Source organism: Oncorhynchus gorbuscha, linkage group LG03 (genome assembly GCF_021184085.1).
Source record: "Oncorhynchus gorbuscha isolate QuinsamMale2020 ecotype Even-year linkage group LG03, OgorEven_v1.0, whole genome shotgun sequence".
NCBI lineage: Eukaryota > Metazoa > Chordata > Actinopteri > Salmoniformes > Salmonidae > Oncorhynchus > Oncorhynchus gorbuscha.
Window position 1 is genome coordinate 69,346,941 of NC_060175.1, and position 59,943 is coordinate 69,406,883.

Below are 59,943 nucleotides of genomic sequence, written 5' to 3' on the forward strand. Positions count from 1 at the left end.
GATGATCTTAATGGCCTTCCTGTGACATCGGGTGGTGTAGGTGTCCTGGAGGGCAGGTAGTTTGCCCCAGGTGATGCGTTGTGCAGACCTCACTACTAGAGGTCGACCGATTATGATTTTTCAACGCTGATACCGATACTGATTATTGGAGGACCAAAAAAAGCCGATACCGATTAAATCGGCTGATTTAAAAAATATATATTTGTAATAATGACAATTACAACAATACTGAATGAACACTTATTTAACTTAATATAATACATCAATAAAATCAATTTAGCCTCAAATAAATAATGAAACATATTCAATTTGGCTTAAATAATGCAAAAACAAAGTGTTGGAGAAGTAAATGTGCAATATGTGCCATGTAAAAAAGCTAATGTTTGAGTTCCTTGCTCAGAACATGAGAACATATGAAAGTTGGTTGTTCCTTTTAACATGAGACTTCAATAATCCAAGGTAAGAGGTTTTAGGTTGTAGTTAATATAGTATTTATAGGACTATTTCTCTCTATACCATTTGTATTTCATATACTTTGACTATTGGATGTTCTTATAGACACTATAGTATTGCCAGTGTAACAGTATAGCTTCTGTCCCTCTCCTCGCCCCTACCTGGGCTCGAACCAGGAACACATCGACAACAGCCACACTCGAAGCAGCGTTACCCATCGCTCTACAAAAGCTGCGGCCCTTTCAGAGCAAGGGGAATAACTACTCCAAGTCTCAGAGCGAGTGACGTTTGAAACGCTATTAGCGCACACCCAGCTAACTAGCTAGCCATTTCACATCGGTTACACCAGCCATTAGGCTGATAGGCTTGAAGTCATAAACAGCGCTGTGCTTGTGAAGAGCTGAGCACGAAAGTGCTGTTTGAATGAATGCTTACGAGCCTGATGCTACCATCGCTCAGTCAGACTGCTCTATCAAATCATAGACTTAATTATAACATAATAACACAAAGAAATACGAGAAATAAGAATGTGTTCTTAAACTGACTTGCCTAGTTAAATAAAAGTATAATTTGTGTTTTCATTTTTAAAAAATAAAAAATATTAATCTGCAAAAATCGGCGCTCAAAAATACCGATTTCCGATTGTTATGAAAACTTGAAATCGGCCCTAATTAATCTGCCATTCCGATTAATCGGTCGACCTCTACTCACTACCCTCTGGAGAGCTTTACGGTTGTGGGCGGAGCAGTTGCCATACCAGGCGGTGATAGAGCCCGACAGGATGCTCTCGATTGTGTATCTGTAAAAGTTTGTGAGTTTGTTTGGTGACAAGCCAAATTTCTTCAGCCTCCTGAGGTTGAAGAGGCGCTGCTGCGCCTTCTTCACCACGCTGTCTGTGTGGGTGGACCAATTCAGTTGGTCGGTGATGTGTACGCCGAGGAACTTAAAACTTACTATCCTCTCCACTACTGTCCCATCGATGTGGATAGAGGGGTGCTCCCACTGTTGTTTCATGAAGTCCACAATCATCTCCTTTGTTTTGTTGACGTTGAGTGTAAGGTTATTTTCCTGACACCACACTCCGAGGGCCCTCACCTCCTCCCTGTAGCCCGTCTCGTTGTTGTTGGTAATCAAGCCTACCACTGTCGTGTTGTCTGCAAACTTGATGATTGAGTTGGAGGCGTGCATGGCCAAGCAGTCGTGGGTGAACAGGGAGTACAGGAGAGGGCTCAGAAAGCACCCTTGTGGGGCCCCAGTGTTGAGGATCAGCGGGGTGGAGATGTTGTTACCTACCCTCACCACCTGGGGGTGGCCCGTCAGGAAGTCCAGTACCCAGTTGCACAGGGCGGGGTCGAGACCCAGCGTCTCGAGCTTGATGACGAGTTTGGAGGGTACTATGGTGTTAAATGCTGAGCTGTAGTCGATGAACAGCATTCTCACATAGGTATTCCTCTTGTCCGATGGGTTAGGGCAGTGTGCAGTGTGGTTGCGATTGCTCCTATTGGAGCGCTAAGCAAATTGGAGTGGGTCTAGGGTGTCAGGTAGGATGGAGGTGATTTGGTCCTTGACTAGTCTCTCAAAGTACTTCATGATGACGGAAGTGAGTGCTAGTCATTTAGCTCAGTTAACTTAGCTTTCTTGGGAACAGGAACAATGGTGGCCCTCTTGAATCATGTGGGAACAGCAGACTGGGATAAGGATTGATTGAATATGTCCGTAAACACACCAGCCAGCTGGTCTACGCATGCTCTGAGGACGCGACTGGGGATGCCGTCTGGGCCTGCAGCCTTGCGAGGGTTAACACGTTTAAATGTTTTACGCACGTCGGCTGCAGGTTTTGGTAGCGTCCGCAGGTTTTGGTAGCGGGCCGTGTCAGTGGCACTGTATTGTCCTCAAAGCGAGCCAAGAAATAGTTTAGTCTGTCTGGGAGCAAGACATCCTGGTCTGCAACGGGGCTGGTTTTCTTTTTGTAATCCGTGATTGACTGTAGACCCTGTCACATACCTCTTGTGTCTGAGCTGGGGGAATATATGCGGCTGTGATTATGATCGAAAAAAATGATCTTGGTAGATAATGTGGTTGACATTTGATTGTGAGGAATTGTAAGTCAGGTGAACAGAAGGACTTGAGTTCCTGTATGTTGTTATGATCACACCACGTCTTGTTAATCATAAGGCATACCCTCCTGCCGCTCTTCTTACCAGAAAGATGCTTGTTTCTGTCGGGGCGATGCGTGAAGAAACCAGCTGGCTGTACCGACTCCAATAGCGTGTCCCGAGTGAGCCATGTTTCCGTGAAGCAAAGACCGTTAGTCTCTTATGTCTCTCTGGAATGGTACCCTTGCTCGGATTTCATCTACATTGTTGTCAAGAGACTGGACATTGGTGAGTAGTATGCTCGGGAGCGGTGCGCAATGATCTCCGGAGCCTGACCAGAAGGCCACTTCGTCTGTCCCTTTTACGACGTTGTTGTTTTGGTTCGCCGGCTGGGATCCGATCCATTGTCCTGGATGGTGGGCAAAACAGAGGATACGCTTCGGGAAAGTCGTATTCCTGGTTGTAATGATGGCGAGTTGACGTTGCTCCCGACTGTATGTAATAAAACCTAAGATTACCTGGGGTACCAATGTAAGAAATAACACGTAAAAAAACAAAATACTGCGTAGTTTCCTTGGAGCGCGAAGCGAGGCGGCCACCTCTGTCGGCGTCGGAAGTACACAATGAGATTCAATGAGCCCGTTGTCTTTTAGCTCCTCCCACCAGCCTCGTCAGCTGGAAACCCTATTGAATGAAAAATCCAAGAGAAAATTTGATGGCCAGCAATTGGGAGTGTTTTCACAGGTTAAGTTACATTTATTCAGCATTCGCAAGATGCCTGCAAAGCCTGTTATGCACCTTCCTTCGTAAGGGAAGTGAATACCAACTACTGAGAAGTGCTGTAGGAAAGGCGTGCATAAGAAAGGCATAATTTCCTAAATCGTAATCGCCCTCCGACTGATTAATACTAGGCGATAAAAAAAACCCATACAGGTCGATTCAAATCAAATCAAATTCTATTAGTCACATGCGCCGAATACAACAGTTGCAGACCTTACAGTGAAATGCTTACATACAAGCCCCTTAACAATAATTCAGTTTCATAAAAAATTAAGAATAAGAAATAAAAGGAATACGTCGTTAAAGAGCAGCAGGAAAATAACAATAGCGAGACTATATACACGGGGTACCGGTACAGTCAATGTGCAGGGGCACCGGTTAGTTGAGGTAATCGAGGTAATAAAAGAGGGGGTGTGGGGGTGGGGGAATGCAAATAGTCTGGTTAGCCATTTGATAAAATGTTCAGGAATCTTATGGCTTAGGGGTAGAAGATGTTTTGAAGCCTCTTGGATCTAGACTTGGTGCTCCTGTACCGCTTACCATGTGATAGCAGTGAGAACAGTCTATGACTTGGGTGGCTGGAGTCTTTGACAATTTTTAGGGCCTTTTCCCTCTGACACCACCTGGTATAGAGTTCCTTGATGTACTGGGCCTTACACACTACTCCTTGTAGTGCCTTGCAGTCGGAGGCTAAGCAGTTGCCATACCAGGCAATGATGCAATCCATCAGGATGCTCTCGATGGTACAACTGTAGAACCTTTTGAGGATCTGAGGACCCATGCCAAATCTTTTCAGTCTTTCCACGACTGTCTTGGTGTGCTTGGACAATGTTTGTTTGTTGGTGAGGTGGACACCAAGGAACTTGAAGCTCTCAACCTACAGCCTACAACCTACAGCCTACAATCTACAGCTCCGTTGATGAGAATGGGGGCGTGCTCGGTCCTCCTTTTCCTTTAGCCCACAATCATCTCCTTTGTCTGGATCACGTTGAGGGAGAGGTTGTTGTCCTTGCACCACACAGCCAGGTCTCTGACCTCCTCCCTATAGGCTGTCTTGTTGTTGTCAGTGATCAGGCCTACCACTTTTTTGTTGTCAGCAAAATGAATGATGGTGTTGGAATCGTGCTTGTCCGTGCAGTCATGAGTGAACAGGGAGCACAGGAGGGGATCGGTAGGATAGTCAGTTTTAATATGGTAAGTTTGGCGGCGTGAGTGAAGGAGGCTTTGTTGCGGAATAGAAAGCCGACTCTAGATTTGATTTTAGATTGGAGATGTTTGATATGAGTCTGGAAGGAGAGTTTACAGTCTAGCCAGACACCTAGGTACTTATAGATGTCCACATATTCTAGGTCGGTACCATCCAGGGTGGTGATGCTAGTCGGGCGTGCAGGTGCAGGCAGCGAACGGTTGAAAATGTAGTGGGGGTACCCTGTAAAAACTGTTTGCCGCTGACCCTACTGGTGAGGACTCTACTCACTCGCTGAGTGGCCTGCCTCTGAAACTCATCATTCAAAAGCTCACCAATAACTCCATGTGAGGAAACACACAGACTCTGTAAAGATGAGGACATAGAAACAGTCAAATTATGTTGTTTCTAGTGACTCCTCTTCCCCCAGAGGATGACCACTCTTCCTTTCATACCTCTGACTTCAGATGTAAGAGCAGAATCTGGCTGATGACTTCTTTGGTGTTTTTCTTAATGAACTGATTCGTCACATAACTCTTGCTTTGCCCTCTGTGAATACACTAAATGAGCTGGCTAGGGGCTCACTCTCACTGGGGCCAAGCTTCCTGACATCCAGGACCTAAATACTAGGTGGTGTCAGAGGAAGGCACAAAAAATTGTCAAAGACTCCAGTCACCCAAGTCTGTCAAGTCTGCTCCCGTGCTTCCCCCTGGCGCTCGAGAGCACCAGGCTCCCCAGCATTACGCACACCTGCCTTCCCCTGTCACGCGCATCAGCGATTATTGGACTCACCTGGACTCAATCACCTCTGTCAGTAAGTTCTCTCTGCTAACCCACGGCAAGCGGTACCGGAGCGCCAAGTCTAGTACAAAAAGGCTCCTTAACAGCTTCTACCCCCAGGCCATAAGACTGCTGAACAACTAATCAAATGGCCACCCGGACAGTTTACTTTGACCCCCTCCCCCTCATTTGTTTTTACACTGCTGCTACACTCTGTTTATTATCTATGCATAGTCACTTAATACATTTACCTGGACTAACAGGTGCCCCCGCACACTGACTCGGTACTGGTACCACCTGTATATAGCCTCTTTATTGTTATGTACATTTCCTGTGTTACTTTTTGACCAATTCAATTTTTTAAACTTTTGTTTATTTGGTAAATATTTTATTAACTCTATTTCTTGAACTGCATTGTTGAATAAGGGATTGTAAGTAAGCATTTCACGGTAAGGTCTACCTACACCTTTTGTATTCGGGGCATGTGACAAATAAAACCTGTCCTCTAAGGCCTACGACTATTTGCTTCTCCGTGTAGTGTTGCACAAACTCACAAACTAGTGTTGTTGTGTCTGAGATTAAGATTTGGTCTGTAACTCAGACTGTCTACAAGAGTACAGATAATGCTGGGGGGGGGGTTGTCTCTAAGCTTAAGAAGCCAGCTGAGTAAGCACAATATTTATTATTGCTCCCATCTGCCACATGCCCTTAAGTTAGCTTTTAAACTGGCAGCAATGACGTTCAAAGTAGTCCAACCTACAGAATAAACCAACAGACAGACCACTTCAAACTACAATAACATTCTCAGTAACGGTTACAGATTCTGTTTTCTTGCTATGACTGTGATATGTTGTTGTTTATCTACCTTAGTTGAATGCACTGACTAAGTCGCTCTGAATAAGAGCGTCTGCTGAATGACCAAAATGTAAACGTGAAAACAAACACTTGTGCAAATGAGCTCCATCGCAGTACACTATATATTGCAGTACACTATACTTTGCTTTTATTTACTGTACTATACGCTACTTTTCTGTACTGTACTGTGCTCTACTCTATTGTACTGTGCTTTCCTGCCCAAACTTGTGAAACAGATAACTATGATTGGTTCAGATTTGGTCTTTTGAATGTCTTTTTTTGGTCATGTCGGGACAGGCCGTCTGATTTTTTTATGGTGCTGTCCGGACCGGCCATGATTTCAACAATGTTGATTTTTGGTCTGGATCGGACCAAATCTGAACCAATTATAGAGACCTATGTTTGGGCTGGACCGGATGTCTGTGGACGTTGAAATCAAGGCTGGTCCAGACCGGACCAAATCTGAACCTGTCTATGGCTGCATTTACACAGGCTGCCCAATTCAGATCCTTTTTTTCATTCATTTGTATTTTGACCAATCAGATACCCTCTGAAACATATCTGATGTGAAAACATCTGATGTGATTGGTCAAAAGACCAATTAGTGAAAAGAATAATCAGAATTGGGCTGCCTGTGTGATCTATGTTTTGGCCAAATAAAGGCCGGTCTGGACATCTATGATTGGTTCAGATTTGGTCCGGTCTGGACCAAATTTCAGAGTACTTGAAATACACCAGACGTCCGGTCTCCAAAAAAGACGTAAAAAAGACATCGCAGTCGGTAAATGCTTAGTGAGAGCTGTCAAAAGCAGTGTTACCGTGGCTAATGCCCCAAAAAAGTATCAGTCAAATCTTACTGACCAGGAGGACATGCACATGTTCGACGACATGAAGACTGCAGGGGAGCTTGCCAGACTTAATAATATTGTGGCTACTATGGTGGAAACTGTCAGAATGTTTAACTGTGGAGGCAATGGACATCTGGAGTACATGCCACCCAGGACCACTTCCTCCTTATCAAGGTCTTTAGGACTAAGACTTCACTCCCAGGGACCCCTATTCCAACAGAGGTACCAGTATAGTTGATAGTTGTCCAATTGTTAAGAGTGCAACTATTAACATTTACATTTTAGTCATTTAGCAGACACTCTTACCCAGAGCATCTTACAGTAGTGAGGGCAAAAGTTTTCGTACTTTGTCAACATTGTCAATCCAGCCAGAAGGTTCATATCGATTCTGCTTTCAAGAGACTGGAGGTAGTAATTGCCCAGGGGTAGGTTTGCTCTATGTCTTATGATCAACTGGTCGATGAACTTAAGAACCTAATTATGGAGCACTAACAACCATTTATTTTGGTATAGTTGTGTAACGGATGTGAAACGGCTAGCTTAGTTAGCGGTGTGCGCTAAATAGCGTTTCAATCGGTTACGTCACTTGCTCTGAGACCTTGAAGTAGTAGTTCCCCTTGCTCTGCAAGGGCCGCGGCTTTTGTGGAGCGATGGGTAACGATGCTTCGTGGGTGACTGTTGTTGATGTGTGCAGAAGGTCCCTGGTTCGCGCCCGGGTATGGGCGATGGGATGGTTTAAAATTATACTGTTACATTGGCAGCTGGGAAAAGTGTTTCAGACACTGTCCTATCGACATTTTAAAATGAGGCTAAAACAATGAGGGAAGCTTTTCTCCTCTGAACCTATTTATAACTTTACTGAGGAGGTAGTGAAGAGGTTGTTTCTCCCTGTTCTCATACCTACTGCGTCCTGGGGGGGTAGATCAGGAAGCCTCACAGGCTTCAACTGGTGTCTCTGGCCAGAAAAGCTCAAGCAGCACTTCTTGTGGAGACTCCTTTGGTCTCTAACAACTCCTCATAGCACTACGCCAATGCTGTGAATCTGTTCACAAAGGCTACTTGTTGGACAACTTCTCCCAGTTTTCTTATCCCTCAAAGGAGATAGAGCCCATTAAGAAAGCAAGGAACTTCTCAAGATGGAGGCAACATCAATGACATAGGTAACGTCTGTCCTCCCCACTGAGTATGCTGTTGAGAAACGGAGATGCCAGTCTTCCTCAGGCTGAGGCTGTCCGGAAAGGCTGAGGGATGTTCAGCTTCCTGTCAAAAATGTTCAAGATCAACTCTAAGGTAGACAAGAGATATACAAAGGTGCTGGTTAAAATGTTGTTATTATTTTTAAAAATTGTAACAATAACAATATTTTGTCTAAGTTGTCATTGAGCAAAAAAGGAGCCAAACCCCGCAGACACTCGGCCCTTCGTGGAATGAGTGTCAAAAGTTATATTGGAGGCGAAGTCAGGCGCAGGAGAGCAGAGTACAATGTACAGGCGCACTTTTATTATAGTTCCAAAAAACGAGAGCACTACATAAATCAAACGCGCTAAAAACAACGTAAAAGTAAAGCGCGTAAACTAACACCACCTAACATGAAAACAATTACACACAAAACATGATGGGAAACAGAGGGTTAAATACAAGTAGCTTAAATGGGGAAAGGAAAACCAGGTGTGTATGGAAACAAGACAAGACAAATGGATATATGAAAAATGGAGCAGCGATGTCTAGAAAGCCGGGGACGTCGATCGCCGAAAGCCGCCCGAACAAGGAGAGGAGCCGACTTCGGAGGAAGTCGTGACAATGAGTTTGACACGTTGTGGAGGAAGTCTAATTATGAACTCGTTAAATATCATTTCATTTATCTAATTGTAGCTTTGGTCTTTTCTCTCTATACTGAACAAAAATATAAAACGCAACATGTAAAGTGTTGGTTACATGTTTCAGGAGCTGAAATAAAAAATCCCAGAAAGGTTCTATATGCACAAAAAGCTTATTTCTGTCAAATTGTGTGCACAAATTTGTTTACATCCCTGTTAGTGAGCATTTCTCCTTTGGCAAGATAATCCATCCATCCATCTGACAGCAGTGGCATATCAAGAAGTTGATTAAACAGCATGATCGTTTTACAGGTGCAAATTGTGCTGGGGACAATAAAAGGCCACTCTAAAATGTGCAGTTTTGTCACACAACACAATGTCATTTTAGAGAATTTGGCAGTATGTCCAACCGGCCTCACAATTGCAATCCACATCTAACTACGCCAGTCCAGGACCTCCACAGCTGGCTTTTTCACCTGCAGGATCGTCTGAGACCAGCCACCCGGATAGCTGATGAAACTCTGTGTTTTCACAACTGTCAGAAACCGTCTCAGGGAAGCTCGTCTGCGTGCTTGTTGTCCTCTCCAGGGTCTTTACAAGACTGCATTTCGGCGTCATAACTGACTTCAGTGGGCAAATGCTCACCTTCAATTGCCACTGGCAATCTGGAGAAGTGTGCTATTCACAGATGAATCCCGTTTTCGACTGTACCGGGCAGATGGCGTCGTGGGGGAGAGCGGTTTGCTGATATCAGCGTTGTGAACAGAGTGCCCCGTGGTGGCGGTGGGGTTATGGTATTAGCAGGCATAAGCTACGGACAGCGAACAATTGTATCAATGTCAATTTGAATGGACAGAGATAACGTGACAAGATCCTGAGGCCCATTGTCGTGTCATTCATCTGCCGCCATCTCATGTTTCAGCATGACAATGCACAGCCCCATGTCGCAAGGATCTGTATACAATTCCTGGAAGTTGAAAATGTCCCAGTTCTTTCATGGCCTAAACTCACCAGACATGTCACCCATTGAGCTTGTTCGGGTTGCTCTGGATCGAAGTGTACAACAGCGTGTTCCAGTTCCCGCCAATATACAGCAACTTCACACAGCCATTGAAGAGGAGTGGGTTCAACATTCCACAGACAACAGCAGATGCGAAGAAGATGTCACGCTGCATGAGGCAAATGGTCACACCAGATACTGACTGGTTTTCTGATCCACGCCCATACCTTTTAAGGTATCTGTGACCAACAGATGCATATCTCTTTCCCCAATCATGTGAGAATACTGTAACTCAGTAAAATATTTGAAATTGTTGCATGCTGTATTTATATATTTGTTACAGTATATCTTTTCTATCTAATATTTCACACAGTGGTGAATGTAACTGTCTGAAATGTGTAGCAACATTCTAGTAATTCAGATTCATTATATTTGTCATCAAGCCAAGAGAAGCACAAATTGAAATCTTACACAGTAGGCTGTCAATTTGCTATCTGTGTAACGACTCTCGTTGGTGGTAGGAAGAGTGAACCAAAGTGCAGCGTGGAACATGTTCATGATTCTTTTATTTCAAAAGCACTCAAACAAAATAACAACTGGAGACAGTTCAGTCAGGCAAAAAAACACAAAACATAAAACACAAAACCCAAACGGAAAATGACAACTTATATATGATCCCCAATCAGAGACAACGATAGACAGCTGCCTCTGATTGGGAACCACCCCTGGCCAAAACAAAGAAATAGAAAACATAGACTTTCCTACCTGAGTCCCACCCTGACCTAACCAAACATAGAGAATAATAAGGACCTCTTAAGGTCAGGGCGTGACAATCTGCCCCACGAGATAACGTTAAAATAAAGAGCAGTCTTTTTTATTAAAACAATGTTTATTAAATATATGGTTCAGTCACACAGTAGATTTGCAAGCATCTGCATTTAGCAACATTCTGCACATAAAATACAAATATGAATCTTGCAGCTAGCAAATCCCTGGCACCCATGACTGTTCCCAAAGAAACTAACAGATATATTCAAATACGAATGTCAAAAATCAATTTACACATGATTATCCCTTTATATGATTCAAAATTGCTCTTCCATTTTTGGAGAGCATACAAACTATAATGAAATCTAGACATACAGTACATCAATAACAGGCTGTGTGTATCATGATTCATAAATGTTAGTGCTAAAGTAGCATTTTAACAAAAATAAAACAATGTAATAAGGCAATTCATATTGATTCTGAGTCCAGCATATGAGTAGCCTGGTCCCAGATCTGTTTGCTCTGCCTTGCCATCTCCTATGGTTGTTTGAATGCCAAATCGACCATAGGAGTTGGCTTTACAGCACAAACAGATCTGAGACCAGTCTAGTGTATCAGTAGGCACACGGGTATTATTTAGATGACCATATTTGGTCATATTTACCCTCTGAAAATACTGAGTGACACCATTCCTCAGAGGGAGTGGAGTCATCTGACACACCACGTTGAGGCCAGATGTGCTGAGCGTTGGCACTGGTGCAATGTTTGAAACCGGTTCATTTTCAAACATATTTTCGAACAAAACAAGTTAGGAAAAAGGTAAAGAGCTTTTAGCTTTGTATTTTGGTCTCTTTGATTCCCTTCTGAAAATAATAGGTGCAAATTTGCACTGGTGCAAATTATAAGTATATCTGGCCCCAAGTCTTCTAGGCTGTCAGATTAACAGACGGATCATTTCCCAGCAAAAAAAAAACTAAGACAAGTAACGGAGGTTAGTCCAGAAAAATAAGGCTTGCTTATTGCATAGTACAGTACTTCAACTCAGTTTTACCCCTCCTGTGATGGCTGTGTCCAGATATGGGGGAACTTCAATTCTACCAATTCATACAGTACCTGCAAAGGCACTCTGGGCCTTCTTTGTATGCGCATAAGCAATGGCATCTACATTAAGGCAATCTCAGAAAGGAACCTAAATCTGACTTCAGTGAGTGAAGATTGACCTCGTGTCCAGTATGTGAAATGCATTTTCCCTGTCAAAGCGTAGGCCTAGATTCAATCAGATCAAGCTTTAAACGGCGATAGCCAACACCCACATAGCTGATATTTTGCCGGTGTCGGAGGTGTAACACTGTCAAATAGGGGAGCAGCTGCTCTTGTGATCATTGCCACTAAGCCAGAGTTCTGAATGAAAAAATGTAGGCTACAGTTGAAGTCTGAAGTTTACATACACCTTAGCCTTATACGTTTAAACTCAGTTTTTCACAATTCCTGACATTTAATCCTAGTATTTGGTAGCATTGCATTTAAATTGTTTAACTTGGGTCAAACGTTTCGGGTAGCCTTCCACAAGTTTCCCACAATAAGTTGGGTGAATTTTGGCCCATTCCTCCTGACAGAGCTGGTGTAACTGAGTCAGGTTTGTAGGCCTCCTTGCGTGCACACGCTTATTCAGTTCTGCCCACAAATTTTCTATGGGATTGAGGTCAGGGCTTTGTGATGGCCACTCCAATACCTTGACTTTGTTGTCCTTAAGCCATTTTGCCACAACTTTGGAAGTATGCTTGGGTCATTGTCCATTTGGAAGACCCATTTGCAACCAAGCTTTAACTTGAGATGTTGCTTCAATATATCCACATAATTTTCCTTCCTCATGTCAATTAGCCATCAGAAGCTTCTAAAGCCATGACATCATTTTCTGGAATTTTCCAAGCATTTAAAGGCACAGTCAACTTAGTGTATGTAAACTTCTGACCCACTGGAATTGTGATATTACAAGTGAATTATAAGTGAAATAATCTGTCTGTAAACAATTGTTGGGAAAATTACTTGTGTCACGCACAAAGTAGATGTCCTAACCGACTTGCCAAAACTATAGTTTGTTAACAAGAAATTTGTGGAGTGGTTGAAAAACGAGTTTGAATGACGCCAACCTAAGTGTATGTAAACTTCTGACTTCAACTGGATGTAGAAATAATGATGCTCAAATTGAAAATCATTAAACTGAATAATGAGGATTTCTATCAGCCTAATCCAGGTGTAGATTACATCTCACGGTTCAGTGTTCCAATTTGTAAACAACGCTGCATGGGATTTTTGTCCATGCGACTCTCTGCAGCTAATGGTGATGTCTACTTTAGGTATAATGCTTGGAGCCGCTTGTGGATTTGACAGTTCTAATGCAGTGCCACCTCAAGCACCGCCAAAACAACTGCTATGCAGATGTCGGCTAGCGTGGATCTGATAGAACCTAGCCCTTATTTTGAATTATAAACTGGGTGGTTCGAGCCCTGAATGCTGATTGTCTGAAAGTCGTGGTATATCAGCCCGTATACCACGGGTATGACAACACATTTATTTTTACTCTTCTAATTACGTTGGTCACCAGTTTATAATAGCAATAAGGCACCTCGGGGGTTTGTGGTATATGGCCAATATACCACGGCTAAGGGCTGTATCCAGGAACTCCACGTTGTGTAGTGCATAAGAACAGCCCTTAACTGTAAATTGGCCAAACACCACATCCCCTCGGGCCTTATTGCTTAAATATATCATACGGACCACTGAATGTTTTGCTAGATCACTAATGGCTGAATATGTCCGGTTTCCTTGATCTTAACATGGTTAGGATGAATACTGGGGTGAATACACAGTAAAATGACCATAGGCGTACAGTAAGTTGAGTGTGTGTGGAGATACTTGTGTTTAGTAGGAGTGACCGCTCTGATCAGTGGTAGGCCAATGAGGATCAGTGAGGAGGAACCAACACTGCACCTTATTGTGGAATACAAGTTCTTCCCTATATGGGTAAACCGGTGAAGCACCAATAGTTTCCACAGGGCTCCTCTTAGATCAACTGGAAACCTGCTGAAGAAATGGGGGACCACAGCATTGAGGAACAAAGGCATTTCCTCCATCACCTTCCCCGGGTCAGGTGGTGGGGTAGCCAGGGGCCGGAGGGTCAAGGGTCAGCTCCTACTGCCTCTCCGTCCTTCTCCAGCTCCTCCTGGATCTCATCACTGTTCCCTGAGTCGCTGCTCGCTACCGAGCTGAACGATGGAGAGTTCCTACACCAGAGAGAGGGGAAACAAGGACAGATGTCAGTCATTGATATCTGTGTGATTATGCCTACTGTGTAGCAAGGCCTTTCTCAAGACACGTCTCAGTGGAACAATGCACCATTGCATTGAAATGCCATTGTTCGCCATGAGTGGAGAAAGAGGTGTGTCTGACCTGCCGGTGCCCCCTGAGCCCTTGATGAGTCTCCTGCAGGTCTCCATCTGAACATCCAGGCCTCTCTTCATAGAACACATCTCCATGTACTCCTGTAGGTGACGGTTCATATCACTCTTAGCTGTAGCCAACTCATACTGAGGAGAGAGCGAGAATCCAAGATGTGGGAGAGAGGAGGAGTCAAAAGGAGAGTAAGATAGGTGAACGATGTAAGAGAGTAAGAGCAAAAGAGTGGGAGGAGATGTGAGAGGGTGGGTCAGAGACAGAGATTGAAAATGGAAAGTGGTGCAGAGATTGAGGGGCAAAGACCCTCTGCAGTAATAATTGATGACTCACACAGGAGAGTGAGTTGCACACATGAACCTTGACCTCTCTTCTCTTGGTCTCTTACCTCTATTTGACCCATGGTCTCCTGGTACTCCTTCTCTCGGTTCTGGAAAAGCATCTCGGTCTCGTCGATCAGGCTGCCCAAACTGCCATCCTGAGAGGCCTAACAATCCCCAACAGACCCATGTAAACTATATGTACTGTAGCAACGTTCAAAGTGCAGTGGTAGACTTTACTTTGCAGCTTGGAGGCATCGTTATCGACAATAAACACTTTCATAAAGTTTACATTCGTACAGTTGTAAAATGGATAGATAAGGTAGATAAACGTCTCATTGGGCACAGACGTCAGTTCAATGTCTAGTTTTGATTTACATTCGGTTGAGTTGTCAACTAACATTAATTCAACGTGAAATGAGCAAAACATTTCACCATCTCATTGGATTTAGGTGAAGTTGGGTTAAAAAAAAATACAAAAATTCCCTTACGTTGATTACTTCTTTTTCAAACCCAATCATTTCCCCACGTTGATTCAACAGCATCGCATTGAGTTTTTTGTTTGAAATGACGTGGAAACAACGTTGACTCAATCAGTTTTTGCCCAGTGGGATCGGTCGAACACACAATTTAGCAATACACACACCAACACACAATTAGACAAACAATCAATTCAAGTAAATAACGACACAATTGTATTTTTTACATATATTCCTTAACAGTTTCTGAGGCCAATGAGATTAAATGTCTTACAGTACAAGGGCATGAGGCAGGTAGCCTAGTGGTTAGAGCATTGTGCTAGTAACCAAAAGGTTGCTAGATCGAAAACCCGAGCTGACAAGGTAAAAATCTGTCATTTTGCTCCTGAACATGGCAATTAACCCACTGTTCCTAGGTCATCATTGTAAATAAGAATTTGTTCTTAACTGACTTGCCTAGTTAAATAAAGTTATTTTAAAAATGAGGAAATACAGAGAGAAGGCCTAAACAACATCCTCGACAGAGACATACAGGTAACTGACAAAATAAAGCAAACACTTGAGTCATTTGGCAGTTACCTGTATCTGACACATTTGAAAAGTTCCCAGACACTGCTTTTGGATGAGCAGTAGGGGGCAGCACTAACCTGCCCAGGGCCCTCCCCCTGTCCTTCTGCTGCAGCAGCACTGGCTGCAGCACAGGGGGTGTTGTAGTTGGCAAAGTCCTCCCAGAGGAGCAGTGTCTCCTCATTCTCCTCCCAAGTTAGGCTGTCACAGTCGTCATCAAAGTCAAACGTCTCTCTCCTGGTGACAAAGGAATTATCATCTGAGCAAGTTCTGCAAACAAGAAAGGGAGGGAGAAGAGGGAAGAGGGGGAGAGAAGAGGGAAGAGGGAGGGACAGAGAGAAAGAGTGGAGACAGAGGTGGAAAGGGAGGGGAGGAAAGAAAGAAGACAAAAAAAAGAAAGGAGGAAAACCAAAACCAAACGGAAAGGCGTGCACATTTTAAAAGGGGTCGCAAATGAAGAGGACAGGGAAGAGAGAAAACAACAGAGACAGTGACTGACAGAGATGAAAACATCACAAAGTAATGAAGCACACATGAAACTGACTATGCGACGCTATCTAACGCTACAGACGACAGTGGGGATTTAATTCACAGATTGATATCATATGACTCAAACAACACAGTTAGTTGGATAACATATCGACTCTAGTCGTTCAGCTGGCACTCATTAGCAATTGAGGCTAAACAAGTTACATAACACGGGTCAAAAGGTTCGGCCACTCACAACTGATTGAGCATGCGTTTCATCTCGTCTGTGATGTTGAGTGACTCTACGACCTGCTCCTTCTCCTCCTCTTCATCCTCCTCTCCACCACCAGACTCAGTTTCAATCTCAGCACTCCTCTCCTCGTAGACAGCCTTACGCTCTTTCCTCCTGCAAGATGCAGCCCCCTGTGAAACCACACACCACACACTAGTCAGCTGTGTGTGAACGAGGATGAAAATGTGTGTGTGTGTGGAAAAAACATTTAATGTACACTTGTGTCCCATTTTCCACATGGAATGAGCCCTTTACACAAGGGGTACATATGAAAAGCTATCCAGTTACTTTGCTCTCTGGGGGTGCTCTGGAGGGACTCATGTGTGGGCTCATGTTGAACATCTTGCTCATGTCTTCTGAGTTGCGTTGCTGAGCCACGTCACAAAGCTTGGCCGTGATGTCAATGCGTCTGCAGATGTCCATGTCCACCTTCATGGCCTTCTTCTGGATCGCAGTGTCCAAGTCCGACATTTCCTACAATAAATATTACATTGGTTATGATGATCAGAGAATATTATACCCATGAGCTGTGTCACCGTCTACTATTTGCCCAATACTGCAAGTAAGAGTGTACAGTTTTCGGAGGCAGGACCTCAACATCATCATCCCATTTTTTTGTTAATCTCATAGTATCTTGAGGCAGTGACTTGCAGTTTAAAAGTAATAAACTCACTTAAAGGGGAAGTTTAAGAATATTTTTTTTGGAGTGATTCCATACATTGAAACTAGTTAGGCAGAGTTTGCCTCCCTCTCTCTCCCTGTATTCTACTACTGGAAAGCGGCAAAAATGGGTCACGTGGCGTGTTTTTGTGCACTTCTAGCTCTGCTCTGTTGTCAGTCAACGAATGATTAATTGTGGACAATGTTTTTGTTTTACTGAAAGCCTACGGCCGAATGAGACATTATTTTTATATATTTTTTTTAAGTACTATCGATTTTGAGTCAGGAAATGTATACTTTTCCACATAAAAAGATTGGGATAATTTTATGTGAAGACAGCAAAAAACAGCAGATATGGGTAACTCTCTCGTGCTTAAAAATGATCAGATGCATTTTTTTAACGAGAATAGTTAAAACAGCTTAGAGATACGTATACGAAGTAAACAACCTGACCGGCTGCAACAACAGTGAAGATGGGTGAGATCTGCACGTGCGCTATTGTGGCGCAATCTCTGTGCCCTTATTTGGAGCAAATGGGGGAGAAGGAACTGGCGAAAAAGTTGAACAACTAGCCTAAAGTTAGTTCTGAAAAGTGAAAATCCGAAGAGATGGCAGCAAGAGCAAGCTGGTGTTCGGTCCCTGGCTGCACTTTATATAATAACTATAATAAATATCACTGTTTTCCGTTGACAGATGCAGAAGTAGAGATAAAAACAAGTAAATAAGGTGTAAACACTCCTACAGCCGATCTTGCTAATGTACGTGTCTGTAGTATGCACTTAATCGACAATGACTGCAAAAGAGATATACAATCGGAACAAAACACCAAAGAAAACTCAAAGACACAGCTGTTCATTCTGTATACCCATGGAATGGATCTCGTGTCATGCCAAAAAACAGAAGAGCGTTTGAGAAGGGAAAGCACCAAAGCGAGTGTGCAGAGCAGACTGGTCTCATAGACTAGACAGTAACAATAAACGTAAATCAGGGACACTCAAATTAGTATGATATACTGTATTTATGTTTGATATGGTTATATAAATTATAGGGGTTACGTAACGCAAAAATAAAAGGAGGGTGGTTGGTCGGGGTGGATGTGTTGGTGTATGATGCGAACGTCTAGCAACCTAAAGGTTATGCGCTTTAATCTCATCACGGACAACTTTAGCATTTTAGCTCATTAGCAACTTTTCAGCTACTTTTGCAACTGCTTAGCATGTTAGCTAACCCTTCCCCAAACGCTTTTAGCTAATCCTAACTCTAACCATAACCCTTTAACCTAACTCCTAACCTTAACCCGAACGTTAGCCACAGCAAATTGGAATTCGTAACATACAGTACTTTTTTTTGCAAATTCGTAAAATATTGTATGAAATGCAATTCGTAAAGTATTGTACGAATTGTATTCCTAACATATCATATGACTTGCAATTTGTAACATATATGAAATGATTGATGGACATCCACAAATGATTACATACCATACAAAACGTAACATATCATAACTAAATGGGGTGTCTCGGATTTACATACAGAATAACAAGAAATGTTGTGCGGAGGTATATAGTCTAATCAATGCAGTTCGAGTAGATCTTATTGTGTTGTAACCATTGCACCACATCATGTAGACATTTAATTTAATTTAAATTGAACCTTTATTTAACCATAGCCTAGGCGCTCTACCGGTTAGCATATGTGCCTGGTCTTTATGACAATGAGGTTGAGGAGATTATAGACAGTAATTATGTCATTTTACATTGTAACAGACATTAATTGTGTGATCTTACATTGCAGAATAAAAATGAAAGGTGTTGTTGCATTTTAATTACTTATGATCAGGTCTAGTCACTTTTATTCATAATCTCCAGTGTCTGATATGTTGGTTAGCCATGGTTTATTTGCATGAGAACATGTCATGCTTTAACAACTGTATAGCCTTGCAAGAAATACATGGCCCCAGGAACCACCTGGGGTAGGCCTATTTGGCCGCATGTAGTCTGGTCTATTGTGTATTTGTAACCCCCACATCTACTGTCGATAGTGGTCATGAGTATCATAACAATTTAATTACTTTTAGCCCCATGGACACAAAACATTTTTATTACAGATTATAAACGTGGTATCACATTATACTTGTGTGTTACTGTTAGAGACTGACTTGATCCCGTGTGAATCTATTTATTATTCTATAATTAGCCTAGCAGTAGTAATTATGTTATGGTTGAGATGGAATGATCTATGTGCATTATATTTGTAGCGGTAGTAATTATTGTGTTATGGGTTAGATGGAATGATCTATGTGCATTAAATTTGTAGCGGTAGTAATTATTGTGTTATGGGTTAGATGGAATGATCTATGTGCATTGTATTTGGGCAGAGGGAAAGGGGGCCTGTCTCTTGAGGCCAAGAATGATTCCACAAGGGTTGAATAGCAGTCATGTGCCTGGAGTTAGCGCTGATAGATCATAATTACTCATCTAATAACACTTTCTTATATCTTTACTGTTTTATATCATTATATACACTTGGTGTGAATGTACCCTTTTTATATATTCTTAGAGATTGAAATTAGTGCTAGGTTTAAGCTCTTTGTGTATGAGAAGTGTAATTATCTAGTGGTCTGCAGTAGGAATGTGTACTTCCAATAACTCAAGGCCTCTCCTGACTGACAAGAAGACCTGTGAAAGGCACGGAGGAATATGAAAGCTCTGGATTTAGGCTGGGACACGATAACACCAACGGGAGGAACAGACTCAGTTCTTGCCCAGCAACAGAGATTGATTGTTTAACACAGAAATACAACAAGGTCACTCCGCCTAATCGGAAGGTATAAATATATGTGCTTGTGTGACCTGTAGGGGTGGTTTTGCAGCTGTAACACCCAGTGTTGTGAATAAATCAAGCTGGAGTTTTACTTGGGAGTCTGTCGGGATTATTGTACCAGAAATTAGAATCCAACCGTTAGGATGGAAGTTTTTCTTTGTCAATACATATAACAATAGTAATTTAGCATATAACACATACAATATCAACTGTCAATAGCTTTCACGTTTAGAATTGTATGTATCAGGAACTCCCATTGTGTCACAAATAACTGTGAGGTCAATTTCCCCAACTCACTCGGCAGGTTCTGGGCTCAATGGATTGGTCTTCAAAGGACCCCAAAGAACTTCAAGCTCCTCTGGCCCCCATGTGAGTTGATGTTGTCGACTGGAAATGTTCACACTTTTTCCCAATGTCTGATGTGTTGGCTAGCTATGGCTTATTTGCGTGACAAACTTTCAGGCAACTGTATAGCCTTACGTGGAATACCTGGCCCGAGGAACCACCGGTGGTATATGATTGTCCATAGTCTGACTATTGTGTATTTGTAAGCCCCACCTCACATCGTCAATAGGGGCTACGGGTATAATTACTTTTTTTTAGCAGTATGGCCATATGTTTTACAGGTTAGTAAACATGCTATCACTTGTGTGTTAGGGTGGACAGTTTTCTTTGACAATACACATAACGATAATAATTTGGCATATGACCCATACTATATTAACTATTAATCCCTGTCACATTTCCTTTTGTATATAAATACTGTATGAACTGACAGAATGCTAATGTTGCATTACATTTGTTTTATGAAAGACTGCATCGACAAGTCAAAGCTTCGGGCCTGATGTCTTTCAGGCATCCTGGTCTCCTACCCGTCTCTTAAAGCTCTGGACCTTCTACCCATGTGTCCCCTACCACTAAGAAGAGCAGGCAGGAGGTAACCAGCTCTGTATTTGGCACTTGGCATTGCATTATGAAAACATGCATTTCACATTTGATTCAAATGGGTGACGGTAGGTAAAGCTGCTTTAAATGTGTCAAAATGCGGTCAATCTTCTCTCGGCCTCTTGAGTCCATGGGCTTTGCAACTGTGTCCAGAGCTTCAGATTCACCAGAAAGGATCCAAGAGTCTTCGGTAAGTATCCTAGGACAATTGACATATTTTCTATGATTCCATATAGCAAAGTCTTATTCAGTATGTGCTGTTATAGTTTCTGAACTCTTAAGGCCATATTGGAGAATTGTCTTTCTAAGGAGGATCAGGGAACTGCATCCAGCTACAGCAGCCTCCTTCACATCGTCCTGCGCAACATCCACGATCTCCACCTTCCCAGCTGGACACAAGCTTTTAGCTCCCCTGATTACAAGGACCAGGGCTCTGACGACATACTGTACCTCCAACATCCACCAAATCAAGTCTGGAGTCTTGAGTTCGAATCAACCACATCTTAAACAAACCGTGATCAGTGAACCCCCCTGAAGTATACTGTGCATGGAGTCCAAGATCATGGATCTCATTAAGCTTATCCAAAAGTGTTGGTCTGCCATAATCAACACCAGCAAAATATTAAAAGGAAGACAAATCGAGATCAACTGGCAGAGCGCATCAAAGGATGTATGGGGAGTTGGGAATCTTCCCCGAATGTTAGAAGGATGTCACAGGCTAATCTCGTTGCACTGTCTTCTGTGCTGTTCACTGGTGACACTTTCACAGACATAAATTACTAGGCTGAACTATGTCCAATACAGTTCCCTTCACAAACAACATACTTTGTAGTCCTCTTACTTCCTACCCGTCACAAGCCAGGATTACAGACAGACTGAAGCAGGAAAAGATCATTTCCACTATGGTTCAGGATGGAAATGAAGGCAAAGCTGTGCACATCTGTGGTGATGGAAGGAATGACAGCCCTGGCTGGCTACTCCACTAAATTTACGACATATAGGTAATTGAAATTATAACCAGTTCATAATAAATCATATTCATATCGTAATCAACATTTTTTTAAGGGACATTTTAGTTCTGCATAGCACATAGCGTATGAAACAATGGGTTCTCCACTTGACATGAAAATCATTCATTCCTTCATTTATACAGCTTCATGGATGACAAGACCAAGAAAGTAATTCAAGCTAATGTGATTTCGGGAAGGTCCATTCATTGCAGTTATTGCTTCCAGTATAGTCAATGTGAATGGTCAAATGTTAATGCTATTTCAAATCTGTTTTTGTATACCTCTTATTTTTTGTATTTTCCAAAACAGGTCACTGAAGCCACCAGGTCAATTTCAAGGACTGAACAGCATACTGACAGAGGGTGTACCTGTAGCGTTTATAACTACTCTTGTTCACCAGGGCTGGCACAGTTATCGTATAATCGTGTAACAGACAATTATGGACAATAAACGTGAACTCAAAAATATGATCGTCTTAATACATATTCATTTTAGGAGAAGGGGGAATTCAACTTCATATTCAAGTAGATATAGTTTACCCAATAGCAGTTTTCAATTTTAACATGAAGTGGGTAAAATTGGTATTCATTTTACAGGTAGAACTGCATCGTTGGGAGGAGAAGCTGTGTTGTATTAATTACGTTTGTCATAGCTATTTTTCAGAGATGCATTACAAGGCTCAAAACATTTTTCAACAAAAAATGACAATTATGACAATAACCGTGGCCATCTGCATGGCAATTAATTGTTACCCAAAATTCCATAATCGTCACAGCCTACCTTCCACCATCAATAAGAAACAGAATGCCAGAAGAACACCCAACATGAGCTGGACTGCTGGCATGTTTCAAAGGGTAAGTTTATAACTATTCCACCAACAGCAGAGATGTCCTTCACTGTCATGTTTGCGTTTTTTGATGTTTAGGTAAAATGTTGACATTTCCTCTAAAAGGCTTGACAAAGAAACTTTTGGCAGAGTCAAAGAAAGGCGACGAAGTGCTAAAATGCGCTACATGGTCAATCCGACGTCTGCATTGGCCGTGCAGCATTTATGGTGACATGGCCTATGCAGAAGTCAGGGCGGTTCATACTTCTTGCGCTTCGCGGAGCAGCACAGAGCTTTTGTGAAGAAAGTTGTCAATGAAGGGAGTTTGTGTTTATACAGGACCTCTCGGCCTCACCTACCATCAACCAATCATGTCAATGTGGAGCTATACGTAGCCCTCCACATCAATTTCAGGTCAAGACTCTGGTGAGGACGACGAGCACTCAGATGAGCTTTCCTGAGATGCTATCTGACAGTTTGTGCAGAAATTCTTTGGTTGAGCAAACTCACGAGTTTCATCACCTACATGTGGTCTGCGGTTGTGAGGCCGGTTGGACACTCTGCCAAAACAAGTTTGGCGGCAGCTTATGGTAGAGAAAGTAACATTCAATTCTCTGGCAACAGCCTGGCAGACATTCTTGTAGTCAGCATGCTGAATGCATGCTCCCACAAAACTTGAGACATCTGTGGCATTGTGTTGTGTGACAAAACTGCACATTTCAGAGTGGCCTTTTATTATCCCCAGCACAAGGTGCACCTGTGTAATGATCATGCTGTTTTATCAGCTTCTTAATTCGCCACACCTGTCAGATGGATGAATTATCTTGGCAAATGAGAAAATCCTGGGATCTTTTATTAGTCGCTCTGGATAAGAGCGTCTGCTAAATGACTTAAATGTAAATGTAAATTTCAGCTCATGAAACATGTGACCATGTGTTTATATTTTTGTTCAGTATAAGATACACTATATACACAAAAGTATGTGGGCAACCCTTCAAGTTAGTGAATTTTGCTATTTCAAACACACCCATTGCTGACAGGTGTATAAAATCAAGGACACAGCCATGCATTCTCCATAGACAAATATTGGTAGTAGAATGGCCTTACTGAAGAGCTTAGTGACTTCCAATGTGGCACTGTCATAGGATGCCACCTTTCCAACAAGTCAGTTCGTCAAATTTCTGCCCTGCTAGAACTGCCCCGGTCAACTGTAAGTGCTGTTATTGTGAAGTGGAGATGTCTAGGAGCAACAACGGCTCAGCCGTGAAGTGGTAGTCCACACAAGCTCACAGAACAGGATAGCCGAGTGCTGAAGAGGGTGAAAACCATCTGTCTTCGGTTGCAACACTCACTACCGAGTTCCAAACTTGCTCTGGAAGCAATGTAGGCACAAGAACTGTTCATCGGGAGCTTCATGAAATGGGTTTCCATGGCCGAGCAGCCTCACAGAAGCCTAAGATCACCATGCTGAATGCCAAGCATCGGCTGGAGCAATGTTAACCTCTCTTGGGTAGGGGGCAGTATTTTGACGTCCGGATGAAGCGTGCCCAAAGTAAACTGCCTGTTACTCAGGCCCAGAAGCTAGGATATGCAATCTAAAGTTTCTAAAACTGTTACAACTATGTCTGTGAGTATAATAGAACTGTTATGGCAGGCGAAACCCCGAGAACAACCCCATTTTGGCTGTAGTGTTTCCAAGCGAGTGGAAGAGAACGTGTTCTTTGGTATTTTTCTCCGGTAAAGACAATACCGATTCTCCGTTTTAAATTGTATCATTTATTTACGTATTAGGGTACCCAAGGATTGTTTATAAACATTGTTTGACTTGTTTGGAAAAGTTTATTAGTAATGTTTGGGATTCATTTTGTATGCATTTTGATGGAGAGAAACTGGGTAGATTATTGACTGAAGCGTGCCAGCTAAACTGAGTTTTTATGGATATAAAGAAGGACATTATCGAACAAAAGGACCATTTGTGATGTAACTGGGACCTTTTGGAGTGCCAACAGAAGAAAATCATCAAAGGTAAGTCATTTTGTATATCGCTATTTCTGGTCCCAAGGTGTTTATATTTGCGCACTATTGTTTGTACAGATGAACGTGGTACCTTCAGGCGTTTGGAAATTGCTCCCAAGGATGAACCAGACTTGTGAGGGCTACAATTTTTTTCTGAGGTCTTGGCTGATTTCTTTTGATTTTCCCATGATGTCAAGCAAAGAGGCACTGAGTTTGAAGGTTGACCTTGAAATACAGCCACAGGTACACCTCCAATTGACTCAAATGATGCCAATTAGCCCATCAGAAGCTTCTAAAGCAGGGGTCCCCAAACTTTTTCCTGTGAGGGCCACATAACTTTTCCCTTCTCTGATGGGGGGCCGGTGTCAGTCTGTAACAGAAAAAGTGTGACGATCGTAGGGGAGCTTAATTTTTTTATTGTTTTCCAGAAAGCCACACATAACCAAATAACCCTTTCCAGGTTCTTTACAGAAAAAAAGTCAGGAAACAAATAATAACACTATTAATGAAATAAATAATTAAATAACTCTCTCTGGGTTCTTCATAGAAAAAAAGCCATGGAACATTAACTTTCTGTCGTGCCATGCACAATCTTAACAGATAAAAGTTCAGCTCAGTTGTCAGAGCAGAATCTCTCTGACACATATGAGCAGTCTCATAAAGTTCTTGTGTTCCTTCCTTATAATCCTTTTGTAGGTTCCAGTAGGCTTGTAGACACCGCTGTTTGCAGCTCTCTCTCATCAACTTCCCTGTGAAAACCACAAAAGAAGCAGGTTGAGAAACTGAACTAAGTGATACAGCACCTACACAGCACAATACATTTCACTACCAGTATGGTTGTAAAGATGGATTTTATCCCAGTAGATTTTATTATGATTATATTTGTTTATGCTCAGAATGACTCATTCAAGTCAGAAAAGTGAGCTTACCTAGGTATGTTCATCAGTGTGAACTGTGGGCCTGCATCTGGCTGGTGAGAAGTTGAATATCAGGTTCCATTCTAGTTACAGCCAGTCTCAAGCACTGATGCAAATGTTCATCTGTCAATCTTGATCTCATCGGGGTTTTCAGCAGTTTCATGCGAGAAAAGGGCAGATATACGTGCTGCCAAAAACTGTGGACATTTTCATTGCGTGTTTTTTGATGTTTGGATATGTGTCGTTTGGGAGGGCGGCATAGAAGTCAATGAGACTGTTGGGCTTAAATGCGTCTTTCAGAACATCACAGTTCTGTAACTCAGCCAACTCAAACTGATATGAAGGCTGGGCTTTTTTACATTTAAGTCATCAATGTCGGCAACAAAGGGGTTCTGAAAAAGACGGATTTCTTTTGCATGAACATGTAGTTCACTGAATCGCACACCGAACTCCGCCTTCAGCATTTCCAGTGCTTCCACGCACTTTTCAGCTGGGAACGGGACTGCTGGGTTCTCTGTCGACAGGTTTTGGGTAGCAGGAAGATGGACGAAGTTGCGCTTTTTCACTTGTTCCAAAAGCAGCGCTAATTTCACCTCAAATGCTTTTATGTGTGAATACATGTCACAAATGAGTTTCCCCTCGCCTTGTAGCTTCAAGTTAAGACTGTTAAGTATTTCTGTCACGTCTGTTAAAAATGCGAGGTGCCATTTCCATTCTGGGTCGATCAGCTCTGGGACCGTTTTGTCTTTTAAATGAAGAAATGCGTTAATTTCGGGTAGCAGCTCGTAAAAACGCCTCAAAACTCTGCCCCAGTTCAGACAGGAATTCTTGGAACTGCCTGTGTTTAAGTCCCTTTGCTCTGATGAAGTTTATGCACGACACCACAACCTTCATTACAGAATCCCACGTCAACACTTTGCAGCACAGTGCTTGCTGGTGAATTAGGCAGTGGACTCGTAGCGGGCGGTGAGACCCCTTTTTCCAACTCCCGGTTCATGCGTCCTATTAGACCGCGAGTTTCGCCCACCATGCTAGGAGCCCCGTCAGTCGTGATGCTAGCTAGCTTTGACCAGTCCAGGTCCAACTTCTCCATGGTTTGGCACACTTTGTCAAAAATATCCTCTCCCGTTGTAGTCCCTTTGAGACTTTGGAGGGCTGCCAGCTCCTCGCATATCTCAAAGTTTGCGCTAACTCCACGAATAAAAATGAGCAGTTGCGCTGTGTCTTGCACGTCCCTGCTCTCATCCAGTGCCAAAGAAAGAAAGTCAAATTCTTTCGTCTTCTGCTGCAGCTTGGCATATACATTACTCCCGATTTCTTCAACGCGTCTGGTGATTGTACTCGCCGACAGACTTACGGCATTAAATGCATCTTTCTTCTCGGGACACACCTCCTCCGCGACAGCATCCATACATTTCTTAACAAACTCTCCGTCAGTGAAAGGCTTACCGCTTCTTGCTATCAGTTTAGCAACCCGAAAGCTGGCCCGAACGGATGCCTGGTTCAGCTGAGATAGTAGTCCACTTTTTAGCTTTGAGAGTTTGTCTGCTTGTATTTGGCCTTGCAAGCTATCGTACTTGTCTTTGTGACGGGATTCATAGTGTCGGCGAAGATTGTATTCTTTGAATACCGCCACCGTCTCTTGACAGATGAGACAAACAGACTTTTCTTTGCATTGAACAAAAAAATAATCGTTTGTCCACTGCAGGTTAAATACCCTGCATTCTGAATCAATTTTTCTCTTACCTAACCTTTTCGTCATTATTCCGTTCTCTCTTTGACAGGGCCGGGCCTAGGATTTTTTTTCTGGAGGCCAAATAGGAAAAAAAATCGATAGCGTCTCTGGTATTGTTCAGAGGGCCGGGCCAAATGTGCTGACGGGCCGTATCCGGCCCGCGGGCCGTAGTTTGGTGACCACTGTCTAAAGCCATGACATAATTTTCTGGAATTCCAAGCTGTTTAAAGGCACAGTCAACTTCGTGTATGTGAACTTCTGAGCCACTAGAATTGTGATACAGTGAAATAATCTGTCTGTCAACAATTGTTGGAAAAATTACTTGTGTCATGCACAAAGTAGACTTGCCTAACTGACTTGCCAAAACTATAGTTTGTTCAACAAGAACTTTGTGGAGTGGTTGAAAAATGAATTTTAATGATTCCAACCTAAGTGTATGTAAACTTTCGACTTCAACTGTACCTAACCTGACACCCATCACAGGCTGGGAGTAGCACAAACCATTCACTTCAACTGTTTACAAGCCCTGGGAGTCTTTCACTTCCCAAAAACCAGTGTAGACCCCATAGGGTGATGGATATTTAGTGCGGATGGCATTTAACACGCAGGATGGGAGAGTAATCCAGACTCCTGGACCCAGTGTCTCGCCACAGAGGACCCATTCCAAAACGATGCGGTAGAAGACCTATATGGACCCAGTGTCTCGCCACAGAGGACCCATTCCAAAACGATGCGGTAGAAGACCTATATGGACCCAGTGTCTCGCCACGGAGGACCCATTCCAAAACGATGCGGTAGAAGACCAGTCTGAACGGCCTGGAATAACAATTTTAAATCAAAGGACAAAGTGGATTTGACAATCTGGAGCAGTAGCCATGTACTTATAACATTTTATTTCTTGACAATATGAAAACAGGTTATTATTTTCTGTTCATAGTTGTTGCTGTTATTTCAAGTTCAATTATGTAGGCCTATATTTCCTATATCTTACTCAAATAGCATTGTGATAATGTGAAAACATATCAAGACAGTGTTTGGGCTAATATAAAAACATATACCCACAACGGTCCAGCTCATTGAGCTTTATGATAAGCGATATTTCAATAAAGTAAAGTTCAGCTACTTACATGTTGGATAACTGTACTTTTGGCCCAGCCGGAACGGAGTTGCGTCTCCAATTTCTTTTTGGGATACTGAAAAATGTTTCCAGGCACCAGAGTTGAAGGACAGCAAAATCCCTGTGGTCAGGAAAGCAAACTAACTGCTCCTCATCATCAAATGAAGCATTCATCAACATTGATGCACAGTTACCACAACTGCACCACCAATCTGCGTTCATCCTGGGAGAGGCTGGGGCTGTGGTCCTGCTGCTGTGGCCTCGGTGGCAAGAGCGACAGCGGCCATGTGAAGCTCAATTTTCCTCAATTCTTTGTCAGAAAACTCAGGCTCAAATAAATACGGTTCGACGACACCATCAACGCCCGTCCAGGAGTTTCATTAATTACTCGCGAGTATTTCGTCGTCAGACATGTTTGTAGGTTGTTGTTTTACTTCGCATACCTAATCTGCCATTTTTATGTAAAGGTATTTCCTCACAAGAGCGCACATGCACAGTTGTTACCTATCTCTGGTGTTGTTGCAGTCGGCCACATAAAATAATTATATAAAATCATCTAAATTGTTTTAGTTGGAGAAGTACACATTTCCTGACCGATAGTACTTTTGATTTAAAAAAATGTCTCATTAGGACATAAGCTTTCAATAAAATGTGTCTACTGACAACAGAGCAGAGCTAGCAATACAACTTTCCAGTTCTAGACTGCAGGGAGAGAGAAGGGGAGAAGGCAAACTACACCTAACTACACGACCAAAAATATAAACACAACATGCAACAATTTCAAAGGTTTTACTGAGTTACAGTTCATATAAGTACATTTGAAACAAATTCATTAGGCCCTAATATATGGATTTCACATGACTGGGAATACAGATATGCATCTGTTGGTCACAGAAACCTTTAGAAAAGGTAGGGGCATGGACCAGAAAACCAGTCAGTATCTGGTGTAGACACCATTTGCCTCATGCAGCGTGACATATCTCCTTTGCATAGGGTTGATCAGGCTGTTGGTTTTGGCTGTGGAAGGTTGTCCCACTCCTCTTCAATGGCGATGCAAAGTTGCTGGATATTGGTGGGAACTGGAACACGCTGTCGTCCACGTCAATCCAGAGCATCGCAAACATGCTCAATGGGTGACATGTCTGGCGAGTATGCAGGCCATGGAAGAACTGGGACATTTTCAGCTTCCAGGAATTGTGTACAGATCCTTGCAACATGGGGCTGTGCATTGTCATGCTGAAACATGAGGTGATGGTGGCGGATGAATGGTACGACAACGGGCCTCAGGGTCTCGTCATGGTATCTCTGTGCATTAAGATTGTAATCGGTAAAATGCAATTGTGGTTGTTGTCCGTAGCTTATGCCCATACCATAAACCCCACCACCACCAGGGGGCACTATGTTCACAACGTTGACATCAACAAACCACTCGCCCATACAACACCAAACATGCTGTCTGCCATCTGCCTGGTACAGTTGAAACCTGGATTCTCTAGTGTGCCCATGGCCATCGAAGGTGAGCATTTACCCACTGACCTCGGGTTACGACGCCAAACTGCAGTCAGGTCAAGACCCTGCTTAGGATGATGAGCACGCAGATGAGCTTCCCCGAGTTTGTGCAGAAAATACTTGGTTGTACAAACCCACAATTTCATCAGCTGTTCGGGTGGCTGGTCTCAGACGATCCCGCAGGTGATGAAGCCGGATGTGGAGGTCCTGAGCTGGCGTGGTTAAACATGTGGTCTGCGGTTGTGAGGCCGGTTGGACGTACTGCACATTTTTGAAAACAACGTTGGAGGCAGCTTATCGTAGAGAAATTATCATTAAATTCTCTGGCAATTGCACGCGCCCTCAAAACTTGAGACATCTGTGGCATTGTGTTGTGTGACAAAACTGCAAAAAGAGTGGCCTTTTATTGTCCCCAGCACAAGGTACACCTGTGTAATGATCGTGCTGTTTAATCAGCTTCTTGATATGCCATATCTGTCAGGTGGATGGATTATCTTGGCAAATGAGAAGTGCTCACTAACAGAAATTTGTGCTCAAAATTGGAGATAAATAAGCGTTTTGTGCTAAGGAAAATGTCTGGGATCTTTTATTTCAGCTCATGAAACCAACACTTTACATGTTGAGTTTATATTTTTGTTCAGTATAGTTTCAATGTATGGAATCACATAGGTAATGTTGGATTTAAGGTAAACTTCCCCTTTAACAGACAGTGCCATTTTTTAAACAAAGAACAAATTAACTTGAAAGGGTTCAAAAGTGACTGGGAAGGGCAAAGTGTGGTTGCGTGTGAAACAGTAGTCGGGCCGGGTTTTGGCTAATCTGTGAACGTAGCTACTCCAGACCACAGACTGGGCGAGTCCGGAGCCCAGCTGGAGTTCATTAGAAAGCAGGCCAAAACCACAGAGCCTCAAAGAATAGGCGGAGGCTGTGTGAGGCGAGCCATAGGGGTTTCTCATCTCACTCCTACTCTGCCTGTGTCTGTCCGCCCGGCCACCCATCCGTTCGTCTGCCTGCCTGTGCCTGCCTGCCTGCTGTTCTGCCTGCCTGCCTCTAACCAATTCCAAAGGAATTTCTTAGCCTCAGGGTTCAAGGGAGACTGTCCATGTGTGGTATGACAAAAATGTGTGCTGAGCATTCTGACTGCCGGGCTGTACATATCACCGACAGGAGAGAGTGGTAGCATGCATCCAGTTGCAGAAGAGGTGGGTGGATGGATGAATAGATTTACGTTGGGCGGGTGGCAATAAATGGGTGTGATTTTAAAAACAAAGTATAAATAGTGTCAAAAAGCTTTGCAAACTTACAGTAAGTTGAACCAGTCCGCACAATTTAAAGTTGGTTGGGTGTTTCTAGTTTAAATGGAGCACACAAAACTACTAAGTGATTACTATTTACTTAACCTTTTACCATGACATTTCTGTGTAAATACCAGGAGAATAAGGGACTGTTGAAGAACGCCTGAGTGTCATACTTACATTGTCAGTCATGAGGCTCTTGAAGACCACCAGCTCTGTCTTGAGTCTCTCCACCTTCTCAGTGAGCTGCCCCTGAACCACTTCAGACTCCTGGGCACTCTGGAGAGGGCAGACCGTGGAACAGACAGACACATCACACTCTACAACTAATCTATTGACATACCATGGCTCAATACAATTTACACACATTTGCGAATAACCATGCGTAAGGCATGTGCTTAGAAAATGTGTCCTAAAACACCTTACAAAAAAACGTAAGTTCAACTCCTATTATAAGAGCAGCCCTTTCTGCATAACATGTTTGAAAAGTCATTTAATCACTCTACAATCCACTCATTTGATGCATCACAACAACAACATTCCAAAGTGGATTGAGTCTTGGGTTCTGGGCCAAGAGCTCCAATAAAAGTCATCTGGAATGCAGCTAGCAGGAACAGTCGAGGCATAGTTAGTCAGGGAGAGTCAGTGATCTTGGCTGTTTTTTGGGGGGGGGTAATGTGATCTCGGGTCTTGGGGGGGGGGGGGGTTTAAAACACATTAACACACCACTGTTCCCACTGACTAACATATACACATGGGGACTAAAGCATGTGAAGTCCCCACCCATATCTGTTTTCTATCATGAACTTTCCCATTCTGTTCTGTAGAACAGCGTACAGACACACAGCACATTGCAATACGTCAGAGGCATCTGGAGATATGTTATCGCACCTGCTGAATAGGGAGCTTACTGGCAATCATGCAAAATACACACAAACATGACACAGAGGCTGAGCTTGCATCCCAAGAACCTGTATGTGTGCACTTATTCACTTGCCCTCATGGATGTCCCTTTAATGAAAGCTAGAATCCTTTATTAAAACAATACCAAAGCAGCCACCCTGCCTCTGTTTTGGTAAAAAGCTGAGGGATGGGCCTAGAGAAATATAACCACTCGTAGCTAGAGACCATTCATACATAGAGCTATGGATGTAAGAACGGACCATCCATGAAATCAAAATGACAGATGTTATGTTTTGAGGCTATACAGTCTTTGTTTATATTTCTATTGTTTACAACAGAGTAAAACAAGCTTATATTTGGGGTTCTGATGGGGTACGAATTAGGCTCGTGAGGCATTTATAAGTTATATTCGTCAAGAATCAATGAGGATACACTGAGTGTACAAAACATTATGAACAGCCTGCTCTTTCCATGACACAAACTGACCAGGTGAATCCAGGTGAAAGCTATGATCCCTTATTGATGTCACTTGTTAAATCCGATTCAACCCGTTTAGATGGAGAGGAGACAGGTTAAAGAAGGATTCTTAAGCCTTGAGACAATTGAGAAATAGATTATAATAACGTATGCCATTTAGAGGGTGAATTGGAAAGACAAAAAAAAGTATGGAACGGGGGGGGGGGGGTTGTGTGTACTAATAGCAACTAAGGATTCTAGCTTTAATGGCCAATGACATTTGAACTTTGGATTTAAAAGGAAAATTACCATTCTAAGAAATATGTTGAAATCTCCCTCTTTCCCATGCCTGGATACTTCAGGAGAAGTATTGGGATGCGGTTAGGGAGTATGGTACAGGTGTGATGATTTAAAATGGCGAGCTCTCACCTCCTGTAGTGTCTCCACCATGGCCTCCATCTGCTGGCGCTTAGACAGCTCCTCCTCCCATCTGGAACACAACACACACACAGACGCGGTTTGGTTAGTACAGTCCCAGGGTCAGCCCTGTATAAATCCTAACACAGATCATTTGAGCAGACACCCCTGTAGCCTGTTTACCCACAATCACCCTAGTAGCGCAAGCAATCAACTAACCATGTGAAATCATCAACCTGGGAGCCAGAAAGTCTTTCCTACTCATTCAGCCATTTTCTTTGTTCTCTGTTGTCCACTAAATGCATGGAGGACAGTGATACAATGTCAGGGAAGTCTGTAACTGTCCACAGCTTTGTTGCTATGTAGTAAACACTGTGCTTTCCTCTGTCTAGTCTTGCTGTTCAATGGAGAGTCGCCTTGGCTGAGGCTCAACAGACCATGTGTCTCCGGCGCAACACAAGACCGTGTTAGCTTGATGAGCTAAAAACCTAGGCATTAGCACTGGGAGTTTCAGGTCTCCTCATCACACAGGCGCGGTTGACGCCTACTGTACCTTTGGCCTTCTTCTCACCGAGTCACGGAAACAATGTGACCAACTTTAAGACAAATGCTCAAGTCACAATGAATTATTACACTGCAACAGTCATACGTCAAAAAGGTATCGACGAGGTAACTTGTCTAGGTTATGTACATCTGCTTTAATAGCAGTGCAATAAGCCTGGTACGGACAGTGATGACAGCATCTTATGTCGACTTAGAGAGAGAGAGAGATAGGTCACACCCGGAAGGTTACTAAGCAAATACCATTGGACTGTTCTCTTTGCAATAACTATTTACCATCCCGTGGGCAAACATTACTTACAGCGACTGGGAGAATAAAAGTGAAAAGGGGTGGGTCGTAAAGACAAGATAGCCGTGCTTTATTTTGCTCAGTTACAATGTCAACCATTCAATGTTCTCAAACACGTCATTTCCCTGCATCATCAAAAGGCCTATTGTCAATATGGTCCTCGTTCTTTAGCGCGTCACTTAAGTGTGTCGAGTGTTTCAACGTGATGCCTTCATCAGGTTGTCACAGATGTCACATATGCTAGACAATTATCCCTGTCGTCTCCGAGAAACAGAAAATGGCGGCTCTCTTTCGAGGAACGCTACAAAGTGGACAAGGAAAAGAACATGATCTCACTGTCAACACTATGCACTCAGTGGCCCTCTATCACTTTGAAGCATCAGGAGACGGGGTAGTTTAAGAGAATACATTGATTCGTGTGCCTGTGTGTGGTAGGTAAGCGATGCATGTAAAGATAGCTGAGATATGACAAACATAGGCTGCCACTGCCACATATGCCAACGACTCAGGGATAGCCAAGAATCGCCCATTGATTCAGTTACACGAGTGCGTTGTTTTGGCCTAACATGCATTTCAGATGGTCTCTCTTTTTCTGCCATTTACACCGTTAGGCTACACTATGGCCAAGCCATAATTCTAGATCTGTAGGCTTGTCTCCTTTAGTACACAGACTTTTATCAGTTGAAGAACTCCTTGTTCTTCTGGAGAGCAGATCAGTGGAGAGATGGCTGTTGACTCTGTAAATATACAGTCAAACTGTGACTGAGATTCTCCCCTGTGGGTCCCCATGCTTGTGAACAAAATGAAAAAACCTTGAGGCAAAATGTGTAAGATATTCTGTAGCTCATCCAAAAACACCAAGGCTGTTTTTAACGTGTTTAACATGGATCTGCTTGCTTATACTACGTTGATATGCCACTTAGCACACACTTTTATCCAAAGCTTACAGTCATGCGTGCATACATTTTATGTCTGGGTGGCCCTAGCAGGAATCAAACCCACCCTGGCGTTGCAAGCTCCATGCTCTACTGCCTGAGCTACACGTCCACCACGCTAATTTGTTTAACAAAGGCCATTTGACTTCAATGGTACCGTTTTATATACACTATATATACAAAATGATGTGGACCCCCTCTTCAACTTATTGGATTTGCCTATTTCAGCCACACCCGTTGCTGACAGGTGTATAAAATCGAGCACACAGCCATGCAATCTCCATAGGCAAAACCATGGGAAAAGAATGGCTTTACAGAAGAGCTCAGTGACTTTCAACTTGTCCACCTTTCCAACAAGTCAGTTTGTCAAATTTCTGCCCCGCTAGAGCTGCCCCGGTCAACTGTAAGTGCTGTTATTGTGAAGCGGAAACATCTACGAGCAACAACGGCTCAGCCACGAAGTGGTAGGCCACACAAGCTCACAGAACGGGACCACCAAGTGCTGAACACTCCCTACCGAGTCAGCACCAGAACTGTTCGTCGGGAGCATTATGAAATGGGATTCCATGGCCGAGCAGCCGCACAGAAGCCTAAAATCACCATGTGCAATGCCAAGCGTCGGCTGGAGTGGTAAATCACGCTTCACCCTCTGGCAGTCCGACAGAAGAATCTGGGTTTGGCGGATGCCAGGAGAACACTACGTGTTCGAAAGCATAGTGCCAACTGTAAAGTTTGGTGGAGGAGGAATAATGGTCTGAGGCCGTGTTTCATGGTTCGGGCCCCTTAGTTCCCGTGGAGGGAAATCTTAACGCTACAGCATATAATAGCATTCTATACGCTTCTGTGCTTCCAACTTTGTGGCAACAGTTTGGGGAAGTCCCTTTCCTGTTTCAGCTCCCATGCAAAAAGCGAGGTCTATACAGAAATGGTGTGTCGAGATCTGTGTGGAATAACTTGACTTGCACAGAGCCCTGACCTCAACCTAATCAAACACCTTTGGGATGAATTGGAACGCCGACTGTGAACCAGGCCTAATTGCCCAACCTTACTAATGCTCGTGGCTGAATGGAAGCAAGTCCGCACAGCAATCTTCCAACATCTAGTGGAAAAACTTCCCAGAAGAGTGAAGGCTGTTAATATAGCAAAGCAAACCAACTCCATATTAATGTCCATCATTTTGGAATGAGATGTTCAATGTTGTTGATCATGTAGTGAATAATCTTCAAAGAAAAATGTTACTGAAAACACAAAATTAAGCATATCGTCTTCTTTTTGATCTGCAAAGTTGCCTTTGGTGTAGGGAACCTTTTTTAAATGTGTGCCATCATATTGTTTAACTACTGCCACCCACTCAGTAAACTAGCTAGGTCAAAACTGTAGTTCAAAAAAGTTTAAAGCGCCTGCATAAGCTTAGCTGATTATACAATCGGAAACATTCATTTTCAAAGTACATGGAACGTGATATCAAGCATTCCACAGATGGTAAATTCCTAACACATCTATATTTGATGACTCACAAAGACTCCAAAATAGGATGGGGGTTGAATTAAGAAGTGCAGCCTCCATCTCACTCTGCAGGAAGGCCTGGGGTGGGGAGGGGAGCATGGTGGTTACACAGACAGACACCAATCCCATTAGGAGGCAAGTCCTTGTGCCGGGAGCCAGGACGCAGTGCTGGCTGGACTCCACTAACATTAACAAAATAACACATCCATCCCTAATATCACCATTCACTAGATGAGGATGGGACATGTGCTGAGGGTTAGAATATTGGTCACTCTTAAGAACCATCTGTAATATTTCAAGCACTCTGACAATTTTAATGAATAAAATATAGGCTTCGCCTTTTTGGAAGAATATGGGATGTGTTTAGAGGAGGCAATCATCAGGTAGTTTGCACTGTAATATCTTATGTTTCCCCGAGTTCTGGCTGAACGACGACACGGATAATATAGATCTGGTGGGATTTTCCATGCATCGGCAGGACAGAGAAGCTACATCTGGTAAGACGAGGGGTGGGGGTGTGTGTCTATTTGTCAATAACAGCTGGTACCTCAGGTATTGCTCAGGTATTGCTCACCTGATGTAGAGTAGCTTATGATAAGCTGTAGACCACACTATCTACCAAGAAAGTTCTCATCTATATTATTTGTTGCCGTCTATTTAGCACCACAAACTGATGCTGCCAGTAAGACCGCACTCAACCAACTCTATAAGGCTCATCCAGAAGCGGAGCTCCTAGTGGCCAGGGTTTTTAATGCAGGCAAACTTAAATCCATTTAACCTCATTTCTACCAGCATGTCACATGTGCAACCAGAGGGAAAAAACTCTAGACCACCTTTACTCCACACACAGAGATGCATACAAAGCTCTCCCTCGCCCTCCATTTGGCAAATCTGACCATAATTATATCCTCCTGCTTACAATCAAAAACTAAAGCAGGAAGTACCAGTGACTTGCTCAATACGGAAGTGGTCTGATGACGCGGATGCTACGGGATTCATCCAATGGCATTGAGGAGTATACCACCTCAGTCCTCTGCTTCATCAATATGTGCATTGACAACGTCGTCCCCACACAGCGACCGTACATACATATCCCAACCAGAAGCCATGGATTAAAGGAAACATCCGCATTGAGCTAAAGGCTAAAGCTGCCGCTTCAAGGAGAGGGACAGTAACCTGAACGCTTTTAAGAAATCCCGCTATGCCCTCAGACAAACCATCAAACAAGCAAAGAGTCAATACAGGATTAAGATTGAATCCTACTACAACAGCTCTGACACTTGTTGCATGTGGTAGGGCTTGAAAACTATTACGTACTACAAAGGGAAACCCAGACGCCAGCTGCCCATTGACACGAGCCTACCAGATGAGTTAAATGCCTTTTATGCTCGTTTCGAGGCAAGCAACACTAAGGCATGCATGAGAGCACCAGCTGTTTTGGACGACTGTGATAACGCTCTCGGTAGCCGATGTGAGCATTCACAAAGCCGCGGGGACAGACGGATTACCAGGATGTGTACTCAAAGCATGAGCAGACCAACTGGCAAGTGTCTTCACTGACATTTTCAACCTCTCCCTGACCGAGTCTGTAATACCTACATGTTTCAAGCAGACCACCATAGTCCCTGTGCCCAAAGCGAAGGAAACCTGCCTAAATGAATACCGCAACCTAGCACTCACATCAGTAGCTATGAAGAGCTTTAAAAGGCTGGTCATGGCTCACATCAACAGCATCCTCCCGGATACCCTAGACCCACTCCAATTCGTATACTGCCCCAACAGATCCACAGATGAAGATATCTCAGTCTCACTCCACACTGGCCTTTCACACCTGGACAAAAGGAACACCTATGTGAGAATGGTATTCATTGACTACAGCTCAGCATTCAACACCATAGTGTCCATGAAGCTCATCACTAAGCTAAGGAGCCTGACTAAACACCTCCCTCTGCAACTGGATCCTGGACTTCCTGACGGGCCGCACCCAGGTGGTAAGGGTAGGCAACAACACATCTGCCACACTGATCCTCAACACTGTGGCCCCTCAGGGGTGTGTACTTAGTCCCCTCCTGTACTCCCTGTTCACCCACGACTGCGTGGCCAAACACAACTCCAACACCATCATTAAGTTTGCTGACGACACAATAGTGGTAGGCCTGGTCACTGACAACGATGAGACAGCCTATAGGGAGGAGGTCAAAGACCTATCAGTGTAGTGCCAGAACAAGAACCTCTCCCTCAAAGTGAGCAAGACAAAGGAGCTGATCGTCGACTACAGGAAAAGGCAGGCCGAACAGAACCCTATTAACATCGACAGGGCTGAAGTGGAGCGGGTCCAGAGTTTCAAGTTCCTTGGTGTCCACATCACCAACAAACTATCCGTGGTCCAAACACACCAAGACAGTCATGAAGAGGGCACGACAACACATTTCACCCCTCAGGAGATTGAAAAGATTTGGCATGGGTCCCCAGATCCTCTAAAAGTTCTACAGCTGCACCATCGAGAGCATCCTGACCGGTTGCATCACCGCCTGGTATGGGAACTGCTTGGCATCTGCCCGTGAGGCGCTACAGAGGGTAGTGCGTATGGCCCAGTACATCACTGGGGCCAAGCTTCCTATCATCCAGGACCTATATACTAGGCGGTGTCAGAGGAAATCCCAAAAAATTATCAGAGACTCCAGTCACTCAAGTCATAGACTGTTTTCTCCGCTACTGCACGGCAAGTGGTACTGGAGCGCTAAGTCTTGGACCAAAAGGCTCCTTAACCACTTCTACCCCCAAGTCATAAGACTGCTGAACAATGAATAAAATGGCCACCGGACTATTTACATTGACTGCCCCCCCCCCTTCCCCCATTTGTTTTGTACACTGCTGCCACTCACTGTTTCTTATCTATGCAGTCACTTCACCCCTAACTACATGTACAAATTAACTTGACAAATCTGTAGCCACGCACAATGACTCAGTACCGGTACCCCCTGTATACAACCTCATTATTGTTATTGTATTGTGTTACTTTTTATTATTTTTTACTGTAGTTATGTGGTCCTTGATCAGGGTTGTGTTCTAGTGATGCGCGGTTTGACTCATAACCCTGGTTTTGATTTATTTCATTCATGCTTGCAGCCGACGAGACTGAATTATGCAGAATGCAGTTACATTTAGTTAAATGCTTAAAATACACAGGATACTACATTCACTTGAAAAGGTCCTAACCAATTACAGTTGAAAAGTCCATTTGGTTATTAAAAAGTCTGATGTCAGTGGCTATGGACACATTTTTCAGTCTATTTGTTCTTGCTTTGATGCTGGACAGTTGGTTCAGGTTGCGGAGGACTCTGCCATCGCTGTCTCCCCTTCTCTGTGGTAGGAGATCATGTAGAGAGAGGGTGGTCAGGTCGGTGCATGTCAGTGACCAATCTTACTGCTGTGCCTGTGGTGGTGGAAGGGTCAATGGGATGTCTCAGTTTTTTTGTTATTATCTTGCTTGCTCTTTTCTGTACCCTACCCAGTGTGGCTTGCTGCTTCTTTGTGCAGCCCATCAGCAACACACTGGCATACGCCAGGCATGGTCAGATCAGAGTGGTGTCGATGTTCACAAGGTCATATTTGATTATATCAGCGGTGGATGAAGGGCGGGTGGTGGACGTGTTGAATAAAAATAAAAATACCTTAAAACAAATAGATAAATGTCTAATTCTGGTGCAGTTTATCTCTATAGGCCACATAGAGTTTACCCCCCATTATTTTAGGCTATCTGGCTGTCAGTGCGTAAGTCTACACTTTAGGACCAGACTAAATAGCCGACACGCCAATCGCAAAATGCTTTGGGAACAGGCAGATAAAAAGTTAACATCAACCCACGGTTCTCTCCTTCTATCCCTTTGATTGACTCTGGGGCTGAGGTTGTTTCTGGACGCTCGGAAACATCTTCCTTTCAGACCGTTCCTGATGCCCATTATTCATTTAGCAAAAGAAGTCCATGTCGGTGTTTAATTCAATAAGAGTAAAGCTGCGAAATGGAGAGTTTAAAATAAAGAGAAGGGAGGGCCAGAAAAGTCATGTTTGCGAATGATTTGGTGAAGTGGTAAATGAAGATGATAGCAGTGTTATGTTATGTGTGATGATTGTGAGGCGGGACTGTAACCTACTGTTTGGATGGGTTAAATGGAAACTTAAATCTGGACACTGACTGCAGGTCTATAACCTCTCGCACAGCCTTAATATGTACTCCTTAATAATTAAGAATTTCTTGAGGTAAAATGATACACCAAATGTAGGCAAAATGTTGACTCAGGAACAGGATTGAGTATGATTTATTTATTTCAGCATCTTGAGAGAATGCCAATGTGCAATTAGATACCATCTGTAGAGGTGCTTTCTTTATCAGCAGAATAAAAGCTGATAGTATTTTAACCACATAAAACATGCATCCAAACTGAACTGAAATCTTGGGTCATGGGTCGTTTTCATAGCTTTCTATTTCCTTACAAGTGGTCAAACTGATGTAATTTGGGAATTTTGCATAGAAAATCTTTCCCGCTTTTGTACTGTTACATTTCATCCCTGGTCCCTAAAACGTCTTTGCTTCTCGAAAGAAGCAGAGATTACAGAAAAAAAGTAGAGATGTCAACTACTGTAGATTTAAGCATGCATTCTATCGATTTATGACATTATTCTGGTGAGCAAGGGTTTATTTAGTCATCTAGGGCAACATATAATGACAGAAGAGAAGCTGCATGTACAGTTGAAGTCGGAAGTTTACATACACCTTAGCCAAAAAATTTTTTCACAATATTTGACATTTAATCCAAGTAAAAATTCCCTGTTTTATGTCAGTTAGGATCACCACTTTGTTTTAAGAATGTGAAATGTCAGAATAATAGTAGAGAGAATGATTTATTTCAGCTTTAATTTCTTTCATTACATTCCCAGTGGGTCAGTTTACACTCAATTATTATTTAGTAGCATTGCCTTTAAATTGTTTAACTTGGGTCAAATGTTTTGGGTAGCCTTCCACAAGCTTCCCACAATAAATTGGGTGAATTTTGTCCCATTCCGCCTGACAGAGCTGGTGTAACCGAGTCAGGTTTGTAGACCTCCTTGCTCGCACACGCTTTTTCAGTTCTGCCCACAAATGTTCTTTGGGATTGAGGTCAGGGCTTTGTGATGGCCACTCCAATACCTTGATATTGTTGTCCTTAAGCCATTTTGACTCACCACTTTGGAACTATGCTTGGGGTCATTGTCCATTTGGAAGACCCATTTGCAATCAAGCTTTAACTTCCTGACTGATGTCTTGAGATGTTGCTTCAATATATCCACAGAATTTTCCATCCACATGATGCCATCTATTTTGTGAAGTGCACGAGTCCCTCCTGCAGCAAAGCACCCACACAACATGATGCTGCCACCCCCGTGCTTCACGGTTGGGATGGTGTTCTTCGGCTTGCAAGCCTCCCCCCTTTCCACCAAACACTACAATGGTCATGATGGCCAAACAGCTCTGTTTTTGTTTCATCAGACCAGAGGACCTTTCTCCAAAAAGTACAATCTTTGTCCCCATGTGCAGTTGCAAACCGTAGTCTGGCTTTTTTATGGCGGTTTTGGAGCAGTGTCTTCTTCCTTGCTGAGCGGTCTTTCAGGTTATGTCGATATAGGACTCGTTTTACTGTGGATATACATATTTTTGTACCTGTTTCCTCCAGCATCTTCACAAGGTCCTTTGCTGTTGTTCTGTTGATTTATACTTTTCGCACCAAACTACGTTCATCTCTACGAGACAGAACGCGTCTCCTTCCTGAGCAGTATTGTCACGTTCTGACCATAGTTCTGTTATTTTATCTTTGTTTTAGTATGGTCAGGGCGTGAGTTGGGTGGGCAGTCTATGTTGGTTTTTGAGTTCGGCCTAGTATGGTTCTCAATCAGAGGCAGCTATCAATTGTTGTCCCTGATTGAGAATCATACTTAGGTAGCCTGGGTTTCCGTTTTGGGTTGTGGGTGTTTGTCTTCCGTGTCAGTGTTTGTCGCCACACGGGACTGTTTCGTTCCTTTCCCGTTTATTGTTTTGTATTTCGTAGTGTTCAGTTTATGTTTAAAATAAACATTATGGACACTTACCACACTGCGTTTTGGTCCTCCGATCCTTCTCGCTTCTCCTCCTCAGAAGAGGAGGACGAGGTTCGTTACAGGTATGACGGCTGCATGGTCCCCTAGTGTTTATACTTGCGTACTATTGTTTGTACAGATGAACGTGGTACCTTCAGGCATTTGGAAATTGCTCCCAAGGGTGAACCAGACTTGTGGGGGTCTACAATGTTTTTTCTGGGATCTTGGCTAATTTCTTTTGATTTTCCCATGATGTCAAGCAAAGAGGCACTGAGTGTGAAGGTCGGCCTTGAAATCCATCCACAGGTACACCTCCAATTGACTCAAATTATGTCAATTAGCCCATCAGAAGCTTCTAAAGCCATGACATCATTTTCTGGAATTTTCCAAGCTTTTAAAGGCACAGTCAACTTAGTGTATGTAAACTTCTGACCCACTGGAATTGTGATACAGTGAATTATAAGTGAAATAATCTGTCTGGAAACAATTGTTGTAGAAATGACTTGTGTCATACACAAAGTAGATGTCCTAACCGACTTGCCAAAACTATAGTTTGTAAACAAGAAATTGGTGCAGTGGTTGAAAAACGAGTTTTAATGACTCCAACCTAAGTGTATTTAAATTTCCGACTTCAACTGTGTTGAACAGACACGTTGACTAACAAATGCCTTACCAAAATGTCAGAAATTATAAACAGAAACATTTTTAAATTAGGCAACAAAAAAATCCTGCACCCCCTGTCCAGAAACAGTTCTGCTGACTCTGACTGTAGTCTACAGTGTATTTTGTATATTAGCGGGTTAGGGTGGGGTGCTGGCCTCGGGTTTTCACTTTATCCATATAGTTGGGTGGTTATGGATTGGTTATTAGCAATTGCAGGCGGGTGCAGGTGAACAAAGAGCTAACCCTCACACCACTATCGTGTTCATTAGGGAGACCTTTAAAAACAGAGTGAAACAGGGCGGTACTACCTGAACATTCCAATTCAGTTGCTTGAAAGCATTGAGCCAATTTTAATCCTAAAGAATATCAACAGGATTCAAACAAAACAAAAAAAAAACATTTCAAGGGTACAACATCAACATCCAAACAAAATTGTGTTTGCACTTTGAACCTGGAATGCACTGTTCACAGGTCAACATTGCCACTCCAATGCCCTCTTTGTCAAATCAACCTAATTGGTAGCACTCACAATAACACTTTGTCATCCAAGTCAGCTCATTCTCTCAGCACTCTTTATTTTTAAAACACAGGCTTCTCTGTTTGTTGAAACAATGGGCCCCTGTTAAAGCTTCACAAAGTTAATGAGTGGAACACACCACAACTCTGAAGTACATATGGCTCCAAACCTTCAAACACAAATGAAGCCCATTCAGCAGATATTTTTTATCCAAAGTACTTTACAGTAGTGTTTGCATACATGTTTGTATTGTTGAGTCCAATGGGAATTGGAAATGCAAATCTGGCATTGCAAACCCCAAGCTCTACCAACTGAGCCACACCGCCATGTTCAGTTTGGCACATCATATGCCAATGGTGTGTTAGCCCATACAGTTACGACAGAAACTACATCGATGAATGCCCCATGCATTGCATAACAGCTAGTATTCCACAATCCAAGTTTATAAATAGGACCTGTATCCTGGTTATTCCTATTGACGGGTACTTTGAGAGAAATCGACCATGAACACCCATTGGTCAATTAGGTTTGAATCATCAGAGGCACGGAGAGGGAAAACAAGAGACACCTCGTTCATAATATCTGATTAATACACCTCAGTGTGTTTACGTGTGTGTGTCCTTAATGCTTTAATAAATAGCCTCTATTATGAATAAAAACATGTGAATGACATTGGCACTGGAATTCCTACCCAGGGATAAATAACCCTGAGAATGCATTCCACTGGAGAATGACAGGGCAAGGGGCACTTGAGCCCAGCAGAGAGGCAATGGGATACTTCTACTCCTCCGACCTACTATATTATTCCAGACCTATCAGAGGAAGCATGGGTCAGTGTGGAGTGAAATGACCTGCGACTAAACCTGTATGAGAGTGAAAGGCGCCGATTATGGCCGATTACATTGCAATCCATGAGGAGACTGCGTGGCCGGCTGACCACCTATTACGCAAGTGCAGCAAGGAGCCAAGGTAAGTTGCTAGCTAGCATTAAACTTATCTTATAAAAAACAATCCATCTTAAAATAATCACTAGTTAACTATGGTTGATGATATTACTAGTTTAATTAGCTTGTCCGGCGTTGTATATAATCAATGCGGTGCCTGTTAATTTATCATCGAATCACAGCCTACTTCCCCAAACGGGTGATGATTTAACAAAAGCGCATTCGCATCAGGGTATATGCAGCAGTTTGGGCCGCCTGGCTCGTTGCGAACTGTGTGAAGACCATTTCTTCCTAACAAAGACAGTAATTCATTTGCCAGAATTTTACATCATTATGACATAACATTGAAGGTTGTGCAATGTAACAGCAATATTTAGACTTAGGGTTGCCCCTGTTCAATAAAATACGGAATGGTTCCGTATTTCACTGAAAGAATAAATGTTTTGTTTTCGAAATTATAGTTTCCAGATTTGACCATATTAATGACCTAAGGCTCATATTTCTGTGTGTTTATTATATTATAATTAAGTCTATGATTTGATATTTGATAGAGCAGTCTGACTGGGCGGTGGTAGGAAGCAGGCTCGTAAGCATCCATTCAAACAGCACTTTCCTGCATTTGCCAGTAGCTCTTCGCAATGCTTGAGGCACAGAGCTGTATACTATAGTATAGTAATAGACACTAATACTATAGTGTCTATAAGAACATCCAATAGTCAAAGGTATATGAAATACAAATGGTATAGAGAGAAATAGTCCTATAATAACTACAACCTAAAACTTCTTAACTGGGAATATTGAAGACTCATGTTAAAAAGAACCACCAGCTTTCATATGTTCTCATGTTCTGAGCAAGGAACTTAAACGTTTTTTTTACATGCACATATTGCACTTTTACTTTCTTTTCCAACACGGTGTTTTTGCATTATTTAAACCAAATTGAACATCTTTCATTATTTATCTGAGACTAAATTGATTGTATTGATGTATTATATTAAGTTAAAATAAAAGTGTTCGGCCTCCCGGGTGGCGCAGTGGTTAAGAGCGCTGTACTGCAGCACCAGCTGTGCCATCAGAGACTCTGGGTTCGCGCCCTGGCTCTGTTGTAACCGGCCATGACCGGGTCCGTTGGGCGACGCACAATTGGCCTAGCGTTGCCCGGATTAGGGAGGGGTTGGCCGGTAGGGATGTCCTTGTCTCATTGCGCACCAGCGACTCCTGTGGCGGGCCTGGCGCAGTGCACGCTAACCAAGGTTGCCAGGTGCACGGTGTTTCCTCTGACACATTGGTGCGGCTGGCTTCCGGGTTGGATGCGCGCTGTGTTAAGAAGCAGTGCGGCTTGTTTGGGTTGTGTATCGGAGGACGCATGACTTTCAATCTTCGTCTCTCTTGTTTTAGATAGTAGCTACTAAAACAACAATTGGATACCACAAAAATTGGGGAGAAAAACAGGGTAAAATTCAAAAAATAAATAAATAAAATAAGAAAAGATATATAAAAATAGCCTGATTAATCGGTATCGGCTTTTTTCGCCCTCTAATAATCGGTATCGGCGTTGAAAAATCACAATCGGTCGAGAAATTGCCAAGAAACTGAAGATCTTGTACAACACTGTGTACTACTCCCTTCACAGAACAGAACAACTGGCTCTAACCAGAATAGAAAGAGGAGGGGAGGCCCCGGTGCTCAATTGAGCAAGAGGACAAGTACACTAGAGTGTCTAGTTTGAGTAACAGACGCCTCACAAGTGCTCAACTGGCAGCTTCATTAAATAGTACCCGCAAAAAATCAGCCTCAACATCAACAGTGAAGAGGTGACTCTGGGGTCTCCCACTCCTCTTTCTATTCTGGTTAGTGCCAGTTTGCGCTGTTCTGTGAAGGGATTAGTACTCAGTGTTGTACGAGATCTTCAGTTTCTTGGCAATTTCTTGCATGGAATAGCCTTAAAAAATAAATAAAATTGAATATCTACATGGTCGCTGAGAATGGGCTTCTGTACGCCCATGTAGATATTCCATAAAATATTGGCTACAATATTCATTTACAACATCACATTGTCTACACTGTATTTCTGATCAATTTGATGTCATTTTAAAATGGACAAAAAAAGAAGCTTTTCTTTCAAAAACAAGGACATTTCAATATGACCCCAAACTTTTGAACTGTAGTATATATGTAGGGTCAAGAACATTTGCTGTATTTTCAGTAGCATAATATGGTCAGATGATCAGTGAATTGTTTCTCGTGTTATGGGTTGCACAAAAGGCTACTACGGCTAGGCTACATTTTGGTGTTGGGGTAAATTGTGTATCATATTCAATAGTTCTGGTATATATATATATATATATATTTATTTATTTTATTTTATTATCCAACGTATAGTCCCTTCCACTTAGTAAGAACATACTTTCATGACAGTCTGGAATTGCAATTTCATTAGGAATCCTTGTTTTTCACTCCCTTGAGATAGAGAGCAGGAGAGAGAGATAGAGAGAGTTGGGTGGGTGTGTGGGTGAGTGAGATTTTGGGCTGACGAGTGTCTGATGGCATGCTGCCTTTTCATTCCCAGTCCAGACAAGAACAAATGGGTAACATCCTCAAGGCAAACTGCCTCATACTGTTAAAGAAGCATTCCTCAACTTTTCAAGTGTAAAAATAGCATGACTCACATCCTCTGATTATAATGGGAGGTACTTCTCACAATGAGGACAGAATTCCTCAGCGATGAGAATGTTCGCTGTTTAATTTCCTTAGGATTAACTGTGAAAACTGATAAGGCACACTATAGTTCCTCTAGAACCGTGTATATTTGGGTACTGTGGAGGTACCCCCGCCCCACACACACAGTCTTTCTTTATGACAAACATTTTGTACACTTGCTGATGTATTTTAAAAAATCAATATACAAAATATGGCATGGGTAGAAGATACAGACTCAACCTTTTGAGGTACTAACTGACATTCAGACTTGTGTAATAACATTGGAATTACACTAGTTAAAACATTGTGTTAACATGTCCCATAGTAATTGTGTAATTGCATAGTAGTGGGAATAGGAATGCTATTATTTGGTGCACATAGTGAATTCAGGGTTTAGGGATTGTGTTCTAACTGTCAGACCAACACCGTAGCCATTACACCAAGGGGCTCAAACCTCTTAACGAAGTTCTAGGTGTTGTGAGGTTAACTACCAGTCTAATTTCTGAGAGCGCATCCTGCGCTTCACTATTACAAAACCCTTTCGCCTCTTAACAATGAGGCATGATTACATTGGCCTACCAACATAGCCACACCACTTCTGACACTAATGCAGCATATCAGGGAGTAGCCAAAACATAATTTGTTCTTAACTGACTTGCCTGGTTAAATAACGGTTAAATTAAAAAATCTATTCAAAAAAAGTTGAACCTGGGACCATCAGCCAAAGTCTAAGGCATTACACCAAGATGCTTAAACCTCTGAACCGAAGGTCTATTGCTATGTAAATGTAATAATGTAAGCAACACCTTGTCAACAACTTGTAACCAAGTTCAACAAGTTTCTCAACAACCTGTGAAATAGTCTGAGTAAAAACAACCTATCAGACACGTGGACAATGGCTTGATTGACAATTTAACAATTTTAGGGGCTACAAGAAAGTGACATCACTTACTTTTTTCTGTACTCATCTCTATCTCTTTTGACTTTAGCCAACACATTGTAAAGGGCTCGCAGTTCAGGGGTGACGGTGTCGACTTGAATTCCAACACCATCCGGCTGCATCCATGACACCCCGGGGCTGTGGATAGTCTCGATTCGGTCCCCAAACCTCCTTGTGTGGGTAAAGCTCCATATCGTACCGGGTACCCGTGGCCGAGTCAGAAAAAAGTCCAAATAGCCCGTTTGGGTGGCTTGTTCTCGGCTAAAGTAGGCTCTGTAGCGGGATTGCTCTAAAGCTTGCTGTAGTTGATTTTCTAACAACTTGTTTCTACGCTCCAATTCATGAACTTTAGCTAGAAAACATCGAAATCGCAGGTTAAGGGTTTTCAAGGCATGAATATTGGAACCCAAATCGTTCCGTAGGGCACTCGACACCCTAGCACCAGAGGCTGGCGCTCCTACTGGGAACGCAGAGGCACCCGAAGATGGCAAAACCTCAGCAAAGACCATCGAATTCATCATTTTATTTGAGTTAAATGAGCAATACATTCCACTGAAAATGTTCCCGGTATTCTGAGGGGTCAACTTCTACTAGCGTACTACAGGATTTTTCACCCCCGCCCTACCGTAAAAATAGGCCAATCCTCCAAGCTGAGGTCCGCGATGAAGTGATTCTTTGAAATTATTTTATGCGTCTACAAATCTTGCTGTGAACGCCGTGTCACTGTGTTAACTTAGACAAAGTAGTAACGTAGACACGACACAAACATAAACGCCATATGTCACCTTATTCATGATGCTGTTGATGTGAATGCATCTCCATGTAAAACGGTTTACTAGGCTATTCTGATAGCCCTAGGCTATGTAGCCTGCGCAACTTCTCTGTCAATTGCTGCTGCTAGTTTTTCCAAAATCATTCGCCTTCATTCATTTGTTCTGCGCCACCCATCCTTTTTTGATAGTCGTCCTAGCACTGAACCAGATAGCGTTACCGCCGAAATGCGTGAAATCAACGATATGTCTACTGTCCCATAGCTGTGTTCCCGTTACTGGTATCATGTTACAGCCAAACGAAAACACCCTCTCCGCCCCTTCGCCCCGCACTCTCTTCTACAATCTCTCCTGATACACCCTGGATTGCTGATGTATTGGTAAGTGAGAGGCTCCAAAGCCACCAGTCGGCCATATTGGCACTTCCCAGAAAGTGCAGTCCTCCATAAGAATGAATGGTAATGAACAGTATTTCAGTAGAGTACCACAGTATGAGTCATAATACACATAAAACCTAGGCTAGCAGTCAAACACGGAAATGTTTCCAATTTTTATTTTTATTTTTTATTTCACCTTTATTTAACCAGGTAGGCTAGTTGAGAACAAGTTCTCATTTGCAACTGCGACCTGGCCAAGATAAAGCATAGCAGTGTGAACAGACAACACAGAGTTACACATGGAGTAAACAATTAACAAGTCAATAACACAGTAGAAAAAAATGGGCAGTCTATATACAATGTGTGCAAAAGGCATGAGGAGGTAGGCGAATAATACAATTTTGCAGATTAACACTGGAGTGATAAATGATCAGATGGTCATGTACAGGTAGAGATATTGGTGTGCAAAAGAGCAGAAAAGTAAATAAATAAAAAACAGTGTAAACAGTATGGGAATGAGGTAGGTGAAAATGGGTGGGCTATTTACCAATAGACTGTACAGCTGCAGCGATCAGTTAGCTGCTCGGATAGCTGATGTTTGAAGTTGGTGAGGGAGATAAAAGTCTCCAACTTCAGCGATTTTTGCAGTTCGTTCCAGTCACAGGCAGCAGAGTACTGGAACGAAAGGCGGCCAAATTAGGTGTTGGCTTTAGGGATGATCAGTGAGATACACCTGCTGGAGCGCGTGCTACGGATGGGTGTTGCCATCGTGACCAGTGAACTGAGATAAGGCGGAGCTTTACCTAGCATGGACTTGTAGATGACCTGGAGCCAGTGGGTCTGGCGACGAATATGTAGTGAGGGCCAGCCGACTGGAGCATACAAGTCGCAGTGGTGGGTGGTATAAGGTGCTTTAGTGACAAAACGGATGGCACTGTGATAGACTGCATCCAGTTTGCTGAGTAGAGTGTTGGAAGCCATTTTGTAGATGACATCGCCGAAGTCGAGGATCGGTAGGATAGTCAGTTTTACTAGGGTAAGCTTGGCGGCGTGAGTGAAGGAGGCTTTGTTGCGGAATAGAAAGCCAACTCTTGATTTGATTTTCGATTGGAGATGTTTGATGTGAGTCTGGAAGGAGAGTTTGCATTCTAGCCAGACACCTAGGTACTTATAGATGTCCACATATTCAAGGTCGGAACCATCCAGGGTGGTGATGCTAGTCGGGCATGCGGGTGCAGGCAGCGATCGGTTGAAAAGCATGCATTTGGTTTTACTCGCATTTAAGAGCAGTTGGAGGCCACGGAAGGAGTGCTGTATGGCATTGAAGCTCGTTTGGAGGTTAGATAGCACAGTGTCCAATGACGGGCCGAAAGTATATAGAATGGTGTCGTCTGCGTAGAGGTGGATCAGGGAATCGCCCGCAGCAAGAGCAACATCATTGATATATACAGAGAAAAGAGTTGGTCCGAGAATTGAACCCTGTGGCACCCCCATAGAGACTGCCAGAGGACCGGACAGCATGCCCTCCGATTTGACACACTGAACTCTGTCTGCAAAGTAATTGGTGAACCAGGCAAGGCAGTCATCTGAAAAACCGAGGCTATTGAGTCTGCCGATAAGAATATGGTGATTGACAGAGTCGAAAGCCTTGGCGAGGTCGATGAAGACGGCTGCACAGTACTATCTTTTATCGATGGCGGTTATGATATCGTTTAGTACCTTGAGTGTGGCTGAGGTGCACCCGTGACCGGCTCGGAAACCAGATTGCACAGCGGAGAAGGTACGGTGGGATTCGAGATGGTCAGTGACCTGTTTGTTGACTTGGCTTTCGAAGACCTTAGATAGGCAGGGCAGGATGGATATAGGTCTATAACAGTTTGGGTCCAGGGTGTCTCCCCCTTTGAAGAGGGGGATGACTGCGGCAGCTTTCCAATCCTTGGGGATCTCAGACGATATGAAAGAGAGGTTGAACAGGCTGGTAATAGGGGTTGCGACAATGGCGGCAGATAGTTTCAGAAATAGAGGGTCCAGATTGTCAAGCCCAGCTGATTTGTACAGGTCCAGGTTTTGCAGCTCTTTCAGAACATCTGCTATCTGGATTTGGGTAAAGGAGAACCTGGAGAGGATTGGGCGAGGAGCTGCGGGGGGGGGAGGGCGGAGCTGTTGGCCGAGGTTGGAGTAGCCAGACGGAAGGCATGGCCAGCCGTTGAGAAGTGCTTATTGAAGTTTTCGATAATCATGGATTTATCGGTGGAGACCGTGTTACCTAGCCTCAGTGCAGTGGGCAGCTGGGAGGAGGTGCTCTTGTTCTCCATGGACTTCACAGTGTCCCAGAACTTTTTGGAGTTGGAGCTACAGGATGCAAACTTCTGCCTGAAGAAGCTGGCCTTAGCTTTCCTGACTGACTGCGTGTATTGGTTCCTGACTTCCCTGAACAGTTGCATATCACGGGGGCTTTTCGATGCTATTGCAGTCCGCCACAGGATGTTTTTGTGCTGGTCGAGGGCGGTCAGGTCTGGAGTGAACCAAGGGCTGTATCTGTTCTTGGTTCTGCATTTTTTGAACGGAGCATGCTTATCTAAAATGGTGAGGAAGTTACTTTTAAAGAATGACCAGGCATCCTCAACTGACGGGATGAGGTCAATGTCCTTCCAGGATACCCGGGCCAGGTCGATTAGAAAGGCCTGCTCACAGAAGTGTTTTAGGGAGCGTTTGACAGTGATGAGGGGTGGTCATTTGACTGCGGCTCCGTGGCGGATACAGGCAATGAGGCAGTGATCGCTGAGATCCTGGTTGAAGACAGCGGAGGTGTATTTGGAGGGCCAGTTGGTCAGGATGACGTCTATGAGGGTGCCCTTGTTTACAGAGTTAGGGTTGTACCTGGTGGGTTCCTTGATGATTTGAGTGAGATTGAGGGCATCTAGCTTAGATTGTAGGACTGCCGGGGTGTTAAGCATATCCCAGTTTAGGTCACCTAACAGAACAAACTCTGAAGCTAGATGGGGAGCGATCAATTCACAAATGGTGTCCAGGGCACAGCTGGGAGCTGAGGGTGGTCGGTAGCAGGCGGCAACAGTGAGAGACTTATTTCTGGAGAGAGTAATTTTCAAAATTAGTAGTTCAAACTGTTTGGGTATGGACCTGGAAAGTATGACATTACTTTGCAGGCTATCTCTGCAGTAGACTGCGACTCCGCCCCCTTTGGCAGTTCTATCTTGACGGAAGATGTTATAGTTGGGTATGCAAATCTGAATTTTTGGTGGCCTTCCTGAGCCAGGATTCAGACACGGCAAGGACATCAGGGTTAGCAGAGTGTGCTAAAGCAGTGAGTAAAACAAACTTTTCCACCATTCATTTTTCCCATAGGGTATTTTAAAACCACTTCAAATAAGGTCTGGCTTTCATGTAGGCTTTACCCTGGCGTGATGTTTTCATAACAGTGTAAATCTCTCACTTTTATCAATATATTTGCCTGTATTTACCCCCGAAATGAAATGATAATTAGCCGCTAATGTGGCTATCATAGAACTACACATCCTCAGCAAGCTTTGACATCATAATTCAAGGCAGTGTTGCAGGGTAGGAAAAAAGTCCCCATCTCCATGCAAACTCTCATCGACAAGTAGAAAATAACCTATTAAGTAGAATAACTATTAGATATTATAGCGTTTTTGTAGTTTCTCGTTTAAATAATTTATATTGTGTATTTCTCATTTGTATTGTTTAGCATTTTTCAAATGACCTATCTTAGCCTTTGTAGCTAACTAGTTAACCTTAGGCATCTCCGTCGATCAGAAGCAAGTATGTTTCAGTGCTATGTACCGGATTGTACCCACTATTCTAATAAGCACACATGCATTTTATAATTTTCCGACCTCTGTAAGCGAGAGGCGTCGCTGGAGCCGTGTAATAAGATAAGTTCTGTTTTCGAGCTGCTAACAAGCTATTTTGGGTAGGTAAAAGATCCGTGGTTAGCTAGCTAGGTGCTTATGAAAATTAGCTTGGTAACCACCAACTGTAGTTACTTGCCGCTGTCAGAGAATTTCCAGTCATCTGGTGATTTTCAATACCTATACTGTTCTCTTTGAAGTAGAAAGAAGAATTGATATAAGTTTAAATATTAGACATGTAAAGAACAAAACATAAGCAGAATCCGTGTGGATGAGGCAAGGTTGACTGGTCTGGGCCATATCTGATCTTGTGAAGGCAACATTGGCCTGAACTTGTGAAGACCTTTGGACAGGAACATTAGCTAATCAGTTATAGGCATCATTAGACCTGCAGTATGTGTGTGCATGTCTGTGTGTAACGCCACCAATAGAATCTATGCCCTAATAGGAAAGGCAGCAAGATTAGGGTGGCCAAGGCTAGAAGGTATCAATAATTTACATGAAAGGGGGGTGACAATGTTAGACATGAAAGATGTTATAGTTGGGTATGCAAATCTGAATTTTTGGTGGCCTTCCTGAGCCAGGATTCAGACACGGCAAGGACATCAGGGTTAGCAGAGTGTGCTAAAGCAGTGAGTAAGACTGTATAAAAGCAACATAATGAGAATGGAGAGTAAGTTCTTCCATGGAATTGCTTGGCTTTGTTACTTTTTGTAATAAAGTCTATTTGAATTCACAAGCACCGGCATCTGAGAAATATTTGATTCAATATTTCCACGACACCGCACATTACCTTCCTTACAAATAAAAGGAAACAGCGTAGACTAGCATAATGACAGTTGTTACCTTTTTATTATTGGCAAATCCTTTGAGAGCTAGCTAAGCTGGTTAACGTTAGCTCATGGTTCATGTAGGCATATTTTTTCCACATGGTGAGATGCTAGCTAACACTTGCCCAGGGCAGGTATTATGTAGTTAGCTAGCTAGTGCTTCTACACCTGGCATTGCTTGCTGTTTGGGGTTTTAGGTTGGGTTTCTGTACAGCACTTTGTGACATCAGCTGATGTAAGAAGGGCTTTATGAATACATTCGTTTTGATTAGTTAACCTGTTAGTCCTATAGGGGCAGTATTTCATTTTTGGATAAAAACACGTGCCCGGTTTAAGCGCAATATTTTGTCACGAAAAGATGCTCGACTATGCTTGGAATTGATAGTTTTGGAAAGAAGACACTCTGACGTTTCCAGAACTGCAAAGATTTTCACTGTGAGTGCCATAGAACTAAAGCTACAGGCAAAACCAAGATGTTTGAGCGACCAGGAAATGAACAGGATTTTTGAGGGTACGTTTTCCATGATCGCCTTATATGGCTGTGAATGCGACAGGAATGAACGGACACTTTCTAGCGTTTCCCCAAGGTGTCTGCAGCATTGTGACGTATTTGTAGGCATATCATTGGAAGATTGACCATAAGAGACTACATTTACCAGGGGTCCCGCACGGTGTCTGTGTGGAAATTGGTGCGCAAAAGTCACCTACCAGTATTTTTCCATCCGAATCAGAGAAGAATGCAGGCTTCTAGGACTGGCATTTCAATGAAGAGATATATGACAAAACACCTTGAGGATTTATTCAAACAACGTTTTCCATGTTTCAGTCGATATTATGGAGTTAATTCGGAAAAAAGTTTGACGTGTAGGTGACTGAATTTTCGGTTAGTTTCGGTAGCCAAATGCATAGTAACAAAACGGAACGTTGTGTCCTACACAAGATTCTTTCAGGAAAAACTGGACATCTGCTATGTAACTGAGAGTCTCCTCATTGAAACATCTGAAGTTCTTCAAAGGTAAATTATTTTATTTGATCCCTTTGCTGGTTTTTGTGAATATGTTGCGTGCTAAATGCTAACGCTAAATGCTAAGCTAGCTATCACCACTCTTACACAAATGATTGATTTTCTCTGGTTCTAAAGCATATTTTGAAAATTTGAGACGACAGGATTGTTAAGAAAAGGATAAGCTTGAGAGCAGGCATATTTATTTCATTTCATTTGCAATTTTTAGAAATCGCTAATGTTGCGTTATGGTAATGAGCTTGAGGCTGTAGTCACGATCCCGCATGCGGGATGGGGCGGACTAAGTGGTACTGTTCGTGTAGTCAGACTTGCTAGCTAATGCAAGCCGAACACTAGGGAAAGGATAGTTAGTTAGCTAGCATTTTCGCCACATAGAAAAGTCTGACTACATGAACGGTGAGCTAATATTAACTAGAAAACTAGCTAAATATGACCTGGTGTTAGTTAGTTAGCCACCTTGTTTGGCTAGTTAGCTACATTAGCTACATACGTTGCACCGTATCATCACCGTGTTGTCAGACTTTCTCAACAGACGGTGAAATGCTAGCGAATGTGCCTAATGTTAGCGATTAGCGCTATCTAGCTAACATGAAATATCCCTGCCCTGGCAGACTTACTAGCATGTGGGATCTGGGGAAATGTCTTACACAAAAGATAAGCTAACGTCCAAGATGGCGTAGCAGTAAGTCGTCCTGTCGTATCGTGTCCCTTGTATATATCGTTTCTTTTTCGTTTTTACATACTTTTCTTTGCATGTCTTTAAAAACATTTTGCTAAACCTAAGCTTCCAAATACTCTCCTGCAACCCGCCTCACCCAATGTAGCTACTTTTTCCTAAAGTATTTATATTTACTTCGGAACCGGAACCCCTCAACTGAAGCTAGCCAGCTAACCACCAGCTATGCTAGCGGTCTTCAGCTAACCTGTCATCAGCTAACCTTTAGCTCGGAAAGCTCTCGCCAGTTCGAACAACGCGACGCTAACCAGAGCATAACGGACCTATTTATTTTTTATCCCCGGATTCCCACCGCAAACGGAACATTTTTCAGCTGGATCTTCACAACTAGCTATCTAGCTAAACCGCAACCCCGGATGATTACTCCTGGCTAGCGTTTCCACCCACTTAGCTTGAAGCTAGCCCGGCCAGAGCACCTGTGCTTACCACCGTAGCATACTCCTGGGCTACAATACCCGGGCCCACGACCGGTCTATCGATGACACCTCATGAAGAGGAATAAACAGACTCACCCCATCGCGATGTCCCCCAAAGGCTAACTCTCCAGCCCTCGCTATCACCTTGCTTGCTAATTCGGCCTGCTAACTGCTAGCTTGTTTAGCCCTGGTCCGCTAACTGCTACCTTGTTTACCCCGGCCTGCTAACTGTTAGCTTCATACACCCTCATACTACTCCTTCTCTGTTCCGCGGGTGATGTGGAGGTAAACCCAGGCCCTGCATGTCCCCAGGCACCCTCATTTGTTGACTTCTGTGATCGAAAAAGCCTTGGTTTCATGCATGTCAACATCAGAAGCCTCCTCCCTATGTTTGTTTTACTCACTGCTTTAGCACACTCTGCTAATCCTGATGTCCTTGCCGTGTCTGAATCCTGGCTCAGGAAGGCCACCAAAAATTCAGAGATTTCCATACCCAACTATAACATCTTCCGTCAAGATAGAACTGCTAAAGGGCGAGGAGTTGCAGTCTACTGCAGAGATAGCCTGCAAAGTAATGTCATACTTTCCAGGTCCATACCCAAACAGTTCAAACTACTAATTTTGAAAATTACTCTCTCCAGAAATAAGTCTCTCACTGTTGCCGCCTGCTTATCAACCCCCCTAAACTCCCAGCTGTGCCCTGGACACCATTTGTGAATTGATCGCCCCCCATCGAGCTTCAGAGTTTGTTCTGTTAGGTGACCTAAACTGGGATACGCTTAACACCCCGGCAGTCCTACAATCTAAGCTAGATGCCCTCAATCTCACACAAATCATCAAGGAACCCACCAAGTACAACCCCAACTCTGTAAGCAAGGGCACCCTCATAGACGTCATCCTGACCAACTGGCCCTCCAAATACACCTCCGCTGTCTTCAACCAGGATCTCAGCGATCACTGCCTCATTGCCTGTATCCGCTACGGAGCCGCAGTCAAACGACCACCCCTCATCACTGTCAAACGCTCCCTAAAACACTTCTGTGAGCAGGCCTTTCTAATCGACCTGGCCCGGGTATCCTGGAAGGACATTGACCTCATCCCATCAGTTGAGGATGCCTGGTCATTCTTTAAAAGTAACTTCCTCACCATTGTAGATAAGCTTGCTCCATTCAAAAAATGCAGAACTAAGAACAGATACAGCCCTTGGTTCACTCCAGACCTGACTGCCCTCGACCAGCACAAAAACATCCTGTGGCGGACTGCAATAGCATCGAATAGTCCCCGCGATATGCAACTGTTCAGGCAAGTCAGGAACCAATACACGCAGTCAGTCAGGACAGCTTCTTCAGGCAGAAGTTTGCATCCTGTACCTCCAACTCCAAAAAGTTCTGGGACACTGTGAAGTCCATGGAGAACAAGAGCACCTCCTCCCAGCTTCCCACTGCACTGAGGCTAGGTAACACGGTCACCACCGATAAATCCATGATTATCGAAAACTTCAACAAGCATTTCTCAACAGCTGGCCATGCCTTCCGCCTGGCTACTCCAACCTCGGCCAACAGCTCCGCCCCCCCCGCAGCTCCTCGCCCAAGCCTCTCCAGGTTCTCCTTTACCCAAATCCAGATAGCAGATGTTCTGAAAGAGCTGCAAAACCTGGACCCGTATAAATCAGCTGGGCTTGACAATCTGGACCCTCTATTTCTGAAACTATCCGCCGCCATTGTCGCAACCCTATTTACCAGCCTGTTCAACCTCTCTTTCATATCGTCTGAGATCCCCAAGGATTGGAAAGCTGCCGCAGTCATCCCGCTCTTCAAAGGGGGAGACACCCTGGACCCAAACTGCTACAGACCTATATCCATCCTGCCCTGCCTATCTAAAGCCAAGTCAACAAACAGGTCACTGACCATCTCGAATCCCACCGTACCTTCTCCGCTGTGCAATCTGGTTTCCGAGCCGGTCACGGGTGCACCTCAGCCACACTGAAGGTGCTAAACGATATCATAACCACCATCGATAAAAGACAGTACTGTGCAGCCATCTTCATCGACCTTTCCAAGGCTTTCGACTCTGTCAATCACCATATTCTTATCGGCAGACTCAGTAGCCTCGGTTTTTCGGATGACCAATTACTTTGCAGACAGAGTTCAGTGTGTCAAATCGGAGGGCATGCTGTCCGGTCCTCTGGCAGTCTCTATGGGGGTGCCACAGGGTTCAATTCTCGGGCCGACTCTTTTCTCTGTATATATCAATGATGTTGCTCTTGCTGCGGGCGATTCCCTGATCCACCTCTACGCATACGACACCATTCTATATACTTTCGGCCCGTCATTGGACACTGTGCTATCTAACCTCCAAACGAGCTTCAATGCCATACAACACTCCTTCCGTGGCCTCCAACTGCTCTTAAACGCGAGTAAAACCAAATGCATGCTTTTCAACCGATCGCTGCCTGCACCCGCATGCCTGACTAGCATCACCACCCTGGATGGTTCGGACCTTGAATATGTGGACATCTATAAGTACCTAGGTGTCTGGCTAGACTGCAAACTCTCCTTCCAGACTCATATCAAACATCTCCAATCGAAAAACAAATCAAGAGTCGGCTTTCTATTCCGTAACAAAGCCTCCTTCACTCACGCCGCCAAGCTTACCCTAGTAAAACTGACTATCCTACCGATCCTTGACTATCCTACCGATTGCTTCCAACACTCTACTCAGCAAACTGGATGCAGTTTATCACAGTGCCATCCGTTTTGTCACTAAAGCACCTTATACCACCCACCACTGCGACTTGTATGCTCTAGTCGGCTGGCCCTCGCTACATATTCATCGCCAGACCCACTGGCTCCAGGTCATCTACAAGTCCATGCTAGGTAAAGCTTTATCTCAGTTCACCTTATCTCAGTTCACTGGTCACGATTGCAACACCCATCCGTAGCACGCGCTCCAGCAGGTGTATCTCACTGATCATCCCTAAAGCCAACACCTCATTTGGCCGCCTTTCGTTCCAGTACTCTGCTGCCTGTGACTGGAACAAATTGCAAAAATCGCTGAAGTTGGAGACTTTCATCTCCCTCACCAACTTCAAACATCAGCTATCTGAGCAGCTAACCGATCGCTGCAGCTGTACATAGTCTATTGGTAAATAGCCCACGCATTTTCACCTACCTCATCCCCACACTGTTTTTATTTATTTACTTTTCTGCTCTTTTGCACACCAATATCTCTACCTGTACATGACCATCTGATCATTTATCACTCCAGTGTTAATCTGCAAAATTGTATTATTCGCCTACCTCCTCATGCCTTTTGCACACATTGTATATAGACTCCCCTTTTTTTCTACTGTGTTATTGACTTGTTAATTGTTTACTCCATGTGTAACTCTGTGTTGTCTGTTCACACTGCTATGCTTTATCTTGGCCAGGTCGCAGTTGCAAATGAGAACTTGTTCTCAACTAGCCTACCTGGTTAAATAAAGGTGAAATAAAAAATAAAAAAATAAAAAAAGTAACAAGCTAAACGTTAGCTAAATATCCCTGCCCTGGTGGGCTCGCTAAAATTTCACCACATGGAAACTCTGACGACACGAACAGTGAGCTAACGTTAACTAGCTAGCTAAATATCTCTGCCCTGGTGGGTTAACGTCAGTTAGCATGTCACCATGTGGATAAAAATGTGTATTAGCATTAATTTAAGGTTTATATAAATGATAGGTGTGGACAATCCTGTTACTCTGGTTGTGTAAATTGCTGTCTTCACTTACCTCTCTACCTAATTCACCACTTGCACATCACTTGTTCTACCCCCACCCTCTGTACTCTGAAACTTGCATGTTCGTAATGAGGTGTCTCTCTTCCGAACAAAGTCTCTCATGTCTATTCTAAGAACAAACTGTTTTTAGTACTCACAGGAGAACACAGAGGACTCAGAATATTTA

The 59,943-nt window shown here is 43.4% G+C and overlaps 1 protein-coding gene across 4 annotated transcripts; it reads right to left on the reverse strand.

Annotated features, from left to right (window-relative positions):
• Positions 1-12,639: 12,639 nt before the first annotated feature.
• Positions 12,640-49,058, reverse strand: LOC124031796 (intermediate filament family orphan 2-like). Of its 4 annotated transcripts, none has more exons than XM_046343472.1 (9): positions 47,970-49,058; positions 32,804-32,864; positions 31,196-31,294; positions 16,451-16,636; positions 16,127-16,293; positions 15,483-15,672; positions 14,425-14,523; positions 14,034-14,125; positions 12,640-13,867 (listed from the first exon to the last, which is right to left on the reverse strand). In XM_046343472.1, exons 1-9 carry the CDS (start codon positions 48,503-48,505, stop codon positions 13,762-13,764), a joined length of 1,536 nt encoding a protein of 511 aa, XP_046199428.1. In that variant the 5' UTR covers positions 48,506-49,058; the 3' UTR covers positions 12,640-13,761. The 4 variants fall into 4 exon arrangements, with proteins under 4 accessions (XP_046199428.1, XP_046199425.1, XP_046199429.1 ...); XM_046343469.1 differs by having other exon boundaries at positions 14,034-14,170; positions 47,970-49,056; XM_046343473.1 differs by having other exon boundaries at positions 14,034-14,170; positions 48,743-49,055.
• Between the last annotated feature and the right edge of the window lie 10,885 nt (positions 49,059-59,943).

Bases quoted from the DNA above. Each gene is read 5' to 3' on its own strand.
- LOC124031796 (XM_046343469.1), bottom strand. From the start codon at position 48,505: ATGTATTGCTCATTTAACTCAAATAAAATGATGAATTCGATGGTCTTT. The intron at 15,673-16,126 runs GTGAGTGGCCGA...TCTTGTTTGCAG, and splicing joins AAACGCATGCTCAATCAGTT to AACTTGCTCAGATGATAATT. The intron at 13,868-14,033 runs GTCAGACACACC...TCTCTGGTGTAG, and splicing joins GGCTCAGGGGGCACCGGCAG to GAACTCTCCATCGTTCAGCT.